The sequence below is a fragment of the Cucurbita pepo genome, chromosome 16 (assembly GCF_057944985.1).
Source record: "Cucurbita pepo subsp. pepo isolate OVF chromosome 16, ASM5794498v1, whole genome shotgun sequence".
In the NCBI taxonomy this organism is placed as follows: Eukaryota; Viridiplantae; Streptophyta; class Magnoliopsida; order Cucurbitales; family Cucurbitaceae; genus Cucurbita; species Cucurbita pepo.
Genome location: NC_141813.1, coordinates 3,674,332 through 3,746,420, shown reverse-complemented (window position 1 = coordinate 3,746,420; position 72,089 = coordinate 3,674,332). Strand labels below are relative to the sequence as shown.

The following is a 72,089-nucleotide window of genomic DNA, read 5'->3' as shown; positions in this document are numbered from 1 at the left end:
CTTAGGTCCTATGAGCAAGTTCCTGTAACCTTCAAGTATTGTTCAACGTCAAAAATAAAGTTTTTTTAATTCCTTACCATCGTGGTTCCCATTTAAGGGTTTGTGTATTTGGATTTTCAGTTTGTTAAGCCCAACATGAGCTTGGCTTGGGGTGTGGTTCTCTACGACTCTCCTTGTCAAACTCACTCTGGTGCTCATCTCAGTCATCTCAGCCATGATGGCGTTCAACAAAAGAGACCTTGAAAATGACCTTGTCACATTAACCATTTGAATGACCTCAACCTCACTTGTTGAAATCGAATCAAATATCTATGACATAACACTATTAAAGGTTCAAAGTTCATAAAAGTCTTTTTAATCTAAGATACTATTGAACTTGACCATTATACTGCCTCTCAAACCAACTTCATAAAAGTCTTTAGAATTTAAGATATTATTGAACTCATCCATTATAGTGCTTCTCTAGGTAAAGTTTAAATATAATTGGTGACAAAAAATGAAACTATAAAATAAAAGAAATAAGAAGATAAAATTTCATTGTCGAGAATTAAACTCGGGTCTCCTCGATGAAAGCCAGATCTTCTGTGTAATGTCTAACTCTTGGACACGTTTTTTTTATGTGTGTGATAGAGTTCTCAGAGATACCGCCACGTTTCTTGTTGTTCGATAAGTGGCTCTTTCTTCAAAAGAGTCAACATCAAACATTAGGTCTTTGATTGGAAACCCATACAGGGGAGCGTTGAGTGCTTCAATTCCATCAATGGTCTTCCCATAATCTTTTGGTGCATGACCAGTTTTTTATACAATTCACCTTCAAGCGCCACCATAGTTTTGCATCGTCCATGAGATGCATCGTCCATGAAACTAGTTTTACATAGTAACGTTGCTTTTTACTCCTATTGGTGGAAGAATAATAGGTCGATTATACCTATAGTGTAGTTTTAAGCGTGACAACGAGACTAATTTTGTTTTTTAGTTAAAAATTTGAATTATAACAATCTGCTTAAAACCCTCGGACTAATTTTGCTTCATTTCTAAATGTAGGCAGACAAAGTAGAAAAATGAAAACATGTAAACTGTAAGCTACATCCTCAAGATTCTTATGTCACAAAATCCTAAACATCTCGTCATCAATAATAGTGAAAATAAAAAAATAAAGCTATTCATTATGTCATAAATAAAGAAAAAATTGAATAGAAATAAAATAGTAATAACGAATAGTTTCTTTTTGGAGATATGGGGTATCAATCCGATCCCCGTACCTCTCGCAGGCTAAGTAAGCAATCTACCATCTAAGCTACATTCCCACAATACTTATATCAGAAACCCTAAATGTCCCGTCATCAATTCTAGTGATCCCACAATACTTATATCAGAAACCCTAAATGTCCCGTCATCAATTCTAGTGAACAATTCTAGTGAAAATGAAAAAATATCTCTGCTAATTATGTCATAAATAAGGAAAGGTTGAATAAAAGTAAAATATTAATAATGGGGATATCCCTTTGCCTCTCATGCTAAATGAGCTCTACCATCTAAGCTACATCTTGCATCATAAAACCCTCAAATTCCCATCATCAATAATAGTGAAAATGAAGAAAATCTAGAGATGCAGGGTATCGATCCCCATACCTCTCACAAGCAAAGCGAGTGCTCTACCATCTAAGCTATATCCCCACAATTCTTATGTCACAAAGTCCTAAACATCTCGTCATCAGTAATAGTGAAAATGAAAAACTATCCCGCCTCATTATGTCCTAAATAAGAAAAAATTGAAAAGAAATAATATATTTAGTAATCGATTCAATTGGAGATGCAAGGTATTGATCCCTGTACTTTTCACATGGGAAATGAACGCTCTACCATTTGAACTACATCCCTACGATTCTTACATCAGAAAACCCTAAACGTCCCTTCATCAATAATTGTGAAAATAAAAAAGTAGCTCTGCATATTATGTCATAAATAAGATAATATTGAATAGAAATAAAATATTAATAATAAATAGTTTCTTTTGGAGATGCAAGGTATCGATCCTCGTACCTCTCGTATTCTAAGTCGTACCTCTCGCATGCTAAGTGAAGCTACATCCCCACAATTGTTGCATCACAAAACCCTAAATTTTCCATCATCAATAATAGTGAAAATGAAGAAATATCACTACTCAACCTGTCACAAATAAGGAAAAATTGAAAAGAAATAATTTTCAATAATATATTTAACAATAGATAGTTTTTTTTTTTAGATGCGTGGTATCTATCCCCGTAACTCTCGCATGCAAAGCAAGCGGTCTACCATTTGAGCTACATCCCCACGATTCTTATGTCACAAAATCCTAAACGTCTCGTCATCAATAATAGTGACATGAAAAACTATCCATGCTCATTATGTCGTAAATAAGAAAAAATTGAAAAGAAATAATATATTTAGTGATCGATTCATTTGGAGATGCAAGGTATCAACCCCGTACTTTCCACATCAGAAGTGAGCGCTCTACTGTCTGAACTACATCCCCACGATTCTTACATCAGAAAACCCTAAACCTCATATATTTAGTGATCGATTCATTTGGAGATGCAAGGTATCAACCCCGTACTTTCCACATCAGAAGTGAGCGCTCTACTGTCTGAACTACATCCCCACGATTCTTACATCAGAAAACCCTAAACCTCCCGTCACAATAATTGTAAAAATGAAAAAATATCTACGCTCATTATTTCGTAAATAAGGAAAGATGGAATAATATATTTAGTGATAATGAAAAAATATCTCCACTCATTATTTCATAACTTTAGTGATCGATTCATTTGGAGATGCAAGGTATCGATCTTCGTACTTTCCGCATCGGAAGCGGCGCTCTACCATCTGAGCTACATTCCCACGATTCTTACATTAAAAAATCCTAAACCTCCCGTCATCAGTAATTGTGAAAATGAAAAATATCTCCGCTCATTATTTCATAAATAAGGAAAGATGTAATAGAGTAAAAATGAAAAATATCTCCGCTCATTGTTTCATAAATAAGGAAAGATGTAATAGAAATAAAATATTAATAACATAGTTTACATATGTGTCACTTGTGTTATTTTAATGTATTTATTTACTTGGTAAATGTCTTTCACACTACAATCTTGAAGGGGCATTTTGAGAATCGAACTTTCATACCACTAGACCAAATGCCCTTGTTATACCACTTGAAATGTATGTATGAAGCCTTAGGCCTAGGTATTCAGGTCGTATTGCAGGAAACACGTGAAGTATGAAGCCTTAGGCCTAGGTATTCAGGTCGTATTGCAGGAAACACGTGAAGTATGAAGCCTTAGGCCTAGGTATTCAGGTCGTATTGCAGGAAACACGTGAAGTCCTCGGATGTAGAATTTGTTGGGTGGGATGGGTATTAAGAGCATGATGGTAAGTATAAAAGTCCTCGGATGTAGAGTATAAAAGTCCTCGGATGTAGAGTATAAAAGTCCTCGGATGTAGAATTTGTCTTGGAGAATAAAGCCTTGGGATGGGATGTTAAGAAAGACTATGAGTATTAAGAGCATGATGGCAAGTATAAAATTCGAATATGAAGTCCTTAGATAAGAAAAGACTTAGACATAGGGGCATTTGAAGAATTGAACTCAAAACCTCTTGCACCCCAAGTGAGAATCATACCACTAAACCAAATGACTTTTCGTGAACACCCAATATTTTTAGCTTCTACTCAAATATATTTTCCTCTTAGTAGTTGGAGGGCTATAAAACGAAAAGTTGAATTGTTATAATATACAAGGGTTATCAAATAAACAAGGTGTGATTATTTTGGATGGGTTCGTAATAGAACTTATCGTTGAGATGAGGGAGCCTTCAAAGGTTGTGCACTCACAGATGGGGTTGTATGTAGCGTTAGTCTGTCTTTGCGTTTGAGTTTTTTTGTACTTTTTTTTTTAATTGTATCCGAAACACTTTTTTTTTTGTTTGGATAAATTTGAACAACACCGTCTTATAATTTAATTTAATTTTATATTTAATGTTGTGTTTTTTTCTCAATCTCATTTTAATTTTACAACATTTTCTTATTTTATATTAATTTACTTTTATTTCTATTTGTTTTCACTCTCAATTTTAGTTTCTATTTGAGTTTTGAACCCTTGAAATTTGGGTTGTGACTGATTGGTATCAGAGCAGCTAGATTTTAAATTATATAGATTTTTTCTTAGGATAAAGAGTCATATATCTCTATGACTCAGCTCGATGACACGTCTCTCCGTGACCAAGTAAGCAGTCTAACCCTATTTTGTAGTATATGATATATTGTAAAACTTGTATCAATTTATTGTATGTTATGATTTTCGTGGTAGTTATAAAATGTCCTTGGACGTTAAAGAGTGAACGTTAACTATATAAGACAATACTGGATCAACGTTATAGTGTCTAGATATGGTGAGGAGGAAAAGAGTGGTCATGAGATATTTGACTAGCCTTAGGAAAACAGAGAGTTGTCGTTGCACAGTGCGAGACCTCTAATCCATGAAATTTTTGTAGCAGAAACGAAGAAACTGGAGACGGTCTCTAAACGTCTGTATGGACCATTTCCAATCGCACTTTCTTTGGTTCCTTGGCAGTGTCAACCAGATTAACCCTACGGCGTGACAATCCTTGAGCTTCCACTCCTCCGTGGTCATGGTATCCAGCATCACCCCCAAAATGGGTTCCTGAATATCTTTCTCGTATTGATAATCTTCAATCTGCATCTTCTAGAAACTGATATCGAATCCATCAAACTTTTCAATTCCAGTCTTTGAACTTTCTATATTCACAGATCGTGGTGAATCTCTCCTCGCTCTGATACCAGTTATTAGAATAAGACAACAACGCACACACTTGATCTAAATGAACACAAAAAACATGATAGAGAATATGTAAGAAGAAATATTGACTAATGGTTTTGTATTAATGACTTCAGGTATGCAAAGAGAGGATATGGAGAATGAGAAATGTACATTTAGGAAGCACTGACTAATGGGTATACATATGATTTCAGTTTATTATATATAACTTCACTATATGTAGCCACCTACTATATATAATTATTTAGTATATATATCTCTATCAGATTTTTACTATAAATAGTCAGCCTTCATATCCAACATTCTAGAGCCCAAATAGTCAGGGATTGACATCCTGCTAGAACACAAAATCATTTACATGCCCCTAGCAAAATGCATAGTAGTAACGGAGTCTAACCCAACGATCATTCAGACAAACATCCATCAACTAAGAGGGGTGAAAATGATGACGATAGTACAATTGAGAAAGAATCTTAGGCATGATGAATCTACACTTGCTGCCATTGTTGTATTTGAAAAGGGGGAGCTCAAGTGTGCCAACCTCAACAAAATTTTTTTTGCCACTACATGAATACCACGACCCAAAACAAGAAGGTCAGATATTGGGTTTTAACCCCACCAAGAGAGATAAATCACAAGATTAGTTTTATGTCGCGTACCACAAATAGATGTCATGCGGCTCAGCCTGAGCTAGTTGAATTCTACAAATAGAAAAATGGCATGTTCACAGTCGGGTTTATTTGACCTCCAAAGGCACTTGTCACTGATCACTCAAATGCTTGGCAAAGACACCAAGCCAACACCTCTACGGATGAAGAGAAGGGTCGACCACAATAATTTCAAAGCAAATAGAGAGTTATGATAAGTTAAGGTTAGATCAACTTTGAGTTCAAAGAAACAAGAACCAAAGACTGGTGCGAAAATTCTATGGACTAGTCGAAGTTATCCACAAGATTAGGAAGACATCATATAGGATCCAATTGCTCCTATGGATACAGACTAACCCTGTTGTCCACGTAAGTAACTTGAAATGTTATTATTTGGACCAAGAAAACATCAAGTAAAAGCAGGTGGTATGACGTCATGCAAAGAAGAAATTGTTTCAAGCGAAAAAAAGTAGGAAATACACCAACAGAGAAGACTTGAAGAGTTAACAAACCGAGAAGTGATTTTCAATAGCTCCTAGTAGGTTGGAAAAGACTCCTCAATACTGAGATCAACTAGAAGCGCGTCGCGAGACCTAAAGTCAGCCTCATCCTACAACATTGAGTTTATGAAGAGCCGGTTGATAGAGATATTGACCTAAAGGGCAGATGTCGCGGTCATGATTGGCCGAGGCATGTTGCCTGTGGCTGCATGTTAGATGTCTCAGCTATTCCTGTAAACGATTTGTGGTTCATGGTGGCATGCTCATTCCAAACACGTTTTACTTGCTTTCATCTTAGATAGGCCTTTACTATTATTGTTGTGCCAATACGGGGTGTATGATTAGTCCTCAAAATCATATCTACACCCATCAGGACTAAAATGTCCCAAAATGTACTATAGGAGAACGTGACCAGTTGTTGTTTCTTCACTTTTAGTTTATAACATTGCTTTATTTGAAATTGTTTTTAATGTATTTCCTCGCTCAAGTTTTCTAAACTATTTCTTCTAAATGTGATTCGAGCATACACTGCTATTGTTCATTTAGTCTAAATTTTGCATGGTTGACTTGTTCATTGGATTAGAACAAATGTCACATAATCATTGTCTCACTACTGCAAGAGTGCGATTGTGACACTTGTCTTCCGTTTAGTTGTGGGCCGCATCTTCTGACTAGTTACGTGAGTTTGGCCTGGAGCATACGTGTAGGTTGAAAAAGAAATGGTTCGATGCAGACTGCGAATAAGGGTTGGGCAACGGAAGGTTTTTTTTTTTTTACCACATATGGACTTTGGGCTAGTGAGTCTTAAATTTGAGTTCATTTGAAAAACTTTTGTTCTTTTTTTAGTTCAAACGAACCCAAATTAAACCTACTAGTTCCTTCTTCCTTGCACGACTCACTCCTATTCTCTTTTCTGCTTCTTCTTGCTCTCTGAAACTTCTTTAAAGGCTATTGTTCATCGATTATTTGGGAGCATCTTCTTTAAAAGAATTGTGACCACAGATGACCTATGTAGAAAATTTGTACCCCCTTTCCTAAAACCTTTAGCGGACAACATACCCAAAACAGATGCGCTGACTAGACTGCGCTACACCTTGTCTGACCCCCCCCCCCCCCGGAGCATATGGATCCACCTAATCGATGAACATTCAAACCAAACTCGCCCATCCTTTTTGGCATAGGGATGCGAGAACCAATCCGAGTAATCTACAGTGGGGAGACCGCTTAAAGCAACAAGCGAGAATGGCTAGGTTGATAGTAGGGTTAAAGAAAAGGCGAGTATGAAAAGACGTATCGCATAACTGTCCCTGTAAGCAGCTTTATTCTTTCTTGATCTATGAACCGACTTTATGAAAAAAATCAGTCTTTCGGCTGAAAGTGTGACTTTTGGGTATGGATAAGCAGGACCTCTTGGTTCGGGAGAAACCGGAGATGTTGACTAAGAAAGCTAAGCAGGCAAGTACAGGACTGACAAAATGCACATACAAATTGATTGACATGATCCCTCTCCCTCTCTCTTTGGCTAGTTGGCTAGTTGCACAATAAGCGGGAAAGCATACCAGGTAGGGAAAGAAAGGCTGCTCGATCTCCTGTAAGGCCAACCCTCAACAGCGAGCTCACCAGGAAATGCTATAAGTTTGATAGAAGTCCAAGGTTTCGTCTACTACGGACCAGGAAACTCTTGGAGGAGCAAACGTGAAATGAGAAATACATTCGATTATGGCAACTAATAGATAGTGAACTTTTTGGTAGAAACTGAATGATCCCTTGGCTCGGGAAAGAAAAGGAAAAGGTAGTCGTACTCCTACCTTTTCCGTCGGACGATAGGAATGTTTGAGCTGAAAGATTGAATCACACCTGATAAGAAAGGCGGGCTTAGCAGGTTTCTCCAAACGTATAAACAAAAAGAGGAAGCAACCGGTCCTAAAGAGGATACCGATACGCATACATTCTCGCATGGAAGAACATAGCTGAACCGGATCAAGGGTCCTAACCTAGTCCGACTGACCTTCTTTGGTTGGCCCCCACCTCTTGTAACAAGGTCAACGCGTACGTGCTTTTTCCTTTCGTTTAGCGAGATAGCTTACCAGCTCTTTCGGCTCATAACAGCAGTATGAAAAGCAGAATCCTCATCATGAGTCGAGTCCGCATTGCCATACGAATCGACATCGGCCAAACCAAGAGCTCCTATTTTTTCTTTAACGAAAGCGGATCTAACAGTTTCGATAAAACCAACATCTTTTAAAGATGGAGTCGCTCTGCCTTGATCACAGTGGACATATGCAGCTCCCGCTTTACCTTTGTCTACCGTGAAATGGAATGTTCCCTCACGATAGGCCCTCCCAGCTCCCGAACGTCTTTCTACCAATCGAGAGAGGTATAGAATAGTACAACAAACCAACAAGACAAGAATGGACTCATAAGATGGGTGGTCAGGGAAGCGATTTCATTTGTGTTATCCGCCAAGGAAATGATCAAGGAATTCTTTGTACACGGCTGAGAGATGACCGTATTGTTGCACATCCTAAATAAAGTACTGCAGGCAAGCGAAGCTTTTGAAAATGAAAGCATGTAGAACTCAGATCCACTTTTTCTTCGATTCGTAAACTTCGAATCTGATCTTCCTTTCGTCTCCAGGTGACTGAGAGAGAATTTAGGCCTGGCGTGCATCCGATTCGGTCAACAATAAGGTACAAAGCGGATTGATTAAATGGGCTTTAAGTTGCATTATTGTTAGGTCGAAGATCTCTACTAGGTTTAGTGCAGTTTGGTAATTGCGAATGTTGCCGTAATCGAATGTCTTTTTCATTCGACATTCTCTCTTACCAAGCACTCATACTTGCCAGGGTTGAGGAGACAGTCCTTGAGCTAATTGGGTTTTGAGATTGCGTATACGCGAAAAGAGCTCGCTTTCGACTTTCTCCTAGGCATTTTGTGCTCGGTTCTAGTTCAGGAAAGGGTCTGATCTCTTTCATTGGAGCACATTGATGCCGAAGGAGTCTTCGGAACCGGTGGAGAGGCTATGATGACTTCAGGCTATTCAAATAGCATGACCGATACCACAAAGAAAGGGTATCTAAGTCACACTAGTGGAATAGCTTTTTCATAATAATTATCTCGATATATGATACCAAAAACCTGCCTGATGACTGATAAGGTAAGGGGTTTAAACATATATCGTGGAGTACACAACAGATGCCTATTTGATTGAAAAGTTCCTAGAAAGAATACAATAGAATAAAGGATTGTAACAACAGATGACCTATTTGACTGAAAAGTTCCTAGAAAGAATACAATATAACAAAGGATTGTGACAACAGACAACCTATTTGACTGAAAAGTTCCTAGAAAGAATACAATAGAACAAAGGATTGTGACAACAGATGACCTATTGGACTGAAAAGTTCCTAGAAAGAAAGGATTGTGACAATAGATGACCTATTTGACGGAAAAGTTCCTAAAAAGAAAGGATTGTGACAATAGATGACCTATTTGACTGAAAAGTTCCTAGAAAGAAAGGATTGTGACAACAGATGGCCTATTTGACTGAAAAGTTCCTAGACAACAGATGACCTATTTGACTGAAAAATTCCTAGACAACAGATGACCTATTTGACTGAAAAGTTCCGTTCCTAGAAAGAAAGGATTGTGACAACAGATGACCTATTTGACTGAAAAGTTCCGTTCCTAAAAAGAAAGGATTGTGACAACAGATGACCTATTTGACTGAAAAGTTCCATTCCTAGAAAGAAAGGATTGTGACAACAGATGACCTATTTGACTGAAAAGTTCCTAGACAACAGATGAAGGATTGTGACAACAGATGACCTATTTGACTGAAAAGTTCCTAGACAACAGATGAAGGATTGTGACAACAGATGACCTATTTGACTGAAAAGTTCCTAGACAACAGATGAAGGATTGTGACAACAGATGACCTATTTGACTGAAAAGTTCCTAGACAACAGATGACCTATTTGACTGAAAAGTTCTGTTCCTAGAAAGAAAGGATTGTGACAACAGATGACCTATTTGACTGAAAAGTTCCGTTCCTAAAAAGAAAGAATTGTGACAACAGATAGATGACCTATTTGACTGAAAAGTTCCTAGACAACAGATGAAGGATTGTGACAACAGATGACCTATTTGACTCAAAAGTTCTAGAAAGAAAGAATACAATAATAGAACAATTTGTGTAATGCTCTTTTCGAAGTCCGGCTCGAGACGATCTTCTTGGTTCAATGTTTAAAAACCACATTTTAAATCATATTATCTTGCATAATTCATTTTGATATAATATTGTTGGGGGCATTTTGAGAATCGAACTTGAGACCTCTCACACCCAAAAGGATAATCATACCACTTAGACCACATGCCTTTATAGCAAATTTATAATTCTTAGTTGCTAGTCTATATATTTTCCGTGCCTCAATATATGAAATTTATATAAGTTGAAGTTGTTCATTGCCACGCATTCCTTTGGGTTAGGCCCCATTGATGACTATACTATTTTTATTTCATTTTGTTTTTTTTTTCTGTCAAAATTGTCATTTTTATCTTTTGGAGGGGCATTCCGAGAATCGAACTCGAGACCTCTTGCACCCAAAGCAAGAATCATACCACTAGACCAAATGCCCCTATTATGGACTATAAGCATTCCTTTGGATTAGGCCCCATTGATGACTATTTTTTATTTCATTTTGTTTTTTTTTCTTTCAAAATTGTCATTTTTATCTTTTGGAGGGGCATTCCGAGAATCAAACTCGAGACCTCTTGCACCCAAAGTAAGAATCATACCACTAGACCAAATGCCCCTATTATGGACTATAAACATATATCGTGGAGTACACAAGTAAATGATATTAATAAGAGCATTCTCTTTCTCTAAGGCTCATCTTTTGAGAAATGAACATAGGGGCATTTCGAGAATTGAACTCGAGACCTCTCGCACCCTAAGCGAGAATCATACAACTAGACCAAATGCCCTTTCTAAAAAAAAATGCAACATTTTTAACTCCTACTCAATATATTTTTTTCTCTCAAGTTTGAAATCTATTTTCTTGAGCGGTTGTTGGACTATAAAACAAAAAGTTGATGGTCTAGTATTTTACTTGTAAGTAAGGCATGTAATGTTGAATTGTTCTAATATGCAAGTGTTATCGAATAAACTACAACCCAACAAATGAATCAAACTAATCAGTTTGGGTTGGGTTGGATTTATTCGGCTCAGTTCGTCAGTTTGTTTGATTTAATTCTTCTATTTTGCTTCGTATGACAAGAAAATGAAGTTGTATTGAATGTACCATAGTTTGATTTATGACAAACTCATATGAAATATAATTGCATTAATAGTACTAAAAGTTGGAGTCTATAAATATTTCATGAACTTAAGTGCAACTCATGCTTCCTTAAAGACGAGATAAACTTTAGTTAAGTAACTGGAACTTTAAATTACTTCATGTGGAGCTTCAATTACTCTATGTTAGCTACTATCTTTAGGGTTTACTAATTAGACACGAGTTCTTTGATTTAGGGGATTGTTTTATGTAATTTTCAACTACAACTTATGTTTTCAAATTTTTAGGTCATAATTTAGGTAGTGGTTGTATATTATGGATGATCACTAGAGTTTCTATCCCGTTCAACACAACTACTCTAGTTTTTGTTTGAAGGCTATAATTGTCATCTATGTTGTATGGCAATAAAATTTGTTTAGATGAAATTTTAGTTAAAGTTGCATATTTTACTTCTTGCGAGTAAAAAATTTGTTTCTTAACATAATATGAATTTAGTTGCAGAGTTATTAGGAATAAGATGGAGAAAGAAATTTTCTTTAAAATAATAAACAGACCAAAGTTCATCTTTGTTGTTGTCTAATTGTGATTTTGCAAAAAGCTTAACTAATATGAAATATCAAGGTAATTCAAGAATATATATTCACACGTCATTCAAGATGACAATAAAATGGAGTTAAATTGAACGCAGTTGTAGTTTCATGTCTAGCATAATTGTATTAATGATATTAAAGAGAACTTCGTGTTTTATTAGAAGAGACCAACTTCCTTTAAGGTACTAGGAGTTTAAACTACTTCCATTGTAATTTCAATCACTCCACAATGATTACAAATTTAGGGTTGGCTAATTGGACATCAATTATCAACTTTAGGTTATAATTTAGGTAGTAGCCATTATAATATTAATGAGCATAAGAGTTACAATTCTTTCATGGACCATATGTGTTATAGTTAAATGAATATATATATATTATGTATGTCGAGGTTTGGGTAAAGCACAAAGTAGTAAGGAACACCATTGTCAACTCTAGAGCCACCCACAACTCATGATGGAGACAGATGCAAAATATTTTAACATCCTTTGGCATCAAGATACAGGAAAGATGAACGCCGTCAAATTGGAAGCTTTACCTGTCTTAGGAGTCACAATGAGAACTCTAATCAAGCTGGAGCCTTGGACTAGGCAAATTGTTTAGTGATAGTTGAAATGGATGACTTCGACGTCGTGTCAGGAATGAACGTCCTGCTAAAACACAAAGTCATTTACATGCCCCTAGCAAAATGTCTAGTAGTAATGGAGTCTAACCCGCTAATCATCAGAAAAACATCCATCAACCAAGAGGGTTGAAAATGATGTCGATACTACAGTTGAGAAAGAATCATAGCCATGATGAATCTAGGCTTGCTGCTACTGTTGTAATTAAAAAGGGGAGCTCGAGTGAGCCAACCTCAATAGAAACCTTGTTGCCACTACATGAACACCACGACGCAAAACAAGGTCAGATAATGGATTTATCCCCACCAGAAGAGACAAAAACAAGGTTAGATACTGAAGAAGGGAGACAGAAACAAACCACTGAAGCAACACCTGTTCACACAGAAATATCATCTAGACGGATGAAGAGAAGGGTCAGTCGGAAGCGTCAACCACAATAATTTCAAGAAAAATAAAGAGTTCATATAAGTTAAGTTCAGATAAACTTCGAGTTCAAAGCAACAAGAACCAAAAACTAGTGTGAAAATACTATGGACTAGTTAAAGTTATCCATAAGATTATGAAGACATCATATAGAATCCAATTTCTCTTATGGATGCGGACTAACCTTTTTGTCCACGTTAGTAACTTGAAACGTTATTATTTCGACCCAAAAGGCATCAAGCAGAAGCAGGTGGTATGACGTCATACAAATAAGAAAAAAGTTTCAAGCGAAGAAAGTAGGAAAGACACGAACAGAGAAGACATGAAGACTCAACAAACCGAGAAGTGATTTCAACAGCACCTAGTAGGTTGGAAGAGACTCCTCATTATGAGATCAGCTGGAAGCGCATCGAGAGACCTAAAGTCAGCCTCATCCAATAAATTGTGTGGGGGCAGATGTCATAGTCATGATTGCCCAAGGCGTGTTGCCTGTGGTTGCATGTTGCATGTCTCAGCCATTCTTGTAAACGATTTGTTGTCCAAGGCGGTTATTTGTGCAATGTTATTGTTTACCGATTATTTGGGCGACACGCCTTGAGCAATCATGACCGTCACAATTGGCTAAGACATTTGTTGTCCATATGTTATTGTTGTCCAAGAGACTCCTCATTATGAGGTCATGATTGGCTAAGACATTTAAAGAAGTTTTACCTAGGGCAACTTCTATCACAATCCTCTTCTCGCTCTCTGAAACTTCTTTAAATGTTATTGTTCACTGGTTATTTGGGCGCATCTTCCTTAAAAGAGTTGTGACGATAGATGACCTAGGTAAAACTTCTATTGTGAGATCAGTGCAATAGAGAATCTGTGTCCCTTTCCTGAAACCTTCAGCGGACAACATAACAAAGAGTTCCTAGAAAAAATATCATAGAACAATTTGTGTATCTTGTCTCCCAAGAATATGGTTCATTCTCTATTCCCATAGAAATTCTGCAATAGAAAGTGGTAGCCTCATCTTCTTTTATAAGACTACCTCGGCCTTCATGGAATGATTATGCTATGTTGATTCTTAGAGAAGGGAGTAGGAGTAAGAGTAGATGACTGTCTATGGTCCAAGTCCCAAAAAAGTAAGTCTTTATGTCAAGAAAGGAGAGGAATCCTCATAGTTTCCAAGATTTGAAGAGAATCATACATTTTTAGTTGCTTGTCCATATCTTTTATGCGCCTCAATATTTGAAATTTATCCACATGTTTTTGTTTCAATTCTAGAAATAGAAATGATATCCATAGAAATACATAATTTTACATACAACTAGACCAAATGCCTTGTAGTAGATCTATCATTTTTAGTTGCTGGTCCATATCTTTTATGCGCCTCAATATTTGAAATTTATCCACATGTTTTTGTTTCAATTCTAGAAATAGAAATACATAATTTTAAAATGCAAATAAGAAAAACTCGTGATCAAGTTTTAGATAAAAGTAGCAAACATGTTGATAGATATAAAAATTAATTCAAGATATGAATTGTTATTGGTTTGATACCAATAATAACAGTCATTTTAGTATGTTAAGGATCCATATGTGTCCATGAAAATTAGTTAATGCTATATTTTTCTTATATTGGCCATAATATCTCTCAACTAAATGCATTAGTTGAAAATGTATTTAATATTTTTCTTTTGTCCTTTTCTTTTTTCGAATGGTCTTATTCTCCATTCCATTTGAAAATTGATATTTTGTTTGGTAATTTTAAACTCATTATTTTTGTTTGTTCATTCCACCTAATTTGTAAAAAAAAAATCATACCACTAGACCAAATACCCTTATAGTGTATATGTTTTCCGCACCTCAATATATGAAATTTATCCAACCTCAATATATGAAATTTATCCAACCTCAATATAGTGGATCTATTATTGTCATGTTAACTTCACATGGGATTAACTTCCTTTAAGTTTATGTAGTTTCTTTTTATTACTATGTTTACTTCTGTCTCATGTTACTCCATTTGTATTTACTTCGTTTTATACAAAAGTTCACCGTAATTAATAAATCCATGTGCTTAATACATTCCCTACAAGAATAAACTTGTTTGTATCACGATAAATTACAATGAATACGGAGAAAAGAAATCCCAAAAATAAGTAGAAGGTTGAGAATTTCACTCAACCACACAATGTCAAAGCGTGACTGCATGGCTCACACGGGATGCTCGAATTTCGAAGGGAAACTTCTCAACTTGAGAGATCAATTTCATTCCTCATAAATCTGATTTTTACATAATAATTTGTGGGTATTTATAGTCTCCCACAAAAGAAGTTAGTGGCTGAGATTTAATCTCGATCCCCTTAAGTCATTTTATATGCATTGTTATTAATTCTTTCAAGGACTTGATAAGGGTCATCCCCTCTTGGATGTAACTTTGTCTTCCTTTGAGATTGGAATCACTCCTTGCGAAAATGTATCCAAACCCAGTTACTAGTTCGAAAAATGATTTCATTCCGTCCTTTGTTAATTCTTGTAGCAACATTGAAATTTTGTTTCTCAATTGTCTCCTTCCCCTCTTTATGCAATGTTTTGATCCCATTTGCCTTACTTGTGACTGCTTTACTCACAAAAATATTAGAATGAATAGAAAGCAAATCAAGACGCGTAAGTGGATTAAATCCGTAAGCAACTTCAAAAAGAGAACAATGAGTGGCAAACATTCGTCCCAAGACTTAATATTCTTACAAATAATAGCCCTAAGCAATGCTCCTAGTGTTCTATTAACCACCTCGTTTGCTCATTAATCTGAAGATGACATGTAGTTGAAAACAATAATTTGTTACCCAATTTATGACTTAATATTCTTGTAAATAATAGCCCTAAGCAATGCTGCTCATATTTTATTAACTACCTCAGTTTGCTCATGAGTCTGAGGATGACATGAAGTTGAAAACAATAATTTGGTACCCAATTTATCCGCCATATTTTCCAAAACCGACTTAAAAATTTAACATCCCTATCATTTTTTGTGTGCAGCAAACATTGGCAACATTGACTACGGAACTTATAAACATAGTACATCGTGCTTCATGGCAAAGGTCATATGGATCGTGATGAGCATTTTCTCCCATATCTTGGTTTCTCTAACTAAAGTTTTCCAATTACTCCCAAACTTCGTTACCTTATATAACCTCTTGGGATAAGAATTCATATAACATTTCATAAAATAAGATCTACCGATGAATTTCATAGCATTTGAAGGTCATCTAGGTCATGAACCGAAGGTAAATTACCTTAGGGGCATTATGGTCATTTTGCACCGTTTCTTGGTTTACCTACTTATCCTTATCCAATGACCACCAAATTTCATATCTAACCTCAACATAATATAATATGCTCAATATTAAAATTTGATATGCAGCGGAGCTCATATAGTGGGTTATTTTAACGTTACTTAAATCTCGAGCTATTTGATCGGTTCAGGGTCTTAACTCACGATTCTTTGGGTTTTTCTTTCATATATCCTTAATTCATACTTGGTTTAGGGTTCATATGAAAATCCAAACAATTTCTACTTATTTCTTAACAAAAAGTCCAAGGTGGCTACTTGCCTCGTCGTCGACGTTTGGGACGTCCATTCTTGAGCTTTTAGTATCTGACTTACTTCAAATTTCCTTCCACATACTCCTTATTGTTTCTAGTTTCTGAAACCATAAGATTTTCTATGAGAATCGGTCTGGAATGGGGTTAAAATTGAGAAAACCCGAGAAAAGGTCAAATTTTGAGTTGACTTGGACAGTTTATTTGAACTGGCCATATCATCGTTTTCTTCCTTTGAACAGGAAGAAGATGTGCATTTTTTGCGTCGCCGCCATCTAAAACTCGGCCTGTCCAGCCATATTTACAGCATTTCTCTCCTCGATTTCTTCGTGAAACTTAAAGATGGGTATTACAAGGAAGGGCTAGGGATTTGATTTGATACCTTCTCGTGGATAGTAGCCTAAGATATTCGGTTCCAAAGTTCATCCAAAATCTGATTTATCGCTGGAGATAAAACAAAGGATTTCTTATTGGGTAGCCGATTCTAGGGGTTTCAAGGCCCTATTTCTTCATTGAACCTCTTCCATATCCTTTCTTCAAGCTAAAGGAATTGGTTTGGAGGAACGTCTTTGAGTGTAAGACCTTAATTTCCAAAAATCGTTCTCGGTATGCAACTCACTCAAAACACAAAATTTTTGATCTCTTGGGTAGCTTGTTCTACGATGTTTCATCTCTCGATTCCTTCCTCAAGTTTACTCAACTTCTTCCTCTGAAGTTAGAGGAATCCTTAATTTGAAGGAAAAGAGATCGTAGATAGGAATTCGACTCTTATCCCCAATTTAATTTTGAAACCTATTTCCTTCAATTGACACGCTCTCGAGGTTATTTTTCTTCATGGTCTTCTATGGAAGCATTACTTGTAGGTGCGGAAACTGATTGGAATCATTCTTGCTCGACGAATCATCATGTATCCTCGGATTGGATTTTCAAGTTTTTCTTGAAGTTCTTCAATGGCTGATTGAATTGGGGGAATGGTTTCTAGGCACTTTCAGCACTCTATTCTTTCATAGAACTTGTGGGTAATCTTGTTGAGAAACGGTAGGAATAAGTTTAAAGAGAAATGGTAGAGGATTGCTCTCGAATTTGGAAGAAATCTGAGAGTAGGAGACCCATAATCTAAACGTTTATTGTCTTCGATTGGGGGATCGACCTTTCTCGATTCTTATTCCGTATTGTTGCTCCTACTCAGACTTTATAGGAGGAGCTTAAACCGACAGTGAGAGCTCCAGATTCTTCGTTATGTAGAAGTTTGAAGAGAAATGGTGGAGGATTGCTCTCGAATTTGGAAGAAACCTGAGAGTAGGAGACCCACAATCTAAACGCTTATTGCCTTCGATTGGGGGATCGACCTTTCTCGATTCTTATTCCGTATTGTTGCTCCTACTTAAGACTTTATAGAAGTAGCTTAAATCGACATTGAGAGCTCCGGAATCTTCGTTATTTAGAGATCAAACTTTCTGGATAATTTTTCGGAGATATCAACTCCGATCATATCCTTACTGACCATGGCTTTGAATACTAGTCGTTGGATGTGATGATCCGTGCGTGTTCGTTCTAGATCATAGCAAAGTTTGGAGGAGATCCGATGGTTGAAATTTGAGTTCGAAGGATTTTGCTCGGATGGTCACAGTAGATGCTCTGATTCTAATTATAGTGGCATTTCTGTAATTATCCATTCTTCTAGGGGTATTTTGGTAATTTGCCACTTTCCAAATATTTTATTATTATTTTTCTCAAAAAATTATAATTTTTCTACTGCATGAAGATAATCAATTCGGTCGGTTGTGGTCGGACTCTATTATGGATTTCTGACAACATTCTCCATAGGGCAGCACTCTTATCTCTTCCTTCTCCGAGCTCGGGTTATGGAAGAAGGAACCGAGAAGAAAGTATCAGCAACAACAGGTTTGATTACGGGACAGCTCAGTTCATATCGATCTATTATGCGCCTCTGTCTGTCTGCATCTAGCATTGGGTAGACCTCATACAATAACTGTCCTAGCTCTCCCGTATCTTTTGTTTCATTTCTTCTGTAACAATCTCACAAACACTTTTTTGATTATGGATCTACTACCATCCTGCTTATACTGAGCTTATACTGCACTGATTGACTTTCTATACTCCTTCTCTCTCCTTATAGTCATTCCTGTTCTGTGACTATAATAATTCCAAAATTCACACCATTATGAAATTCATTTGATTCCCGCCTACCTAATTTAGCGGAAGAAAGAATTAGCTCTTTTATTTAATAGGGGCTTCCTACTCTTTCATTCATCGAGAGTTTCGGATCAGATCAAGATCAAGAAGGAATCGATAGTCGGAGAAAGAGAAAAGAAAGAGAAGCTGCCGAGAGAATATCGTCTTTGGTTCTGCACATCGAATATTGATATTGAAAAGAGCAGGTCCAGCAAGTTTGTTTGAAAGCATTTAAGCATTCCCCGGTGCTTATGCACTAAAAGTCTCTGTCCCTGTATTCATCGCTTTTTGATCATTTTTAGCTTTTTTTTAATCTTGATATTCCTTCTAGATAAGGAATTACAAATCCAGAAAGATTCTTGATAATTGATAAAATGACTTTTTTGCCCTTTTGATTTACTTTTTCCTTTCCCATCCTTTTCAAAAGGGTGGTACACGAGTGACTTAACTAAGTCCTTTGTTCTTGCTTAATCCTTTGATTTTTTTCCTTTCTATCCTTTGGGTCTTTCATAAGTGGATTATTCTTATGGGAGCTAATTTTCTTCATTTTTTGGGTGTTACATATACATATTCCTTACAAACACAAAATAAGAAGCAGACTCAAAAGAAGAAGAAAAAATACTAGATTAAAAATAGAAGTTAGTACATGGCCCACACTCCAAAGTCCAGTCATCCACGACCAACTCTTAGTTACTTGAAAAAAAATGATAAACATGGAGTGTGTAAAACTTAGTAAGTAGCCTACTAGTAAGTTCTTAATCGCGACCTTAAGCTAGGATATTACTTCTTGTTATGTTTTCAGGATATTAGAACTTAGAGGTCATCGTGTCATGTATCATATAATGATCCTGAAAACCTTCCCCTAAAATAATATTCAATTTTCTCCCCAGGAACACATGAGTGGTGTCGTCATAATCATGTAATCCTACTGGTAAATCGTTGTGCAGGACATCTCGTTTAGTTGATGGGAAAGGTAGGCCTATCATAACATCCAGCTCATGATACATATTGCAGGACATCCTACCTAAAGAAGAATAGGGGCCTTTTAGTACACATCGTAATGCAGATAATGGTTACTTCTGGGTATGGATCCTAGCAACTTATTCAGCATGTTATTCACATAGTTCTAGGTACTTGGTACATGGATTATTGATGAACCTAGGTTTATACATAATGTCATGGGTTAGGCTTTAGGAGTTGCGGTTTTAGCTTAGGAAAACATTAGAGGGTAACCTAACGTGGACTAATTCGTGTGAAAACCTACTAGCACTTTGAGGACCTCTTTCCTTCACCAAACTTATGGGTAAACTTATTTAGAAGGTGCAGGAACAAGTTTGGAAATGAATAGTGGACTATAGTTCTCGAATTCGAGGTAAACCCATGAACACGATGCCCCAAAATAAAAAACTTGTATCTCTCGATTGGGTACTCGATTAAGCTTGCTTCTTGCCCCTAATAGTCTACCCTAATTCATAATTTATAGACGGATTTTCCACTATCATTGAAACGTCTAGAATTTCTATAATTTCATTCTTGATTTTTCTGAATCTTCTGCTAGAAAAGTTTTCTCCGATTGGAGCCTTCCTTTTTTAAGCACCTTGTAATTCTTATTCTATAAAAAATTTAATGATTCGGGAAGTTTATAAAAATTAGAAAAGGTGCTATTTTCTTAATGTTTTTTCAATTTTACTTGTTCTTTGCTTCTAGATACAACCATGTACGGATTATACATTGTCTCTTATTGGAGACCTTGAGTGTTTCAAATTCTCCTCTCCTTTGAAAACTTTCGGTCATCGAAAGTGCTTATTCTAAAATAGGTCAGGGTACAAGGTTCTTATTTGCCTTCTGTTTCCCAAGTGGCTTCTTCTACTTTATGATTCTTCCATAGGACCTTAACGAGAGAGATTTCCTTGTTTCTCAATCATTTGACTTTCTTGTCTATTATTTGAATCGGGTCTTCTTTATACGTTAGGTCATCTCTCAAGAAGAGAGTTTCATGAGCCAGTACATGCGAACGATCTAGGGTATACTTCCGTAGTATGGATACATGAAAGATATTATGTACTGCAGACATGTTTGGGCATTGCCCGATTCTATAGGCCACAGATCCAATCCTTTCTAATATCTCAAAGGGAGGGATAAACCTAGGGCTTAGCTTCCCCTTTTTACCCTACCTGAGCACCCCTCTCATGGGGTGCTACCTTTAGGTATATATGATCCCCTACCTACAATTCCATGTCCTTGCGCCTTAGGTCTGCATTGCTTTTCTCTCAACTTTGTGCGGTTTGTATCCTAGCTTTAATCTTCTGGACTGCAGCGTTGGTAATTTGCACCAGCTCTAGCCCAATAGTTGTCGTTTGCCCCCCTTCTTCCGAAAAGATAGGGGATCGAAATCTTCATCCATAAAGAACCTCTTATGTGACCATTTGTATGTTGGCTTGGCAAGTATTATTATATGCGAATTTCATAAGGGGTAGGTACTTATCCGAGCTTCCTACAAATTCCATCACATATACCCTCAACATGTCTTTCAATATTTGCTTGAGCATTTCTGTTTGACCATCTGTTTATGGGTGGAATGTCATACTATAACTGCGTACCCAATTCCTTTTGTTTAATTTTCCAGAAGCGAGATTTAAATCTGGCATCTCAGTTTAATACTATTGCCTTTTGTTGAATTTCCAGAAGTGTACCCAATACCTTTACTGATGAATATTCATTTTTAATGTTAGCAAGAGTAGCTAAGTTGGGAGATTGTTAGACTGAAGATTTGAAGGTCACACGTGTTTTATCCACATCCAACGCACCTAATACAAGTTTATTACCTGACTATACAATGTAAAAACATAACTTGCTTATTCAATCTAAAATTAGTGATTATTTCTTTCTTAAACATAATGAATTAGCGAAAATACCTTATGAATTTTCATTTTTAATATTAGCGGGGATAGCTCTGTTGGGAGAGCGTCAGACTGAAGATTTGAAGGTCACGTGTTTGATCTCCATGTTCACCGCACCTGATTCTAGTTGCATAACCCGACTATTCAATCTAAAATTAGTCATTGTTCCTTTATGAAATCTCAATGAATTATCGGAAATACCTAACGTGTTCTAGTTCACCACACCTTATACAAGTTGGATAACTTGAATATCTTATTAAAAATTAGTGATTATTTTATTTAAAATTTCAATGAAGTAGCGAAAATACCTTTACTCATGAATTTTCATTTTTTACGTTAGTGTGGATAGTTCAGTTGAGAGAGCGTTAGATTGAAGATTTGAAGGTCTCGTGTTCGATCCACGTTCACCACACATGGTTCACGTTGCACAATTTGACTATTCAATCTAAAATTAGTGATAATTTCTTTCTAAAATTTCAATTAATTAGCGGAAATACCCTTACTTAAAAACTTTCATTTTTAATGATAGCGGGGATAGCTTAGTTTGGAGAGCGTCAGATTTAAGATTTGAATGTCCCGTGTTCGATCTCTACGTTCACCGCACTTGTTTCTATTTGCATAACCTGACTATTCAATAAAAAATTAGTCATTATTTCTTTTTAAAATCTCAATGAATCAGCAAAAATATCTTTACTCATGAATTTTTGTTTCAAATGATTGCGGGTTTAGCTCAGTTGGGAGAGCGTCAGATTGAAGATCTGAAGGTCACGTGTTCGATCCAACTGGCATAGGTTGACCATTATTCATTTTTTATGTTATCTGGGATGGCTTAGTTGGGAGAGCATTAGATTGAATATTGGAAGGTCTTGTGTTTGATCTACATTATTCATTGCACCTTATAGTTTAGTTTATTATTATTTCTTTTTAAAATATAATGAATTAGTGGAAATAGCTATACTTATGAATTTTTACTTTTAATGTTAGCAGGGATGTGCATTCATTGCACTTTATGGTTTAGTTTATTATTATTTGTTTTTAAAATATAATGAATTAGTGGAAATAGCTTTACTTATGAATTTTTACTTTTAATGTTAGCGGGATAGCTAAGTTGGGAGAGTGTCAAACTAAAGATTTGAAGGTCACGTGTTTAATCTCCACGTTCACTGCACCTGTTTCCATTTGCATAAGCTGACTATTCAATAAAGAATTAGTTATTATTTATTTTTAAAATATAATGAATTAGCAGAAATACCTTTACTTATGATTTTTTTTTTTTCAAATATTAGCGAAGAAACATAGTTTTGAGAGCGTCAGACTGAAAATCTGAAGGTCACGTGTTCGAATCCACGTTTACCACACCTGATTCACGTCACATAACTTGACTCCTGACTATTCAATTTAAAATTAGTGATTATTTCTTTTTAAAATATCAATGAGTTTTCATTTTTAATGTTTGCCGGGATAGCTTGAATTAGTGGAAATAGCTTTACTTATGAATTTTTACTTTTAATGTTAACGGGATAGCTCAGTTGGGAGAGTGTCAAACTAAAGATTTGAAGGTCACGTGTTTAATCTCCACGTTCACTGCACCTGTTTCCATTTGCATAAGCTGACTATTCAATAAAGAATTAGTTATTATTTATTTTTAAAATATAATGAATTAGCAGAAATACCTTTACTTATGATTTTTTTTTTTCAAATATTAGCGAAGAAACATAGTTTTGAGAGCGTCAGACTGAAAATCTGAAGGTCACGTGTTCGAATCCACGTTTACCACACTTGATTCACGTCACATAACTTGACTCCTGACTATTCAATTTAAAATTAGTGATTATTTCTTTTTAAAATATCAATGAGTTTTCATTTTTAATGTTTGCCGGGATAGCTTAGTTGGGTAGCTTAGTTGGGAAAGCGTCACTGTAGATCTCAGAGTCACGTGTTTGATCCACGTTCATCCCACGTGATTCAAGTTAACTAAGTTGTATAACCAAACTATTCAATCTAAAATTAGTGACTATTTCTTTTTAAAATCTCAATAAATAGTGAAATCTAAATTTAGTGATTATTTCTTTTTAGAATTTCAGAATTTTCATTTTAATGTTAGCGTGAATAGCTGAATTGGGAGTGGGAGTGGGTCTGTAGTTTAAAATTTCAATGAATTAGGGTAAATAATTTTACTCATGAATTTTTATTTTAATGTTAGCCTGGATAGCTGAAGTGGGAGTGGGTCTGTAGATCTAAAGATAGCGTGGATTCCTAATTCTTTATTTCACTATAAATGCTCTATAAGAATTCTTTATTTGACTATAAATGCTCTGTAAGATATTTAGTAAAATGACTCATCTTATTGCATGGAACAATAAAATTGATGTTCCCGTAGGTGATGATTTTTCTGATTCGAGGACGAATCCTTTTGAAGAAGGGGATGATGATAAGAATTGCGGTGTTCCAACTGGACCTATTACACAACCCAAGGCCAAGAAGATTCAACAAGCATTCATACTTCATCTACAAAATTGGATAGGCTAGGTTCAACTATCATTTCATGTGTTACAAGCTGATTCGTTTGAGTCAAGACCATTTGGAGATTCAAAAGTAAATATTTGCACGGTTGAAGTAGTGGATGAAGTTGCAATCATCATTTCATGAGTGGTTAGAAAAATTTATTTATTATTTTAATTTCATAAAGTTTGTAACGCTCAAATTGACTTCGTTTTCTGTGGAGATTTAAAGGGATCGAGATTAAATCACGAACACTAACTTCTTTGTTGGGAGACTATAAATACCCACAAATTATTATGTAAAAGCATATTTGTGATCAATGAAATTGATCTCTCAAGTTGAGACGATCCCCCTCATAGAAATCTGAGCATATCTTTGTCATTTCTAAGTTTCATGCAATTCTTGTGGTAGATTGCATCTTAGTCATTCAATCAAGCCTTGATCAAGTTCGATTATGAAATGACTCAATTTAGAATAAAGTTCCAAATCTTGTTTCTCACTCTTCGATCTCATTATCTAATTTTAGCTTTGACTCAATTTAGAAGAAATGGTTGGATGCAGACTACGAATAATGGTTGGGCAACGGAAGGTTTTTTTTTTTTTTTACCACATATGGACTTTGGGCTAGTGAGTCTTAAATTTGAGTTCGTTTGAAAAACTTTTGTTCGTTTTTTAGTTCAAACGAACCCAAATTTAACCTACTAGTTCCTTCTTCCTTGCACGACTCACTCCTATTCTCTTTTCTGCCTATTCTTGCTCTCTCAAACTTCTTTAAAGGCTATTGTTCATCAATTATTTGTGAGCATCTTCCTTAAAAGGACTGTGACCACAGATGACCTATGTAGAAAATTTGTACCCCCTTTCCTAAAACCTTTAGCGGACAACATACCCAAAACAGATGCGCTGACTAGACTGCGCTACACCTCGTCTGACCCCCCCCCCCTGGAGCATATGATCCACCCAATCGATGAACACTCAATCCAAACTTGCCCATCCTTTTTGGCACAGGGACGCGAGAACCAATCCGAGTAATCTACAGTGGGGAGACCCCTTAAAGCAACAAGCGAGAATGGCTAGGTTGATAGTAGGGTTAAAGAAAAGGCGAGTATGAAAAGACGTATTGCGTAACCGTCCCTGTAAGCAGCTTCATTCTTTCTTGATCTATGAACCGACTTTATGAAAACAATCAGTCTTTCGGCTGAAAGTGTGACTTTTGGGTATGGATAAGCAGGACCTCTTGGTTTGGGAGAAACCGGAGATGTTGGCTAAGAAAGCTAAGCAGGCAAGTACAGGACGGACAAAATGCACATACAAATTGATTGACATGATCCCTCTCCCTCTCTCTTTGGCTAGTTGGCTAGTTGCACAATAAGCGAAAAAGCATACCAGGTAGGGAAAGAAAGGTTGCTCGATCTCCTGTAAGGCCAACCCTCAACGGCGAGCTCACCAGGCAATGCTATAAGTCCGATAGAAGTCCAAGGTTTCGTCTACTACGGACCAGGAAACTCTTGGAGGAGCTAACGTGAAATGAGAAATACATTCGATTACGGCAACTAATAGATAGTGAACTTTTTGGTAGAAACTGAATGATCCCTTGGCTCGGGAAAGAAAAGGAAAAGGTAGTCGTACTCCTACCTTTTCCGTCGGACGATAGGAAAGTTTAAGTTGAAAGATTGAATCACACCTGATAAGAAAGGCGGGCTTAGTAGGTTTCTCCAAACGTATAAACAAAAAGAGGAAGCAACCAGTCCTAAAGAGGATACCGATACGCATACATTCTTGCATGGAAGAACCTAGCTGAACCGGATCAAGGGTCCTAACCTAGTCCGACTGACCTTCTTTGGCTGGCCCCCGCCCCTTGTAACAAGGTCAACGCGTACGTGCTTTTTCCTTTTGTTTAGCGAGATAGCTTACCAGCTCTTTCGGCTCATAGTAGCAGTATGAAAAGCGAAATCCTCATCTTTAGTCGAGTCCACATTGCCATACGAATCGACATCGGCCAAACCAAGAGCTCCTATTTTTTCTTTAACGAAAGCTGATCTAACAGTTTCGATAAAACCAACATCTTTTAAAGAAGCAGTCGCTCTGCCTTGATCACCGTGGACATATGCAACTCCCGCTTTACCTTTGCCTACCGTAAAAAGGAAAGTTCCCTCACGATAGGCCCTCCCTGCTCCCGAACGTATTTCTATCAATCGAGAGAGGTATAGAATAGTACAACAAACCAACAAGACAAGAATGGACTCATAAGAATGGCGGTCAGGGAAGCAATTTCATTTGTGCTATCCGCCAAGGAAATGATCAAGGAATTCTCTACACACGGCTGAGAGATGACCGTATTGTTGCACATCCTGAATAAAGTACCATAGGCAAGCGAAGCTTTTTAAAATGAAAGCATGTAGAACTCAGATCCATTTATGAGTTGAAGCAAGCATCTCGATCCTTGAATATAAAGTTTGATACTGTGTTCAAATCTTATGGCTTTAAACAGAATGTTGACGAACCTCGTGTTTATAAAAGGATAGTCAACTCTACAGTAGCTTTCCTGGTGTTGTACGTTGACGATATCCTACTCATTGGAAATGATGTGGGATTTCTGACTGACATTAAGCATTGGCTAGCGACACAATTCCAAATGAAAGATTTGGGAGAGGCTCAGTTTGTTCTTGGAATCCAAATTGTTCGGAATCGCAAGAACAAAACACTAGCATTGTCTCAGGCATCGTGCATCGTACATCGACAAAATGTTGATTCGATATAAGATGCAGGACTCCAAGAAAGGATTATTACCTTTCAGGCATGGAGTTCATTTGTCGATGGAACAAAGTCCTAAGACACCTTAAGAAGTTGAGGATATGAGACACATTCCCTATGCATCAGCGGTCGGCAGTCTGATGTATGCCATGCTATGTACCCGACCCGACATATGCTATGCTGTGGAAATTATCAGCAGATATTAGTCCAATCCAGGACGTGCTCATTGGATTGCCGTTAAGAATATCCTCAAGTATCTTAGGAGAACGAGGGACTATATGCTAATGTACGGTGCTAAGGATCTGATGCTAATGTACGGTGCTAAGGATTTGATCCTTACAGGGTACACTGACTCAGATTTTCAGACCGATGTAGATTCGAGAAAATCGACATCATGATCTGTCTTCACTCTGAACGGAGGAGCAATAATATGGAGAAGCATAAAGCAAGGTTGCATTACTGATTCCACCATGGAGGCTAAGTATGTTGCTGCTTGTGAAGCAGCGAAAGAATCTATACGGCTTAGGAAGTTCTTAACTGATTTGGAAGTCGTTCCAAATATGCATCTTCCCGTCACTCTTTATTGTGATAACAGTGGAGCAGTTGCAAATTCAAAAGAACCAAGAAGTCATAAGCGAGGAAAACATATTGAGCGCAAATATCATCTCATAAGGGAGATTGTGCAACGAGGAGATGGGATCGTCACACAGATAGCTTCAGAGCACAACATTGCTAATCCATTTACAAAGCCCCTCACGGCTAAAGTGTTTGAAGGGCACCTAGTGAGTCTAGGACTACGAGTTATGTAATCTAGGGCAAGTGGGAGAAATGGCATGAGTATGTGATGCCCTAGTTTATTGTGTTTCTCTCTACTCAACGTTATAAAACCCCACTAGAGTTTTAGTCCAAGTGGGAGTTTGTTGGGTTTTATGTCCTAAAACTCATAGTTTGTAAACAAAAAGATATTCTATTTTCAATAAAGTTATTATTGTTGTTTATTCAGTAAAGATTGTTATTGAATAAAGTGAATTTTACGATCATTAATCTAAATCAAATAAACTAAGAACACTCTGGCTATAGTATGATTACTTGAACTATATGTAGAGACATAAGAGTGGATCAAGTTCAAGTATATAGTCAAAATGATCAATAGTATAAGGATAAGGTTGAGTACCTTATTCTGGGGACACTATGGATGCGGCCCACTTTTGTATATGATATAGACAATGTGATCACTAAATTGTACATGTGGAGACATGTGAGTGGGGGCGTCCTATGCAATGAGTATTGCATAAGATCGGACCATGAAGAAAACCACTCTCACTTTATAATGTCGTTTACTGTTGAGACTGATTTTCTTTTCATTCGATAACCTAGGTAACTCGATTTTAATCCTGAGCTAACCATGAACTCCTGTTTATTCGGAATTATCCTTAGATTTGCATGGGTGAGAGTGGCTCTAGTTCGCCGACTCAATAGGCCTCCCATTTCAGGGGTAAGACTGGGTGAATAGCTGGGGACGTGGGGTGCAAGATGGAATTCGCTCCTACCCACTTTTAGGGATAGAAGAGAGGTAGTTCCCTTAAGCACTGACTCCAGGTCTTGAACAAGGGGCCCCACCCTCTCATTGGCCTGAGAGGGATTCGATTTACTGGTTGGACCACAAACCAATTGTTCATTAGAGGATCAGTGAGACATAAGGAACAAGAAGTAACTTTGGAGCCCATGATCTATAGGTCCATTAGGTCTCTCTACTAATCATGGTTATATCAAATGGACAGAAATATATCTATAGTGAAGGGAGTGCAACTACTAGGCTATAGTGGAGTGTCCTAGTAGTTAACGAATGTTGGTTAACTAGGTTAATGAGTTTAACCTGTTAATCTTGGATCGTTGGAGCCCATGATCTATAGGTCCATTAGGTCTCTCTGCTAGCTCATATCGGACTAAACCATAGAACAGTGTGACGAGGGAGTTCGAAGTGTTCGAATTCAAATTAGGGAATATGCGCTACATATATACGATATATTTAACTGCATTTTTGTTTTATTTACGAATTAAACAAAAAGAGAGAATATGAGATATTTAAATAAGATTTAAATATCTTAATCAATTATGTGTCGGAATTGATTGGGATTGGCATTTGAATTAATATTAAATATTAATTAAATAGTTTAATTAATCATTTAATGTTACTTTAATTTGAAATTAATTATTCAAATTAATGGTTGAATTAAAATGAAGAAAGTTAAAATGTTGACTTCGAAAAATACATGTTAGTGGAATTTTGAGGTGTCAAAATTTGGTTTAACCAAACTTTCATGCCAAATAAACCCCACAAGTTTGAGTGGAATTTTAAGTGTCAAAATTTGGTTAACTCAAACATGCATGCTTGCCACATAATCCCAAACATTTGAGTGGAATTTTGAGTGTCAAAATTTGGTTAACTCAAATTTGCATTAACATGCAAACATGACTCTTTAAATAGAGTGATCATGGTACATGGAAGGTCTTCTTCTTCTTGGTGAAAAACCTTGAGAAAAAACCTCTCACAAACACTCTCTTCATATATACAAAATTCCTCCCAAGTTTAGTCACTCACTGGATTCCACAATCCCGTTCTAAGGCCGGAGGATAGTGGAGAAGACACTAGTGGTGGTACGAAACCGGTTCGTGAGGAAAAAGGAGTTTGAACTACAAAAGGTTAGTATCTAAACTCATTATGTTTTAATACTTATGAACATGCTAGTTATTTACTATAATTGATGTTCTAAAAGTGCCTAAGATCCAAATTGCTTCCGCATGTGTTATATTAACACCATCAATTTTACCGTTACTAAAATCTCGAGCTATTTGATCGGTTCAGGCTCTTAACTCACGATTCTTTGGGTTTTTCTTTATATATCCTTAATTCATACTTGGTTTCGGGTTCACATGAAAATCTAAGCAATTTCTACAAGTATTTCTTAACAAAAAGTCCAAGGTGGCTACTTGCCTCGTCGTCGACGTTTGGGACGTCCATTCTTGAGTATCCAGTATCTGAATTACTTCAAATTTCCTTCCACATACTCCTTATTGTGTCTAGTTTCTGAAACCATAAGATTTTCTATGATAATCGGTCTGGAATGGGGTTAAAATTGAGAAAACCCGAGAAAATGTCAAATTTTGAGAAATGGTGGAGGATTGCTCTCGAATTTGGAAGAAATCTGAGTGTAGGAGACCCAGAATCTAAATGCTTATTGCCTTTGATTAGGGGATCGACCTTTCTCGATTCTTATTCCGTATTGTTGCTCCTACTTCAGATTTTATAGGAGGAGCTTAAACCGACATTGGGAGCTCCAGAATCTTCGTTATTTAGAGATCGAACTTTCTGGATAATTTTTCAGAGATATCAACTCCAATCATATCCTTACCGATCTTGGCTTTGAATACTAGTCGTTGGATGTGATGATCCGTGCGTGTTCGTTCTAGATCATATCAAATTTTGGAGGAGATCCGACGGTTGAAATTTGAGTTCAAAGGATTTTGCTCAGATGGTCACGGTAGATTCTCTGATTCTAATTAGAGTGGCATTTCTGTAGTTATCCATTCTTCTAGGGGTATTTTGGTAATTTGCCACTTTCCGAATATTTTATTATTATTTTTCTCGAAAAATCCATAATTTTTCTACAAATTCCTCATCGCTTTTTGATCATTTTTTGCTTATTTTGAATCTTGAGATTCCTTCTAGATAAGGAATTACAAATTCGGAAAGATTCTTGATAATTGATAAAATGACTTTTTTGCCCTTTTCATTTACTTTTTCCTCTCCAATCCTTTTCCAAAGGCCTTTAACTCCTTGAAATCACTTGTTAAGGTACACGAGTGACTTGACTAAGTCCTTTGTTCTTACTTAATCCTTTAAGTTTTTTTCCTTTCTATCCTTTGGGTCTTTCATGAGTGACTTATTCTTATAGGAGCTAATTTCCTTCATTTTTTGGGTGTTACATATACATATTCGTTACAAACACAAAATAAGAAGCAGACTCAAAAGAAGAACAAAAAATACTAGATTAAAAATAGAAGTTAGTCCATAGCCCACACTCCAAAGTCCACTCATCCACGACCAACTCTTAGTTACTTGAAAAAAAATGATAAACATGGAGTGAGTAAAACTTAGTAAGTAGCCCACTAGAAGGTTTTTAATCGCGACCTTAAGCTAGGATATTACTTCTTGTTATGTTTTCAGGATCTTAGAACTTAGAGGTCATCGTGTTATGTATCATATACTGATCCTGAAAACCTTCCCCTAAAATAACCTTCAATTTTCTCCTCATGAACACATGAGTGTGAGTACTTGAGTTCTTTTCCTGTCCATACTTCTTCGGGCAATTTGAACTTCAAGGGTACTGACGGCCCTCTATTAATCAAATATGCTGCTGTGTTCATAGCATTAGCCCAGAATGTCTTTGGCAATCCATAATGAATCCTCATGCTTCTTGCTCGCTCATTCAAGGTTCTGTTCATCCTTTCTGCAATACCATTTTGTCCTGCCTTACCGGGAATTGTTCTTATTAATCTAATTCCCTCAGCTGCACAAAATGTTATAAACTCTGATTTGTTGTACTCTCCTCCATTGTCAGACCTCAAGCATTTGATCTTCAAGCCGGTCTGATTTTCAACTTCAGCTTTCCACTTCTTGAAGGTGGTAAACACATCTGACTTGTGTTTCAGAAAGTAAACCCATACCTTCCTGCTGAAGTCATCGATGAAGGTGACGTAGTACCTTGATCCACCAAGTGATGAAACTAGAGATGGTCCCCAGACGTCTGTATGGACCATTTCCAACCGCACTTTCTTCGGTTCTCTGGCAGCCTTTGTGAAACTAACTCGTTTCTGTTTGCCCATAACGCAGCTCTCACAAAGATCCATATCAACAGATTTTAAGCCTTCTAAAGCTCCTTTCGCAGTCAGCATCTTCATTCCTTTGACGCTCATATGTCCAAGTCTATTGTGCCATAGACTTGAATTGGAAGCACTCTCAGCAGCAGTCATGTTTATACACTCTGCAGTAGTGTATAAGGTTCCGGATTTTGTGCCACGCGCAACAACCATGGCGCCCTTCACAATCTTCCAGGAACTCTTTCCAAACTCTGCTGCATAGCCTGTGCTATCCAACTGACCAAGAGAGATCAGGTTCTTCTTGAGACCAGGAATGTATCTGACATCTTGTAATGTCCATTGATTTCCTGCTGGAGTTTGTATGGAGACATCTCCCTTTCCTTCAATCTCCAAGGTTTTATTGTCGGCAAGATACACCTTCCCGAAATTTCCTGATTTGAAATTTTTTAACAATTCCTTACTTGGAGACGAATGGAACGATGCACCTGAATCCAAAATCAAGGATTCAGCTGGGCTATCCACATTAAGGATTAAAACGTCCTCAGCATCTTCTGTTGTGTATATAGAATCATCATGATCTTCAGATTTATGATTCTGCTTCTTCTTTAGCTTTGTACAATCTATCCGAAAGTGTTCTTTTCCCCCACAGCTCCAACACGTTACGTTGGATTTGTTTGGAGATTTTCCCCGGTTCTTTGATTATGAACGCCCATGTTTGTTTGAGCTCTTTGATTTGCTTCTTCCCCTTCGATCAACACTGAGAGCATTGCCTGATGAATCTCCAGTTTCCCGTTTGCGAATACTTTCGCTGAGAACTACATCTCGAATTTCATCAAACTTCAGTTTATCAGATCCTCAGAAACTGCTGATTGCGGCAACAACAGTATCCCATGACTCGGGTAAGGATGACATCAAAATCAACGCTTTAATTTCATCTTTGAAATTAATTTCCACCGAACCCAGTTGACTTATGATCATATTGAATTCATTTATATGATCCGCAACACGTCCACCTTCAGACATCTGTAGATTGAACAATCTACGCATCAAATACACCTTGTTCATAGCCGATGGTTTTTCATACATATTTGACAGCGCCTTCATCAGATCTGACGTTGTCTTCTCCTTGATGATGTTAAACGCCACGTTTCTGGATAGCGTCAACCGGATCATCCCTAAGGCTTGTCGATCCTTGAGCTTCCACTGTTCCGTGGTCATGGTATCTGGCTTCACCCCCAACAGAGGTTCGTGAAGATCTTTCTGGTACAGATAATCTTCAATCTGCATCTTCCAGAAACCGAAATCGGATCCATCGAACTTCTCAATTCCAATCTTTGAACTTTCCATCTTCACAAATCGTGGTGAATTTTGCCTTGCTCTGATACTAGTTGTTAGGATCGCACAACAACGCACACGCTCGATCTAGATGCTCGCAAAGAAAAGGATAGAGAGAATTGCAAGGAGAACTCTGGCTAAAAGGATTTTTTATTAATGACTTCAGACATGTACAACAAGAGAGTACAGAGAATAGAAAGTACATTTCAAAGCTTTACTAGACGGGATATATATATGGTTCAGTCTACTAAATATAGCTTTACCAGATTTAACCATCTACTATATATAGCTATGTACCATATATAGCTTTACCGGATATAGCTTCACCATATATCGCTTTACCAAATATAGCTTTACCGGATATAGCCATTGACCAAGCTATAAATACAGGGAGCAGACTCCATAACTCAACACTTGGTACATGGATTATTGATGAACCTAGGTTTATACATAATGTCATCGGTTAGGCTTTAGGAGTTGAGGTTTTTGCTTAGGAAACATTAGAGGGTAACCTAACGTGGACTAATTCGTGTGAAAACCTACTAGCACTTTGAGGACCTCTTTCCTTCACCAAACTTATGGGTAAACTTATTTAGAAGGTGCAGGAACAAGTTTGGAAATGAATAGTGGACTATAGTTCTCGAATTCGAGGTAAACCCATGAACACGATACCCCAAAACAAAAAACTTGTATCTCTCGATTGGGTACTCGATTAAGCTTGCTTCTTGCCCCTAATAGTCTACCCTAATTCATAATTTATAGACGGATTTTCCACTACCATTGAAACGTCTAGAATTTCTATAATTTCATTCTTTATTTTTCTGAATCTTATGCCAGAAAAGTCTTCTCCGATCAGAGCCTTCCTTTTTTAAGCACCTTGTAATTCTTATTCTATAAAAAACTTAATGATTGGGGAAGTTTATAAAAATTAGAAAAGGTACCATTTTCTTAATGTTTTTTCAATTTTACTTGTTCTTTTCTTCTAGATACAACCTAGTAGGGATTATACACTGTCTCTTATTGGAGACCTTGAGTGTTGCAAATTCTCCTCTCCTTTGAAAACTTTCGGTCATCGAAAGTGCTTATTCTAAAATAGGTCAGGGTACAAGGTTCTTATTTGCCTTTTGTTTCCCAAGTGGATTCTTCTACTCTATGATTCTTCCATAGGACCTTAACGAGAGAGATTTCCTTGTTTCTCAACCATTTGACTTTCTTGTCTATTATTTGAATCGGGTCTTCTTTATATGTTAGGTCATCTCTCAAGAAGAGAGTTTCATGAAGCAGTACGTGCGAACGATTTAGGGTATACTTCCGTAGTATGGATACATGAAAGATATTATGTACTGCAGACAAGTTTGGGCATTGCCCGATTCTATAGGCCACAAATCCAATCCTTTCTAATATCTCAAAGGGAGGGATAAACCTAGGTCTTAGCTTCCCCTTTTCACCCTACCTGAGCACCCCTCTCATGGGGTGCTACCTTTAGGAATATATGATCCCCTACCTACAATTCCATGTCCTTGCGCCTTAGGTCTGCATAGCTTTTCTCTCGGCTTTGTGCGGTCTGTATCCTAGCTTTAATCTTCTGGACTGCGGCGTTGGTAATTTGCACCAGCTCTGGCCCAATAGTTGTCATTTGCCCCCCTTCTTCCGAAAAGATAGGGGATCGAAATCTTCGTCCATAAAGAACCTCGTATGTGGCCATTTTTATGGTGGCTTGGCAAGTATTATTATAAGCGAATTTCATAAGGGGTAGGTACTTATCCCAGCTTCCTACAAAATCCATCACATATACCCTCAACATGTCTTCCAATATTTGCTTGAGCATTTCTGTTCGACCATCTATTTATGGGTGGAATGTCATACTATAACTGCGCACCCAATGCCTTTTGTTGAATTTTCCAGAAGCGAGATTGAAATCTGGCATCTCGGTCTAATACTATTGCCTTTTGTTGAATTTCTAGAAGTTTACCCAATACCTTTACTGATGAATATTCATTTTTAATGTTAGCAAGAGTAGCTTAGTTGGGAGATTGTTAGACTGAAGATTTGAAAGTCACACGTGTTTTATCCACGTTCAACGCACCTAATACAAGTTTATTACCTGACTATACAATCTAAAAACATAACTTGCTTATTCAATCTAAAATTAGTGATTATTTCTTTTTTAAACATAATGAATTAGCGGAAATACCTTTACTTATGAATTTTCATTTTTAATATTAGCGGGGATAGCTCTGTTGGGAGAGCGTCAGACTGAAGATTTGAAGGTCGTGTTTGATCTCCACGTTCACCGCAACTGATTCTAGTTGCATAACCCGACTATTCAATCTAAAATTAGTCATTGTTCCCTTATGAAATCTCAATGAATTATCGAAAATACCTAACGTGTTCTAGTTCACCGCACCTTATACAAGTTGGATAACTTGAATATCTTATTAAAAATTAGTGATTATTTCTATTTAAAATTTCAATGAAGTAGCGAAAATACCTTTACTGATTTATTTTCATTTTTAATAGTAGTGTGGATAGTTCAGTTGAGAGAGCGTTAGATTGAAGATTTGAAGGTCTCGTGTTCGATCCGCGTTCACCACACATGGTTCACGTTGCACAATTTGACTATTCAATCTAAAATTAGTAATCATTTCTTTCTAAAATTTAAATTAATTAGCGGAAATACCTTTACTTAAAAACTTTCATTTTTAATGTTATCAGGTATAGCACAGTTTAGAGAGCGTCAGATTTAAGATTTGAAGGTCACGTGTTCGATCTCCACGTTCACCGCACCTGTTTCTATTTGCATAACCTAACTATTCAATAAAAAAATTAGTCATTATTTCTTTTGAAATCTCAATGAATCAGCGAAAATATCTTTACTGATGAATTTTCATATTTAATGATTGCAGGGATAGCTCAGTTGGGAGAGCGTCAGACTGAAGATCTGAAGGTCACGTGTTCGATCCACGTTCACCGCACTTGGTTCACATTGCATAATTTGACTATTCTTTCCAAAATTAGTGATTATTTATGTTTAAAATATAATGAATTAGTGGAAATACCGTTTTTTATCCAACTGGCATAGGTTGACTAAGTTGCATAACTTGCCTATTCAATCTAAAACTTGTGATTATTAATTTTTTATGTTATCTGGGATGGCTTAGTTGGGAGAGCATTAGATTGAATATTGGAAAGTCTTCTTGGTTCGATCTGCATTCATTGCACCTTATAGTTTAGTTGATTATTATTTCTTTTTAAAATATAATGAATTTTTATTTTTAATGTTAGCAGGGATAGCTCAGAAGGTCACGTGTTTAATCTCCACGTTCACCGCACCTGTAACTATTCAACTGGATTATCACATTAACAATTTGAATCAAATAAAGTGACATTAACCATTTGAATCACCTCAACGCCACTTGTTGAACTTGACCAAATGTCTATAACATAACACTAACAAAGGTACAAAGTAACACTAACAAAGTCTTTTTAATCTAAAATACCATTGAACTTGACCATTATAGTGCCTCTCAAACATAGGTAAAGTTTAAATTCGAGTCTCCTTGTCAAACTCACTCGGGTGCTCATCTCAACCATGATGGCGTTCAACAAGAGAGACCTCGAAAATAGCCGGATTATCGCATTAACCATTTGAATCACCTCAACCCCACTTGTTGAAATTGAAACAAATATCTAGAACATAACACTAACATAGGTACGATGTTCATAAAAGTCTTTAATCTAAGATACTATTGAACTTGACCATTAAAGTGCCTCTCAAAATGAGGTAAAGTTTAAATATAATTGGTGACAAAAGATGAAACTATAAAATAAAAAGAAATAAGAAAATAATATTCAATTTCAGAGAATCAAACCAGAATCTCCTAGGTGAAAGCCAAATATCCAAACAGTTGGACAACAATGAATTTTTGGTGTAGTTGTCCTAAAGTCTTTTGTCCAATCGCTCAAGAGTTTTACTATGATGTTTTGGGTAATGTCTAACTCTTCGACACGTCCTTTCATGTGTGTGATAGAGTTCTCAGAATTACCGCGACGTTTCGAGCTGTTCGATCGTGTGGCTCTTTCTTCAAAACGGTAAACATCAAACATCAAACATCAGGTCTTTGATTGGCAACCCATCCAAAGGATTGTCGATTGCATCGATTGGATCAATAATCTTCCCATGAGTTTATGGTGCATGACCGATTTTTTATAGCATTCACCTTCGAGCGCCACCATAGTTTTGCATCGTCCATGAGATGCATTGCGACCAACGTAACTCTTAGGTCCTATGAGCAAGTAACAGTAACCTTCAAGTATTGTTCTACGTAAAAAATAAAGCTTTTTAATTCCTGAGCATCCTAGGTCCTATGAGTGTTATGTTCTAGATTGAAACTGTAAAATAAAATGAAATAAGAAAATAACATTCCATTGCCGGGAATCAAACCCGGGTCTCTTGGGTGAAAGCCAGATATCCTGACTGCTGGACGACAATGGATTTTTGGTGTAGATGTCCTGAAATATTTTGTCCGATCGCTGATGAGTTTTAGCATGATCTTTTGCTTAATGTCTAACTCTTCGACACGTCCTTCCCTATGTGTATTAGAGTTCTCAGGGCTACCGCGACGTTTCGAGCTGTTCGATTGTGTGGCTCTTTCTTCAAAAGAATCAATATCAAATGTTAGGTCTTTGATTGGCAACCCATCCAGGGGAGCGTCGATTGCATCGATTCCATCAACGATCTTCCCATGAGTTTATGGTGCATGACCCATTTTTTATACCATTCACCTTCGAGCACTACCATAGTTTTGCATCGTCCATGAGATGCATTGTGGCTAATGTAACTCTCAGGTCGTATGAGAAAGTTCCTGTAGCCCTCAACTCTCAGGTCGTATAATAGAGTTCTTAGAGCTACCATGACATTTTGAGGTGTTCGATCGTGTGGCTTTTTCTTCAAAAGAGTCAACATCAAACGTCAGGTATTTAATTGGCAACCCATCAAGGGGAGCATCGATTGCATCGATTCCATCAACGGTCTTCCCATGAGTTTATGGTGCATGACCCATTTTTTATATCATCCACCTTCGAGCGCTACCGTCCATGAGATGCATTGTGGCCAACGTAACTCTTAGGTCCTATGAGCAAGTTCCTGTAACCTTCAAGTAGTGTTCAACGTCAAAAATAAAGTTTTTTTAATTCCTTTGCATCCTGGTTCCCATTTAAGGGTTTGTGTTTTTGGATTTTCAGTTTGTTAAGCCCAACATGAGCTTGGCTTAGGGTGTGGTTCTCTACGACTCTCCTTGTCAAACTCACTCTGGTGCTCATCTCAATCATCTCAGCCATGATGGAGTTCAACAAAAGAGACCTTGAAAATGACCGAATTATCACATTAACCATTTGAATGACCTCAACCTCACTTGTTGAAATTGACCCAAATATCTATGACATAACACTATTAAAGGTTCAAAGTTCATAAAAGTCTTTTTAATCTAAGGTACTATTGAACTTGACCATTATAGTGCCTCTGAAATCAAGTTCATAAAAGTCTTTTGAATTTAAGATACTATTGAACTCATCCATTATAGTGCTTCTCAAACCTAGGTAAAGTTTAAATATAATTAGTGACAAAAGATGAAACTATAAAATAAAAGAAATAAGAAAATAAAATTTCATTGTCGAGAATCAAACTCGGGTCTCCTCGATGAAAGCCAGATTTTCTGTGTAATGTCTTCGACACGTTTTTTTTATGTGTGTGATAGAGTTCTCAGAGATACCGCCACGTTTCTTGTTGTTCGATCACGTGGCTCTTTCTTCAAAAGAGTCAACATCAAACATTAGGTCTTTGATTGGAAACCCATACAAGGGAGCGTCGATTGCTTCAATTCCATCAATGGTCTTCCCATAATTTTTTGGTGCATGACCAGTTTTTCATACAATTCACCTTCAAGCGCCACCATAGTTTTGCATCGTCCATGAGATGCATTGTGGGCCGATGTAACTCTCAGGTCCTCTGAGAAAGTTCCTATAGTCTTGAAGTATAATATCAAAACATATTAATGTATTTGATATGTTAAATATTAAAATAATTGATGTGTATCATAAACATTAAATAAAAATATATATTTGAAATTTGAATGATATTCATATTAATTAAACATATATTATGATATTCTACCACATTTTAATATTATTTAAATAAGATATTATATCTTAAATATATAATTTGACAAAAATAATCACAAGTTCACCGTAAATAGAACCGTAGGGTTAAGTCAAAAAGTACCAAACACTAAATACTGTGACATTTTAGGTGATATTTTGTAGAGGAAACTGATAAGGTCTCCAAAGAGCAGGTGGTCATTTCTGACATTTTAGGTTAACAACATGGTGAAAAAAAACCAGAAATTCTGATACCAGTAATTAACTACAAACCTTTGAATAAGGTTTTAGAATAAATAAGATATCCAATCCAAAACAAAAATGATTTGATAAAAAGAATTTAGAGTCAAATGTTTTCATAAAATTCGACATGAAATTGGGATTTCGGAAAATTCTAATTTCTTAAAAGGACAAATATAAAATAGCATTTAATGTCCAATTAGAAAATATGAGGGGAACGTCATGTCATTTAGGGTAACAAACGCTCCATCCGAATTTCAGAAGATTATGAATGATATTTTCAATCCTTTCAAAAAATTTCGATAGTTTATATTGATGATGTGTTGATATTTTCTAAAACCATTAAGATCAACACTTTAAACATCTACATACATTCATTAATGTAATCAAAAGAAATCAGCTAGTTGTGTCCATACCCAAAATCAAATAATATCAAACTCAGATCCGTTTTCTTGGATTTTAAATTTATCTATAATCTTGTTTCAAACAAAAATAATTTTGCTAGATAGAAGTAAATTTTGTTGTGGTTTGATTTTAAAATTCTACCTATAAAAGAAGTTGAAAACATCTTGGGAGATTACCTATGGGTGAGTTTCTAACAAAGTCTCTCTTCTCTCCTCTGTCTTTTTAAACTCATACTAATCCAACCAATCATTTGCATGGACTCAAAAGTTCAATTACCTATAAAAGAAGTTGAAAACACCTTGTGAAAGTCTGTAAGCATACTACGACCTCTAGCTTTGCAAAATCCAGCGTTGTTGACGTTTATCAAAATCGCTGCCAAAATAAAGTTTAATGAGTGGTTCTATGGTGTAGTGGTTAGAACTTTCGACTTTGAATCTAACGACCTGTGTTTAATTCCCGATAGGTAATCCACTAATTTATACAAAATTTGTCCATAGTCGATTCGGTAGGGTCACTTTTGGACCGATAATCTGTAGAAGGGGTCACTAAGATTGAGATCATACAAAATGGGACCATAGCTCAATGTTAGAGCATTTAATTGCAGATCAAGAGGTCACCAATTCGAACCTAGTTGGGCCCTTCTATCTAGGATAGAAATTTGTTACACTTTTTGGACCGACACTATGTCTACGGGGTCACTAAGGTTAAAATCCTACAAAATGGATCCATGGCTCAGTGGTAGAGAATTTGACCGGTCACCCGTTTGAACTTGGTTGGGCCCTTTTATTTTGGACGGACACTTTTTACACTTTTGGATTGACACTCTGTAGAACGAGTCACTAAAGTTGAAATCATGCAAAATGGGTCCATAGCTCAGTGGTAGAGCATTTACTCCCGACCACCGAGTGTCTAAAGGGAAAAGAAATAAGAATAATTACCGATTCCATGTACATTAAGAAAAGAGTGTGGTATCCAAGCACCCACTATGAACATGGTTAAAAACTTACAATTAATTAAACCACACCAACTATTTTTTATGTTTTAAAATTATTTTTTTCAACATTTCCCTTATTTTGTACTATGAACCTATAAACTCTATTTCGAATATAATGTAAATATATATGTTCATTATATTTTAATTCTTTTTTTATTTCGAGAAAACATTTTACTTTGTTTTCAACCTGTTTTAACTTGCAATCCGTGCCTCGAGAACCCACCGAAAATGGGTCATGACTCCCTTTTTGTTTTCACTTACTCCTCCTAAATCTATAAAATGTCTTCTATTTTTATTCATTTTCTCTTTTCTTAAATATCAAAATCTTAAATAAAAAGGAAGAGCTCTCTAAAATATTCTTCTTTGCCAGTAATTTCACATAATTTAACATTTTAAAAATCGGTAAATTAAAAATCCTACATTGATATATTCGTAATTTAATGTAGTCTTCCTAAGTTTGCCGGCGACATTGTTTGTTGTCGAGCTTGATAATGTGAGTTTGTAACCCATCCGTTAGGGTTCTTGGAATGATTCTCTAGATTATCCCTTCCATGTTGGGAGTTGGGCCATGGGTCTTGGGTGAAGGAACCGTTGGTTTACCGCCTCTAAGAGTTAAGGAAGCATCTTGAGGCTAGTTTCACATAGTATCATTGTCTTTGAGATAACAATTCTTTTCTATTTTATCTAAATTTTTTAAATATGGGTTCATTTTCAAATGCATGCTAACATCCTTATTGTTGAATAAATGACATGAAACTTTCACATAGTAACGTTGCCTTTGCTCCTATTGGTGGAAGGATAATGTTGGATCGATATGACAACCCTAGAGGGGTGAATAGGGTTTCAACAATCTAATTATTAAATTTTTTTTTAATAACAATCAAACTTGATACCATGCAATAAAACTTAACAATAATTTAGAACTTAAATTGGAAAAGGGTTAGAAAATATAACACCATAGTTTTATAGTGGGAATTTGAATAAAACTTTGAATAAAACTTTCTGACTCTTTCCTCGGATCAGAGCCCAACCGCTACACCGCTCTTTTTACGACTGCAAGAGCAAACTCAATCCTTTCCACGACTCAGGATCAAACCGGTACACCGCTCTTTTTAAGAGTTCAAGAGAAAACTCAATCCTTTCCACGGCTCAGGATCAAACCGGTACACCGCTCTTTTTACGAGTTCAAGAGCAAACTCAATCTTTTTCACGGCTCAGGATCAAACCGGTATACCGCTCTTTTTACGAGTTCAAGAGCAAACTCAATCCTTTCAACGGCTTAGGATCAAACCAGTACAATTGTCTGAAATCTTATAGAAACACACCACAACACTCTTAAATAATAGACATCTCTCTCAGGAATAAGATAAAAAGAATAGAATTGGAAGTTTTGTAGGGAGCAACAATGGAGGCTTTTTTAAAAAAATTTAGATAGTGGAAACAGATGTTCTGTGTGTTGTGCTGTGAAAAATACTAAGAGGTGATGAGTTTAAATAGTGATCAAGTTGTAAAAATAGGAATTGATACGGACCACTAAAACGTGAACCGAAACGTGCAACACAAAAAATAATATTTATTTATTTTTAAATTTATCATAAAAAATTATAGACACATGTTTCATTTTTATATATATATATTATTTTAAATAAATATTAAAAATATTTTAAATTCATTTTATTATATATATATATATAAATGTAAATGAAATCTTTATAATTTCTTGCCATTTAAAAGGTAACCGAAAACTTTTATAAATGTAATTGAAATGATTTTATAATTTAAAAGTAATGGAAAACTTTTATAAATGTAATTGAAAACTCCACCTTGTTACTCTACCAAATTTATAAATGTCATACTTCGATTGGTCTATGATGTCAATTTTGCCGCTAATCTATGATGTCAATTTTGTCACCACATCATCAATTTTTTCACCATATCATCACGTCAGGTATCTTGTTTTGAATTTGATTGGTCCATAGTGTCAATTTTGCCACCACATCATCACGTCGGGTATTTGTTTTGACTGGAACTTCTTCGTTTTATCTCTAATTTGAGTGAACCAAAAAAGACGTTGAAATCGTTGTTCCCAACCTTACACTGTGGACAAAAATACTGAGAACGGTTAATAATTGAAGGTAGGTTTGTTATCATCAAAAGATTAAGGAAAAAAAGCCAACAGATAATAGGTCAATTATACCTATAGGGTAGTTTTAAGGGTGACAACGAGACTAATTAGAATTATAACAATCTGCCTAAAACCCTCAGAATAATTTTGCTTCATTTCTAAATGCAGGCAGACAAAGTAGAAAAATGAAAACATGTAAATTGTAAACTCGAACATTTCAAAGAAATAAATAAGTTTTGATGGTACCAATGCTAACCCGAAAACAATCAAACCAAATTTATTTCAAACATAGAAAACTTCATGTCTCCATCTTGTAAGGTCAATAAACCAAAGGGCCTAATATAGTATAGAAATAAAAAAATGTTACCCTCATCTGTGTTGTGCTGTGCCATAAGTGATCAATGGATGTTGACTTTGACCAATTCCTACTATTTTTTTTTTTCTATATTTTGAAACTATTTTAAGCACTCTTCTCTTGTACTCCTTATAATTTCTACCTTTTAAGGTTGTAAATATTTGTGCACGAGTGACTATTATGATTACATGTCAATCTAGTCAAGTGGAAATAAATTTTGAAGATGAAATTAAAGTATTAATTTTGATGTCATCTTAACCTGAGTTTTGGGATATTGTTATTAATGAGATTCAATCTAATGCCATTAGTAATTCACAATGATAATATTCAAAATACTTGACAAAAAAGAATGGTCAACATAAGATATTTGAAACAAATAAATATTTTTGTCCTCTATGATATATCAAATCACGCATTTGAAATTCCTTAATAATAAACCTGAAGTCTTACATCTTTTATAGAGAGAAGTTCCTTGAATAGAAGTCTTATTAGATACTTCTAAGCATTTAGAGATCAACTAGAAACAAAGCTAAACATTCTAAAAAAAATTAGGGGTTAAACTTTTAAGTTAAGGTAATTTAAGAAACTTATGATTTTTATATTATCAAGAGTTTAATTGAGCTAGGTCGATTCAATCTAGTGGACCCAAGAATTGAACCAAATCAAACAACCTAGTTAGCAACATGATTTAGTGGAAGCATTTTCACGCAAAGTAGAAGCAATAATGGAGGGTTTGAAATAATATAGTTTTCACCCCTTGTTTCTCGAGTGAATAATGAAATAATATAGTTTTCATGTTAAGTTTTGCACGGAAGAAAGAAAGACTGGGATGTAAAGTATTATTTCAATTTGTTTGTAATATACAACAATATATAAATTAACTATAAGAAATATATAAAATTACATGTTCTCCAAGAGCTTCAATCAACATTGGAGGGATACTTCTGCAACCACTCTAAAGGTGATCAAGATCACAACGAGTTAGATAAAACAGCTCTAGAACTTTGAATCCAATAACTTGAGTTTGACTCGTGATAGGATCTCTCTTATTGTGGAATCTGCATAAAATAGGAAAACCATTCCAAAATAAATTTTTATAAGGGATTCTATGGTGCAGTGGTTAGCACTTTGGACTTTGAATCCAACGACCTAGATTCAACTCCTAGTAGGACCTTTATGAAATGACCTTGATGCGAAAACACAGAATAAGGAACAACAACACAAGACATTTTAAAACAAAAGGGTGTTACCTAGCATTCGATGCGAAAACACAAATTTTCTTGAGGCATAAGGTGTAACTTTCTTCAGTTATTACGAACTTGCTCCGCTTCATGCCTTCCAATGCCTTCCAAGGCTTCATGAACATGACCTCCGTAATCATTTGAACCCATAAGAACTAGCATGAGTTTTAGGTTCCGAACTTCCTCCAACCAACTTGAATTGAATTTATTTTCATGTCATATAAAATAGACCTACAGAAAATAGTTGGTAATTTGGAGCATGTCTAAGCCTTGAGCTAGGATATGACTTCTTGTTTCGTTTTTAGGAACTAAACCTTAGAGGTTGTCATGTCATGCATCGTATTTTAACCATGAAAACTCTTCCGAAGTAACTCTTAATTTTCTCCCCATGAGTGCATAGGTGGCGTTGTCATAATCGTGGCATCCTGCTAGCAAATCGTGGTGCAGGGAATCTCATTTAGGTGAGGGAGATAATAAGTTCATCATGGAATCCTGCTCATGGTACATATACCATAGCATCCCACCTAAAGAGAATAAGGGCCTCGCGGTACACTTCGTGAAGTGAGATAATGGTTACTTCAGGCATGGATCCTAGCAACTTCTTAAGCATGATGTTTGCATTAACCTAGGTGTTTTCTTGGATTCTTGGTGATCCTAGGTTTATGCATAACGTCTTGGGTCAAGCTTGGAACTTATAAGTTCTTAGGAATAGCCCAGCATGATATTGTGCATGTAGTATCTATTAGAGACCAAGGGTACATCTGGGGAATCTATTATTTCAGGGATACCACTTTAGTTATCCTAGGAGGTAAAGTTATATGGATCGTGATGAGCATTTTCTCCCATATCTTGGCTTCGCTAACTACAGTTTTCTAATAACTCCCAAACTTCATTACCTTATAAAACCTCTCGGGATAAGGATTCATACAACATTTCATAAAATAAGATCTACTGAGAAAACTCGAGAAAAAGTCAAATTTTGAGTTGACTTGGACAGTTCAGTTGAACTGGCGGTATCATCGTTTTCTTCCTCTCAATAGGAAGAAGATGCGCATTTTTCGCGTCGCCGCCATCTGAAACTCGGCCTGTACATCCATATTACAGCGTTTCTCTCCTCATTTCTTCGTGAAACTTAAAGATGGATGTTACAAGAAAGGGCGAGGGATTTATTTGATAACTTCTCGTGGATCGTAGCCTAAGATATTCGCTACCAAAGTTCATCCAAAATCTGATTTATCGCTTGAGATAAAACAAAGGATTTCTTATTGGGTAGCCAATTCTAGGGGTTTCAAGGCCCTATTTCTTCATTGAACCTCTTCCATATCCTATCTTCAGGCTAAAGGAATTGGTTTGGAGGAACGTCTTTGAGTGTAGGACCTTAATTTCCAGAAATCGTTCTCGGTATGCAACTCACTCGAAATGCCAGATTTTCATCACGTGGGTAGCTTATTCTACGACGTTTCAGCTCTCGATTCCTTCATCAAGTTTACTCAACTTCTTCCTCTCAAGCTAGAGGAATCCTTAATGGAAGGAAAAGAGATCGTAGATAGGAATTTTGACTCTTATCCCCAATTTAATTTCGAAACCTATTTCCTTCAATTTGGCACGCTCTCGAGGTTATTTTTCTTCGTGGTCTTCTATGGAAGCATTCCTTGGAGGTGCAGAAACTGATTGGAATCATTCTTGCTCGACGAATCATCATGTATCCTCGGATTGGATTTTCAAGTTTTTCTTGAAGTTCTTCAATGGCTGATCGAATTGCGGGAATGGTTTCTAGGCACTTTCAGCACTCTATTTCTTCATAGAACTTGTGGGTAATCTTGTTGAGAAACGGTAGGAATAAGTTTGAAGAGAAATGGTGGAGGATTGCTCTCGAATTTGGAAGAAATCTGAGAGTAGGAGACCCATAATCTAAACGTTTATTGTCTTCGATTGGGGGATCGACCTTTCTCGATTCTTATTTCGTATTGTTGCTCCTACTTAAGACTTTATAGGAGGAGCTTAAACCGACATTGAGAGCTCCAGAATTTCGTTATTTAGAGATCGAACTTTCTGGATAATTTTTTGGAGATATCAACTCCGATCATAGCCTTACCGACCTTGGCTTTGAAAACTAGTCGTTGGATGTGATGATCCGTGCGTGATCGTTCTAGATCATTCAAATTTTTTAGGAGATCCGACGATTGAGATTTGAGTTCAAAAGATTTTGCTCGGATGGTCACGGTAGATGCTCTTATTCTAATTAGAGTGGCATTTCTGTAATTATCCATTCTTCCAGGAGTATTTTGGTAATTTTCCACTTTTCGAATATTTTATTATTATTTTTCTCGAAAAATCCATAATTTTTCTACAAATTTCTCATCACTTTTTTATCATTTTTCCCTTTTTTTGGATCTTGAGATTCCTTCTAGATAAGGAATTACAAATCCGGAAAGATTCTTGATAATTGATAAAATGACTTTTTTGCCCTTTTGATTTACTTTTTCCTTTCCAATCCTTTTCAAAAGGCCTTTAACTCCTTGAAATCACTTGTTAGGGTACACGAGTGACTTGACTAAGTCCTTTGTTCTTGCTTAATCCTTTAATTTTTTTTCCTTTCTATCCTTTGGGTCTTTCATGAGTGACTTATTCTTATGGGAGATAATTTCCTTCATTTTTGGGGTGTTACATATACATACTCGTTACAAACACAAAATAAGAAGCAGACTCAAAAGAAGAACAAAAAATACTAGATTAAAAACATAGCTTAGTCCATGGCCCACACTCCAAAGTCCGCTCTCATCCACGACCAACTCTTAGTTACTTGAAAAAAAATGATAAACATGGAGTGAGTAAAACTTAGTAAGTAGCCTACTAGTAGGTTCTTAATCACGACCTTAAGCTAGGATATTACTTCTTGTTATGTTTTCAGGATCTTATACTGATTTTGAAAACCTTCCCCTAAAATAACCTTCAATTTTCTCCCCATCTATCTTTTTTTAAACACTTTTGAAAGTTAAAGAGTAGTTTTGAAGTTTTTTTTTTTTTTTTTTTGAAAATTCAACGGTATTTTATTTTTAATAATTATGATTATATTTTTTATAGAGAAATTGCAAAGTTCAATGATATTTTTTTATTAATTTGGATTATAATTTTAAAAAAATACAAATTTTTGTTGATTAAGTTAATATTAATTTCGTATTGTTTTTAATTAATGTATCATTGTCATATGGGTGTCCTAGTTTTCGTATTGTTTTTATTTATGTCTAGTAAATATGAGAGGATAATTTTTTAATTTTTTTTTAATCTTTGAGAAATAAGAAAGAATAAAAATTAAAACATGGCATGAATGACATCTTTTTGAATCTTTGTTTTGTTCTCCTAAATGTATATAAAAAGAAAAAAAAAATCTTATATATTTTTAGATATAATTTATGATTACCTATTTAATAAAACTTCATCCAAACTTCTACTCATAAATTTAATTATTATTTGTATACAATTGTTAATATGTAAGAAAATACACGTACAAAATGTTTATACTATTGGTAATACATTAGTCTTGGTTGTTTGACTAAAACAATGCAACCATTGTCCAAACTAAAGAATTTGATTCGAAGCTATCTCCTAATAGAGGGAGGCTCAATTAGACTTTGTTGTAAGATTCGACCATATCAATTTGAATAGCGTTCTCCAACTATAAATATTGAACTCCAAAGTATTCACGAGCAAAGTAAGTTTGTTGAAACTATCTATAAAAGTGTTCCAAAGTGAGTCGTGGAGAAGATTTGCCTTAAATCTAGTTCCAATTAAGGATGTCAATAATGAAGAAGTGCAAGCTGTTGGAAGGTTTGCCGTGGAAAATTTCAGAGGTGGTAGATATAATTTAATTTACAAGCGTGTGGTGAATGGTCTTTTCAGTCCCATATAGGCTTTGACCCCAAATTTTATATTATTGTGATAGAAGCTATAAATGACAATAACAAATTCCCTCTCCATAGTAGCAGTATAACTACTGGAATTCTTCAAATTCCCTCTCCATAGTAGCAGTATAACTACTAGATTGCTTTCTTTACTTACAAAGAGTCCTCTCTCTATATGTGCTTCTCGGACATTACTCTCTTTTATCTATAAAAATGGCATAGCCATAATGATATAAATCCTTAATATAAGTATCTTTTCTTTTTCTCTCGTACCCACCTTATACATAACATGTTAAATTAACTCATACTTAAAAAAATAATTTCTCTCTCTTGGAGATGCGGGGTATCGTTCCCCGTACCTCTCGCATGCTAAGCGAGCGCTCTACCATCTGAGCTACATCCCCACAATCATTACATCACAAAACCCTAAATTTCCCGTCATCAATAATAGTGAAAATGAAGAAATATTGCTACCCAACATGTCATGAATAAGGAAAAAGAAATAATATATTTTTAATAATAGATAGTCTTATTTCTAGAGATGCAGGGTATCGATCCCCGTACCTCTCGCATGCAAAGCGAGCGCTCTACCATCTGAGCTACATCCCCTTGATTTTTACATCATAAAACCTTAAATATCCCATCATCAATAATAGTGAAAATAAAAAAATATCAAAATATTAACAAATAGTTTGGTTTGGTGATGCGAGGCATCGATAATTGTGAAAATGAAAAAATATAATAACAAATTAAATACTTTCTTTTGGAGATGCGGGTTATCAATCTCCGTACAACTCGCATGCAAAGCGAGCGCTCTACCATCTAAGCTACATCTCCACAATTTTTACGTCACAAAACCCTAAACTTCTCATCATGAATAATAGTGAAAATGAAAAAATATCGCTACTCATTATGTCATAAATAAAGAAATATTGAATAGAAATAAAATAGTAATAACAAATAGTTTCTTTTGGAGATGCGAGGTATCGATCCCCGTATCTCTCGCATGCTACATTCCCATGATTTTACATAAAAAAAACTCTAAACTTCCCGTCATCAATGATATTGAAAATGAAAAACTATCACCGCTCATTATGTCGTAAGTAAGGAAAAATTTAAAAGAACTAATTTATTTAGTAATCGTTTCCTTTGTTGATGCATGGTATCGATACCAGTACTTCTCACATTTGATGCAAACACTCTACCATCTAAGCTATATCCTCAAAATTCTTATGTCACAAAATCCTAAACATCTCGTCATCAATAATAAGGAAAAAAAAAATAACGCTATTCATTATGTCATAAATAAGGAAAAATTGAATAGAAATAAAATAGTAATAACGAATAGTTTCTTTTGGAGATATGGGGTATCGATCCCATCCCCATACCTCTCGCATGCTAAGCAAGCAATCTACCATATAAGCTACATTCCCACAATACTTATATCAAAAAACCCTAAATGTCCCATCATCAATTCGAGTGAAAATGAAAAAATATCTCCGCTAATTATGTCATAAATAAGGAAAGGTTGAATAGAAGTAAAATATTAATAACAAATAGTTTCTTTTGGAGATGGGGATATCCCTTTGCCTCTCGCATGCTAAATCAGCTCTACCATCTAAGCTACATCCCCACAATTCTTGCATCATAAAACTCTAAATTTCCCATCATAAGCTACATCCCCACAATTCTTGCATCATAAAACCCTAAATTTTCCATCATCAATAATAGTGAAAATGAAGAAAATCTAGAGATGCAGGGTATCAATCCCCATAACTCTCACATGCAAAGCGAGTGCTCTACCATCTAAGCTATATCCCCACAATTCTTATGTCACAAAGTCCTAAACATCTCGTCATCTGAAAATGAAAAACTATCCCGGCTCAGTATGTCCTAAATAAGAAAAAATTGAAAAGAAATAATATATTTAGTAATCGATTCAATTGGAGATGCAAGGTATTGATCCCTGTACTTTCCCCGATAATTTCAAAGCAAATAGAGAGTTATGATAAGTTAAGGTTAGATCAACTTTGAGTTCAAAGCAACAAGAACCAAAGATTGGTGCGAAAATTCTATGGACTAGTTGAAGTTATCCACAAGATAAGGAAGACATCATATAGGATCCAATTGCTCCTATGGATACAGACTAACCCTGTTGTCCACGTAAGTAACTTGAAATGTTATTATTCCGACCAAGAAAATATCAAGTAAAAGCAGGTCGTATGACGTCATGCAAAGAAGAAATTGTTTCAAGCGAAGAAAGTAGGAAAGACACCAACAGAGAAGACTTGAAGAGTTAACAAACCGTGAAGTGATTTTCAATAGCTCCTAGTAGGTTGGAAAAGACTCCTCAATACTGAGATCAGCTAGAAGCGCGTCGCGAGACCTAAAGTCGGCCTCATCCTACAACGTTGAGTTTATGAAGAGCCGGTTGATAGAGATATTGACAAATTGTGTAAGGGCAGATGTCGCGGTCATGATTGGCCAAGGCATGTTGCCTTTGGCTGCATGTTAGATGTCTCAGCTATTCCTGTAAACGATTTGTGCTTCATGGTGGCATGCTCATTCCAAACACGTTTTACTTGCTTTCATCTCAGATAGGCCTTTACTATTATTGTTGTGCCAATACGAGGTGTATGATTAGTCCTCAAAATCATATCTACACCCATCAGGACTAAAATCTCCCAAAATGTACTATAGGAGAACGTGACCAGTTGTTGTTTCTTCACTTTTAGCTTATAACATTGCTTTATTTGAAATTGTTTTGAATGTATTTCCTCGCTCACGTTTTCTAAAATATTTCTTCTAAACGTGATTTGAGCATACACTACTATTGTTCGTTCAGTCTAAATTTTGCATGGTTGACTTGTTCATTGGATTAGAACAAATGTCACATAATCATTGTCTCACTACTGCAAGAGTGCGATTGTGACACTTGTCTTCCGTTCAGTTGTGGGCCACATCTTCTGACTAGTTACGTGAGTTTGGCCTGGAGCATACGTGTAGGTTGAAAAAGGAATTGTTGGATGCGGACTGCGAATAAGGGTTGGGCCACGGAAGGTTTTTTTTTTTTTACCACATATGGACTTTGGGCTAGTGAGTCTTAAATTTGGGTTCGTTTGAAAAATTTTGGTTCATTTTTTAGTTCAAACGAACCCAAATTAAACCTACTAGTTCTTTCTTCCTTGCACGACTCACTCCTATTCTCTGTTCTGCCTCTTCTTGCTTTGTGAAACTTCTTTAAAGGCTAATTTTCACCGATTATTTGGGAGCATCTTCCTTAAAAGGATTGTGACAACAAATTAAAAGGATTGTGACCACAAATTAAAAGGATTGTGACCACAGATGACCTATGTAGAAAATTTGTACCCCCTTTCCTAAAACCTTTAGCGGACAACATACCCAAAAAAGATGCGCTGACTAGACTGCGCTACACCTCGTCTCACCCCCCCCCCCCCCGGAGCATATGGATCCACCCAATCGATGAACATTCAAACCAAACTCGCCCATCCTTTTTGGCACAAGGACGCGAGAACCAATCCAAGTAATCTACAGTGGGGAGACCCCTTAAAGCAACAAGCGAGAATGACTAGGTTGATAGTAGGGTTAAAGAAAAGGCGAGTATGAAAAGACGTATCGCATGACTGTCCTTGTAAGCAGCTTCATTCTTTCTTGATCTATGAACCGACTTTATGAAAAAAAATCAGTCTTTCGGCTGAAAGTGTGACTTTTGGGTATGGATAAGCAGGACCTCTTGGTTCGGGAGAAACCGGAGATGTTGGCTAAGAAAGCTAAGCAGGCAAGTACAGGACGGACAAACTGCACATACAAATTGATTGACATGATTCCTCTCCCTCTCTCTTTGGCTAGTTGGCTAGTTGCACAATAAGCGGGAAAGCATACCAGGTAGGGAAAGAAAGGCTGCTCGATCTCCTGTAAGGCCAACCCTCAACGGCGAGCTCACCAGGCAATGCTATAAGTCCGATAGAAGTCCAAGGTTTCATCTACTACGGACCAGGAAACTCTTGGAGGAGCTAACGTGAAATGAGAAATACATTCGATTACGGCAACTAATAGATAGTGATCTTTTTGGTAGAAACTGAATGATCCCTTGGCTCGAGAAAGAAAAGGAAAAGGTAGTCGTACTCCTACCTTTTCCGTCGGACGATAGGAAAGTTTGAGCTGAAAGATTGAATCACACCTGTTAAGAAAGGCGGGCTTAGCAGGTTTCTCCAAACGTATAAACAAAAAGAGGAAGCAACCGGTCCTAAAGAGGATACCGATACGCATACATTCTCGCGTGGAAGAACATAGCTGAACCGGATCAGGGTCTTAACCTAGTCCGACTAACCTTCTTTGGCTGGCCCCCGCCCCTTGTAACAAGGTCAACGCGTACGTGCTTTTTTCTTTCATTTAGCGAGATAGCTTACCAGCTCTTTCGGCTCATAGCAGCAGTATGAAAAGCAGAATCCTCATCATGAGTCGAGTCCGCATGGCCATACGAATCGACATCGGCCAAACCAAGAGCTCCTATTTTTTCTTTAACGAAAGCGAATCTAACAGTTTTGATAAAACCAACATCTTTTAAAGATGGAGTCGCTCTGCCTTGATCACAGTGGACATATGCAGCTCCCGCTTTACCTTTGTCTACCGTGAAAAGGAAAGTTCCCTCACGATAGGCCCTCCCAGCTCCCAACGTCTTTCTATCAATCGAGAGAAGTATAGAATAGTACAACAAACCAACAAGACAAGAATGGACTCATAAGATGGGCGGTCAGGGAAGCGATTTTATTTGTGTTATCTGCCAAGGAAATGATCAAGGAATTCTCTATACACGGCTGAGAGATGACCGTATTGTTGCACATCCTAAATAAAGTACCGTAGGCAAGCGAAGCTTTTTAAAATGAAAGCGTGTAGAACTCAGATCCACTTTCTCTTCGATTCGTAAACTTCGGATTTGATCTTCCTTTCGTCTCCGGGTGACTGAGAGAGAATTTAGGCCTGGCGTGCACCGATTCGGTCAACAATAAGGTACAAAGCGGATTGATTAAATGGGCTTGAAGTTCCATTATCATTAGGTCGAAGATCTCTACTAGGTTTAGTGCACTTTGGTAATTGCGAATGTTGCCGTAATCGAATGTCTTTTTCATTCGACATTCTCTCTTACCAAGCACTCATACTTGCCAGGGTTGAGGAGACAGTCCTTGAGCTAATTGGGTTTCGAGATTGCGTATACGCGAAAAGAGCTCGCTTTCGACTTTCTCCTCGGCATTTTGTGCCCGGTTCTAGTTCAGGAAAGGGTCTGATCTCTTTCATTGGAGCACATTGATGCCGAAGGAGTCTTCGGAACCGGTGGAGAGGCTATGATGACTTCAGGCTATTCAAATAGCATGATCGATACCACAAAGAAAGGGTATCTAAGTCACACTAGTGGAATAGCTTTTTCGTAATAATTATCTCGATATATGATACCAAAAACCTGCCTGATGACTGATAAGGTAAGGGGTTTCAAAAGACAAAAGAATGACAATTCTACGTGTGATAGAAAATGAGATCTTTTTTTTTTTTTTTAGTGTGTGCAGTTCGCCTGCCTTCTTGACCACGGATAGGCTATGGGGCTTTGCACTTCGGCCCCTGAGAATACCACATCAAGGTGACAGGGTTCGAACCTATGGCTCTTTGAATCTTCTTCATCGGTTATTTGGGTGCATCTTTCTTAAAAGAATTGTGACGACAGATGACCTATGTGACGACAGTGGACAATATGCCTACTTTCCTGACCACGGATAGACTACGGGGCTTTGCACTTCGGCCCCTGAGAATAACACATCAAGGTGACAGGATTTGAACCTATGGCTCTCTGAAACTTCTTCATCGGTTATTTCGGCGCATCTTCCTTAAAAGGATTGTGACAACAGATAACCTATTTGATTGAAAAGTTCCTAGAAAGAATACAATAGAACAAAGAATTGTGACAACAGATGACCTATTTGACTGAAAAGTTACTAGAAAGAATACAATAGAACAAAGGATTGTGACAACAGATGACCTATTTGACTGAAAAGTTCCTAGAAAGAATACAATAGAACAAAGGATTGTGACAACAGACAATAGAACAACTGATTGTGACAACAGATGACCTATTTGACTGAAAAGTTACTAGAAAGAAAGATTGTGAAAGTTCCTAGAAAGAATACAATAGAACAAAGGATTGTGACAACAGATGACCTATTTGACTGAAAAGTTCCTAGAAAGAAAGGATTGTGACAACAGATGACCGAATTGTGACAGATGACCTATTTGACTGAAAAGTTCCTAGAAAGAAAGGATTGTGACAACAGATGACCAGATGACCTATTTGACTGAAAAGTTCCTAGAAAGAAAGAATTGTGACAACAGATGACCTATTTGACTGAAAAGTTCCTAGAAAGAAAGGATTGTGACAACAGATGACCGAATTGTGACAGCTGACCTATTTGACTGAAAAGTTCCTAGAAAGAAAGGATTGTGACAACAGATGACCTGTTTGACTGAAAAGTTCCTAGAAAGAAAGGATTGTGACAACAGATGACCTATTTGACTGAAAAGTTCCTAGAAAGAATACAATAGAACAAAGGATTGTGATAACAGACAATAGAACAAAGGATTGTGACAACAGAAGACCTATTTGACTGAAAAGTTCCTAGAAAGAAAGATTGTGAAAGTTCCTAGAAAGAATACAATAGAACAAAGGATTGTGACAACAGATGACCTATTTGACTGAAAAGTTCCTAGAAAGAAAGAATTGTGACAACAGATGACCTATTTGACTGAAAAGTTCCTAGAAAGAAAGGATTGTGACAACAGATGACCAGATGACCTATTTGACTGAAAAGTTCCTAGAAAGAAAGAATTGTGACAACAGATGACCTATTTGACTGAAAAGTTCCTAGAAAGAAATGACCGAATTGTGACAGATGACCTATTTGACTGAAAAGTTCCTAGAAAGAAAGGATTGTGACAACAGATGACCTATTTGACTGAAAAGTTCTTAGAAAGAAAGGATTGTGACAACAGATGACTTATTTGACTGAAAAGTTCCTAGAAAGAAAGAATTGTGACAACAGATGACCTATTTGACTGAAAAGTTCCTAGAAAGAAAGGATTGTGACAACAAATGACCTATTTGACTGAAAAGATGACCTATTTGACTGAAAAGTTCCTAGAAAGAAAGGATTGTGACAACAGATGACCTATTTGACTGAAAAGTTCGGATTGTGACAACAGATGACCTATTTGACTGAAAAGTTCCTAGAAAGAAAGGATTGTGACAACAGATGGCCTATTTGACTGAAAAGTTCCTAGAAAGAAAGGATTGTGACAACAGATGACCTATTTGACTGAAAAGTTCCTAGAAAGAAAGGATTGTGACAACAGATGACCTATTTGACTGAAAAGTTCCTAGAAAGAAAGGATCTTGACAACAGATGACCTATTTGACTGAAAAGTTCCTAGAAAGAAAGGATTGTGACAACAGATGACCTATTTGACTGAAAAGTTCCTAGAAAGAAAGGATTGTGACAACAGATGACCTATTTGACTGAAAAGTTCCTAGAAAGAAAGGATTGTGACAACAGATGACCTATTTGACTGAAAAGTTCCTAGAAAGAAAGGATTGTGACAACAAATGACCTATTTGACTGAAAAGATGACCTATTTGACTGAAAAGTTCCTAGAAAGAAAGGATTGTGACAACAGATGACCTATTTGACTGAAAAGTTCCTAGAAAGACCTATTTGACTGAAAAGTTCCTAGAAAGAAAGGATTGTGACAACAAATGACCTATTTGACTGAAAAGTTCCTAGAAAGAAAGGATTGTGACAACAGATGACCTATTTGACTGAAAAGTTCCTAGAAAGAAAGGATTGTGACAACAGATGACCTATTTGACTGAAAAGTTCCTAGAAAGAAAGGATTGTGACAACAGATGACCTATTTGACTGAAAAGTTCCTAGAAAGAAAGGATTGTGACAACAGATGACCTATTTGACTGAAAAGTCCCTAGAAAGAGATGACCTAAGGATTGTGACAACAGATGACCTATTTGACTGAAAAGTTCCTAGAAAGAAAGGATTGTGACAACAGATGACCTATTTGACTGAAAAGTCCCTAGAAAGAGATGACCTATTTGACTGAAAAGTCCCTAGAAAGAGATGACCTATTTGACTGAAAAGTAATTTGTGTAATGCTCTTTTCGATGACCAATTTGTGTAATACTCTTTTCGAAGTCCGGCTCGAGACGATCTTCTTGGTTCAATGTTTAAAAACCACATTTTAAATCATATTATCTTGCATAATTCATTTTGATATAATATTGTTGGGGGCATTTTGAGAATCGAACTTGAGACCTCTCACACCCAAAAGGATAATCATACCACTTAGACCACATGCCTTTATAGCAAATCTATAATTCTTAGTTGCTAGTCTATATATTTTCCGTGCCTCAATATATGAAATTTTTATATAAGTTGAAGTTGTGTCATTGCCACGCATTCCTTTGGGCTAGGCCCCATTGATGACCAAACTATTTTTTTTTCCTTTCAAAATTGTCATTTTTATCTTTTGAAGGGTCATTCTGAGAATCGAACTCGAGACCTCTTACACCCAAAGCAAGAATCATACCACTAGACCAAATGCCCTTATTATGGACTATAGACATATATCGTGGAGTACACAAGTAAATGATATTAATAAGAGCATTATCTTTCTCTAAGGCTCATCTTTTGAGAAATGAACATAGGGGCATATTTCAAGAATTGAACTCGAGACCTCTCGCACCCTAAGCGAGAATCATACCACTAGACCAAATGCCCTTTCTAAAAAAAATGCAACATTTTTAACTCCTACTCAATATATTTTTTTTCTCTCAAGTTTGAAATCTATTTTCTTGAGCGGTTGTTGGACTATAAAACAAAAAGTTGATGGTCTAGTATTTTACTTGTAAGTAAGGCATGTAATGTTGAATTGTTCTAATATGCAAGTGTTATTGAATAAACTACAACCCAACAAATGAATCAAACTAATCAGTTTGGGTTGGGTTGGATTTATTCGGCTCAGTTCGTCAGTTTGTTTGATTTAATTCTTCTATTTTGCTTCGTATGACAAGAAAATGAAGTTGTATTGAATGTACCATAGTTTGATTTATGACAAACTCATATGAAATATAATTGCATTAATAGTACTAAGAGTTGGAGTCTATAAATATTTCATGAACTTGAGTGCAACTCATGCTTCATTAAAGACGAGATAAACTTTAGTTAAGTAACTGGAACTTTAAATTACTTCATGTGGAGCTTCAATTACTCTATGTTAGCTACTATCTTTAGGGTTTACTAATTAGACACGAGTTCTTTGATTTAGGGGATTGTTTTATGTAATTTTCAACTACAACTTATGTTTTCAAATTTTTAGGTCATAATTTAGGTAGTGGTTGTATATTATGGATGAACACTAGAGTTTCTATCCCGTTCACCACAACTACTCTAGTTTTTGTTTGAAGGCTATAATTGTCATCTATGTTGTATGGCAATAAAATTTGTTTAGATGAAATTTTAGTTAAAGTTGCATATTTTACTTCTTGTGAGTAAAAAATTTGTTTCTTAGCATAATATGAATTTCATTGTAGAGTTATTAGGAATAAGATAGAGAAAGAAATTTTCTTTAAAATAATAAACAGACCAAAGTTCATCTTTGTTGTTGTCTAATTGTGATTTTGCAAAAAACTTAACTAATATGAAATATCAAGGTAAATCAAGAATATATATTCACACGTCATTCAAGATGACAATAAAATGGAGTTAAATTGAACGCAGTTGTAGTTTCATGCCTAGCATAATTGTATTAATGATATTAAAGAGAACTTCGTGTTTTATTAGAAGAGACCAACTTCCTTTAAGGTACTAGGAGTTTAAACTACTTGCATTGTAATTTCAATCACTCCACAATGATTACAAATTTAGGGTTGGCTAATTGGACATCAATTATCAACTTTAGGTTATAATTTAGGTAGTAGCCATTATAATATTAATGAGCATAAGAGTTACAATTCGTTCATGGACCATATGTGTTATAGTTAAATGAATATATATATATTATGTATGTCGAGGTTTGGGTAAAGCACAAAGTAGTAAGGAACACCATTGTCAACTCTAGAGCCACCCACAACTCATGATGGAGACAGATGCAAAATATTTTAACATCCTTTGGCATCAAGATACAGGAAAGATGAACGCCGTCAAATTGGAAGCTTTACCTGTCTTAGGAGTCACAATGAGAACTCTAATCAAGCTGGAGCCTTGGACTAGGCAAATTGTTTAGTGATAGTTGAAATGGATGACTTCGACGTCGTGTCAGGAATGAACGTCCTGCTGAAACACAAAGTCATTTACATGCCCCTAGCAAAATGTCTAGTAGTAATGGAGTCTAACCCGATGATCATCAGAAAAACATCCATCAACCAAGAGGGTTGAAAATGATGTCGATACTACAGTTGAGAAAGAATCATAGCCATGATGAATCTACGCTTGCTGCTACTGTTGTAATTAAAAAGGGGAGCTCGAGTGAGCCAACCTCAATAGAAACCTTGTTGCCACTACATGAACACCACGATGCAAAAAAAGGTCGGTTAATGGATTTATCCCCACCAACAGAGACAAAAACAAGGTTAGATACTGAAGAAGGGAGACAGAAACAAACCACTGAAGCAACACCTGTTCACACAGAAATATCATCTAGACGGATAAAGAGAAGGGTCAGTCGGAAGCGTCAACCACAATAATTTCAAGAAAAATAAAGAGTTCATATAAGTTAAGTTCAGATAAACTTCGAGTTCAAAGCAACAAGAACCAAAAACTGGTGTGAAAATACTATGGACTAGTTAAAGTTATCCATAAGATTATGAAGACATCATATAGAATCCAATTGCTCTTATGGATGCGGACTAACCTTGTTGTCCACGTTAGTAACTTGAAACGTTATTATTTCGACCCAAAAGACATCAAGCAGAAGCAGGTGGTATGACATCATACAAATAAGAAAAAAGTTTCAAGCGAAGAAAGTAGGAAAGACACGAACAGAGAAGACATGAAGACTCAACAAACCGAGAAGTGATTTCAACAGCACCTAGTAGGTTGGAAGAGACTCCTCATTATGAGATCAGCTGGAAGCGCATCGAGAGACCTAAAGTCAGCCTCATCCAATAAATTGTGTGGGGCAGATGTCATAGTCATGATTGCCCAAGGCGTGTTGCCTGTGGTTGCATGTTGCATGTCTCAGCCATTCTTGTAAACCATTTGTTGTCCAAGGCGATTATTTGTGCAATGTTATTGTTTACCGATTATTTGGGCGACACACCTTGAGCAATCATGACCGTCACAATTGGCTAAGACATTTGTTGTCCATATGTTATTGTTGTCCAAGAGACTCCTCGTTATGAGGTCATGATTGGCTAAGACATTTAAAGAAGTTTTACCTAGGGCAACTTCTATCACAATCCTCTTCTCTCTCTCTGAAACTTCTTTAAATGTTATTGTTCAATGGTTATTTGGGCACATCTTCCTTAAAAGGGTTGTGACGATAGATGACCTAGGTAAAACTTCTATTGGGAGATCGGTGCAATAGAGAATCTGTGTCCCTTTCCTGAAACCTTCAACGGACAACATAACAAAGAGTTCCTAGAAAAAATATCATAGAACAATTTGTGTAATGCCTTTGAAGTTAGGCTCGAGGCTCTATCTTGTCTCCCAAGAATATGGTTCATTCTCTATTCACATAGAAATTCTGCAATAGAAAGTGGTACCCTCATCTTCTTTTACAAAACTTTCTCAAGTCCTCATGGAATGATTTGAAAGTGGTAGCCTCATCTTCTTTTATAAGACTACCTCGGCCTTCATGGAATGATTATGCTATGTTGATTCTTAGAGAAGGGAGTAGGAGTAAGAGTAAATGACTGTTTATGGTCCAAGTCCCGAAAAAGTAAGTCTTTATGTCAAGAAAGGAGAGGAATCCTCATAGTTTCCAAGATTTGAAGAGAATCATACATACACAAATTTCCTTTGTGTGTTTATTCTTGTTGTTTGCTCTCTTCAATTAACATGTTATAAAGACACTTGTAAATTATAATTAAATATAGCTTTTTTTTTTTTTTTCTTTCCAAATATCCATCTCAATTACTTCTTGGTTCAAGGTTTATAATTAAATCTTATTATATTGCATGCTTCAATTTTATATAATTGTTGGGAGCATTTTGAGAATCAAACTTGAGACCTCTCGCACCCGAAGCGAGAATCATACCATTAGACCAAATGCCTTGTAGTGGATCTATCATTTTTAGTTGCTGGTCCATATCTTTTATGCGCCTCAATATTTGAAATTTATCCACATGTTTTTGTTTCAATTCTAGAAATAGAAATGATATCCATAGAAATACATAATTTTACAATGCAAATAAGAAAAATTCGTGATCAAGTTTTAGATAAAAGTAGCAAACATGTTGATAGATATAAAAATAAATTCAAGTTCTTTCTCTGACCTTTAATTTGATCATGGTGGGTACCATTTCATGAATGAAATTTGTGGTTGCTAAAGTGGATGGTTTTGGTTTTGGTTTTGGCATTTTTTTTATGCTTCCATTTGATACAATTATTGTAATAAGCCTAATGTGTATGGGCTTTAATGAATGAAACATATTCTAGGAAGAATAAGGATCGTCTCGAGCCGCTCTTCAAAAAGAGCATTACACAAATTGTTCTATTGTATTCTTTCTTAATTTTTATGGAGTCATTAGAGTCCATTTTAGGTTGTAATTGATAAAAAATGGAAGAGATAGCAAGCTGAACCGAAGAAGATGGAAGAGGCGGTTCGGGTGTTTTTTCTGCCGTTGGGGTCCGATTCAACTTTTTAAGGGTTGGTTCGCCCAGTTCGTGATCCTCGGGAGTGGCTCAAGTTATTTTTAATTATTAATGAAATAATTTAGTTAATTGCTTGCTTTAAAATGCCAAAACCAACCCACTTTAGTGTGTTTAATTAATTATGCATTATGAATGTATGTTTTAATTAAATAGAAAATTTATATGCATAAAGTATGTCATATAGATTTAAAATCCCACCATAGGCTAAGCATGTTTCATGCATTCCAAGTATGTTATAAGTGTTATAATGTATAGTATGCATGTTTAGGGTTCCATGAGTGATAGATATAAATTGTTATATTATTGCATGGAATGGATGATTATATAATTGTTATATAAAGCATGTTGGATGCATGTTATAGGTTATTTTCAACGTCATAAAACGAGATAGACATTAAAATCTATAATAAAGATAAGTGCATGCTCACTTAGGGTTAAGAACCGAGCACGATCAATTTTAATAGTTAAAATAGGTCGATGTCTTACAAAATTGCGGTTACGAGAAAGCTCACCTGGCACGATCTTGTCTAAGGCTGGAGGTACTTAAGTTGACGGTTTACGGAACACCTACTACCTAGAGATCGGACCAGTACTTGAGCTTAGTTAGCCCAGTTTTATGAGCATGCTTAAGTGATGTAAAATTTAGAAAAATGACCTAGACTTAAGTTATATTTAATTAGCCAGAATATACTTAAGTAATGAGTATACCCAACCATCTAAAATACTTAGTGGGAGGAAAAAGGTGTATAAGATACATCGTTTTCTTTTTACGCTCTCTGTAAAATTCACACAGTGAGATTCATGCTCGGCCTCGTGTCGCCCTGGGAGCGTCCTCCATTCGAAAGGTATTTGCATGAGTCAATAACAAGGTGAATAGAGAAAGTATTTATAGTAAGTGGGAGAAGGAAGTATATCAAATACGTCCTATGGTCTCCACCACTAGGTTGCACCGTGAGATTCCCATGTTCCACCTGCATGTTGCCCTAGAGCAACTACCCATTCGGAGGGTCGTAACATGGGAGTCGAAACAACGCAAACTCTAGAAATGGATAGCATTTCTTAGGTCCGTTCTCAACTTTGGCTTTTTCATTCGATAGCATTGTTGGGACCGATCTATGAGGTCTGAAAATGGCGGGTCACACTTACGAAGAAATACTAAGAGTTGGTATATTCTTGACCAAAACAACGATAACTAAGAACACTATAGGAACAAGAGTTATTCTGGGATTAGTGTTTAAGTCAAGAATGTCTTGGTTTAATGAATGAGTGATTGACTGCCCCTCGGTAGCAGTTGCTCTAACTCACTAAAGTATCGTTGCAAATTAATAATGATTTGGGTACATTATTACATTTGCTAAAACTAATTGGATTAAATAGGATTAAGTCAAATCACTATAGAATTTTCTTTATATCACAGCATGACAAACTCAATAGTATGATTACTCGCTTCTGAGAAATTAAACGGCGACAATTACACAACTTGGAAATCAAACCTAAACACAATAGTGGTCATTGATGATTTAAAGTTTGTTTTAACTGAGGAGTGTCCTCCAAACCCCAGCTCAAATGCAAACCGAACAGTTCGGGATGCATATGGCAGATGGATATAGGCAAATGACAAAATCCCGAGTGTACATTCTAGCCAGCATATCTGATGTTTTGGCTAAGAAACACGATGTTATGGGTACTGCTAAAGAGATTATGGAATCTCTAAAAGGGATGTTTGGACAACCGTCCTTCTCCCTTAGACATGAAGCCATAAAATACATTTACAACTGCCGTACGAAAGAAGGGACCTCAGTTAGAGAACATGTCCTGGACATGATGGTCCATTTCAATGTGGCAGAAGAAAATGAAGCTGTCATTGATGAGAAGAGTCAAGTCAGTTTTATCATGATGTCTCTTCCGAAGAGCTTCTTCCAGTTCCGCACCAATGTGGTAATGAATAAAATAGAATATAACTTGACTGCTCTTCTCAATGAGGTACAGACTTATCAGTCCCTCTTCACGAACAAGGGACAAACAGGAGAAGCAAATGTTGCTATCTCCAAGAAATTACTACGAGGATCGTCCTCCAAAAATAAGTCTGGACCTTCAACTTCTAAAAGTGTTTTGATGAAGAAGAAGGGTAAAGGAAAAAATAAGATTCCTACTGACCGCAAACACAAGGTTCAAAAAGCAGATAAAGGAAAATGTTTCCATTGCAACGAAAACGGGCACTGGAAAAGAAACTGCCTAAAATACCTTGCAGAGAAGAAAGCCGAAAAGACACAACAAGGTAAATATGATTTACTCGTTGTAGACATATGTTTAGTAGAGTATGACAACTCAACTTGGATACTAGATTCAGGGGCGACTAATCATATTTGTTCTTTTTACCAGGAAACTAGCTCCTGGAGAATGCTTGCGGACGACGAGATAACACTCCGGGTTGGAACAGGAGAGGTTGTCTCAGCAAGATCAGTAGGAAATTTAAAGTTGTTTTTTTGGAGATAGATTCATTATATTAGATAATGTACTTTTTGTTCCTGAAATGAAAAGAAATCTAATATCTATCTCTTGTTTATTAGAACAATTGTATAAAGTATCTTTTGAAATCAATGAAGTGTTCATTTGCAAAAGAGGTATTCATATTTGTTCTGCAAAACTAGAAAACAACTTATATATGTTAAAACCGAGCGAAACAAAAGCTATTTTAAATACCGAGATGTTTAAAACAGCTGAAACTCAAAATAAACGACAAAAGATTTCTCCTAATACCTATCTTTGGCACTTAAGACTAGGCCACATTAATCTCAATAGGATTGAGAGATTGGTTAAAAGAGGACTTCTAAATGAGTTAGAAGACAACTCTTTACCTCCATGTGAGTCTTGTCTTGAGGGTAAAATGACTAAACGATCATTTTTCGAAAAAGGTTATAGAGCCAAAAAAACCTTAGAACTCGTGCATGCATATCTCTGTGGTCCAATGAATGTCAAAGCACGAGGAGGGTATGAATATTTCATCAGTTTTATTGATGATTATTCAAGGTATGAGACTATCTTTACCTAATGCATCACAAGTTCGAAGCTCTTGAAAAATTTAGAGAGTATAAGACTGAGGTTGAGAATCTATTAGGTAAAACTATTAAAACACTTCGATCAGATCGAGAAGGAGAGTACATGGACTTAAGATTTCAGGACTATATGATAGAACATGGAATAAGGTCTCAACTCTCAGCCCCTGGTATGCCTCAACAAAATGGTGTATCAGAAAGGAGAAATAGAACTCTATTAGACATGGTTCGGTCTATGATGAGTTTCGCTCAATTACCCGATCCGTTTTGGGGATATGCAGTGGAGACTGCTACATACATTTTGAACATGGTTCCTACTAAGAGTGTTTCAGAAACACCTTATGAGTTATGGAAAGGGCGTAAAAGTAGTTTACGTCACTTCAGAATTTGGGGATGTCCAACACATGTGTTGTTGCAAAACCCCAAGAAATTAGAACGTCGTTCAAAATTATGTCTATTCGTAGGATACCCCAAAGAGACGAAAAGTGGTTTGTTTTATGACCCTCAAGAAAATAGAGTGTTTGTATCAACAAACGCTACATTCTTAGAGGAAGACCACGTAAGAAATCATCAACCTCGTAGCAAACTAGTATTAAGTGAGATTTCTAAAGAAGCTACTGATAAAAGAACAAGAGTTGTTGATCAAGCTGGTCCTTCAACTAGAGTTGTTGATGGAGCTGACACTTCTGGTCAATCACATCCTTCTCAAGAGTTGAGAATGCCTCGACGTAGTGGGAGGGTTATAACTCAACCCAATCGTTACTTGGGTTTAGCAGAAACTCAAGTCATCATACCTGATGATGGCGTTGAGGATCCATTGACCTATAAACAGGCAATGAATGATGAAGATAGAGATCAGTGGATTAAAGCCATGAATCTTGAAATGGAGTCAATGTACTTCAATTCAGTCTGGGAACTTGTAGATCAACCAGATGGGGTAAAACCTATTGGTTGCAAATGGATCTATAAGAGGAAACGAGACCAAACCGGTAAGGTACAAACCTTTAAAGCTCAACTAGTAGCAAAGGGTTATACCCAAAGAGAGCGGGTGGACTATGAAGAAACCTTCTCTCCTATTGCTAGGCTTAAATCGATTAGAATACTCTTGTCTATTGCCACATTTTATGATTATGAAATTTGGTAAATGGATGTTAAGACAGCCTTTCTAAACGGAAATCTTGAAGAGAGTATCTATATGGCTCAACCAGAGGGGTTCATTGAACAGGATCACAAGCAAAGATTTTGCAAGCTTAAAAGATCCATTTATGAGTTGAAGCAAGCATCTCGATCCTTGAATATAAAGTTTGATACTGCGATCAAATCTTATGGCTTTAAACATAATGTTGACGAACCTCGTGTTTATAAAAGGATAGTCAACTCTACAGTAGCTTTCCTGGTGTTGTACGTTGACGATATCCTACTCATTGGAAATGATGTGGGATTTCTGACTGACATTAAGCATTGGCTAGCGACACAATTCCAAATGAAAGATTTGGGAGAGGCTCAGTTTGTTCTTGGAATCCAAATTGTTCGGAATCGCAAGAACAAAACACTAGCATTTTCTCAGGCATCGTACATCGACAAAATGTTGATTCGATATAAGATGCAGGACTCCAAGAAAGGATTATTACCTTTCAGGCATGGAGTTCATTTGTCGAAGGAACAAAGTCCTAAGACACCTCAAGAAGTTGAGGATATGAGACACATTCCCTATGCATCAGCGGTCGGCAGTCTGATGTATGCCATGCTATGTACCCGACTCGACATATGCTATGCTGTGGGAATTGTCAGCAGATATCAGTCCAATCCAGGACGTGCTCATTGGACTGCCGTTAAGAATATCCTGAAGTATCTTAGGAGAACGAGGGACTATATGCTAATGTACGGTGCTAAGGATCTGATCCTTACAGGGTACACTGACTCAGATTTTCAGACCGATGTAGATTCGAGAAAATCGACATCATGATCTGTCTTCACTCTGAACGGAGGAGCAATAATATGGAGAAGCATAAAGCAAGGTTGCATTGCTGATTCCACCATGGAGGCTAAGTATGTTGCTGCTTGTGAAGCAGCGAAAGAATCTGTATGGCTTAGGAAGTTCTTAACTGATTTGGAAGTCGTTCCAAATATGCATCTTCCCGTCACTCTTTATTGTGATAACAGTGGAGCAGTTGCAAATTCAAGAGAACCAAGAAGCCATAAGTGAGGAAAACATATTGAGCGCAAATATCATCTCATAAGGGAGATTGTGCAACGAGGAGATGTGATCGTCACACAGATAGCTTCAGAGCACAACATTGCTAATCCATTTACAAAGCCCCTCACGGCTAAAGTGTTTGAAGGGCACCTAGTGAGTCTAGAACTACGAGTTATTTAATCTAGGGCAAGTGGGAGAAATGGCATGAGTATGTGATGCCCTAGTTTATTGTATTTCTCTCTACTCAACGTTATAAAACCCCACTAGAGTTTTAGTCCAAGTGGGAGTTTGTTGGGTTTTATGTCCTAAAACTCATAGTTTGTAAACAAAAAGATATTCTATTTTCAATAAAGTTATTATTGTTGTTTATTCAGTAAAGATTGTTATTGAATAAAGTGAATTTTACGATCATTAATCTAAATCAAATAAACTAAGAACACTCTGGCTATAGTATGATTACTTGAACTATATGTAGAGACATAAGAGTGGATCAAGTTCAAGTATATAGTCAAAATGATCTATAGTATAAGGATAAGGCTGAGTATCTTATTCTGGGGACACTATGGATGCGGCCCACTTTTGTATATGATATAAACAATGTGATCACTAAATTGTACATGTGGAGACATGTGAGTGGGGGCGTCCTATGCAAATGAGTATTGCATAAGATCGGACCATGAAGAAAACCACTCTCACTTTATAATGTCGTTTACTGTTGAGACAGATTTTCTTTTCATTCGATAACCTAGGTAACTCGATTTTAATCCTGAGCTAACCATGAACTCCTGTTTATTCGGAATTATCCTTAGATTTTCATGGGTGAGAGTGACTCTAGTTCGCCGACTCAATAGGCCTCCCATTTTAGGGGTAAGACTGGGTGAATGGCTGGGGACGTGGGGTGCAAGATGGAATTCACTCCTACCCACTTTTAGGGATAGAAAAGAGGTAGTTCCCTTAAGCACTGACTCCAGGTCTTGAACAAGGGGCCCCACCCTCCCATTGGCCTGAGAGGGATTCGGTTTACTGGTTGGACCACAAACCAATTGTTCATTAGAGGATCAGTGAGACATAAGGAACAAGAAGTAACTTTAGGGGTAAAACGGTAAATTGACCCAGGTGTAGTTACGAACAACCTGTGAAGGATCGACTTACTAATCATGGTTATATCAAATGGACAGAAATATATCTATAGTGAAGGGAGTGCAACTACTAGGCTATAGTGGAGTGTCCTAGTAGTTAACGAATGTTGGTTAACTAGGTTAATGAGTTTAACCTGTTAATCTTGGATCGTTGGAGCCCATGATCTACAGGTCTAGTAGGTCCCTCTGCTAGCTCATATCGGACTAAACCATAGAACAGTGTGACGAGTGAGTTCGAAGTGTTCGAATTCAAATTAGGGAATATGCGCTACATATATACGATATATTTAACTGCATTTTTGTTTTATTTACGAATTAAACAAAAAGAGATAATATGAGATATTTAAATAAGATTTAAATATCTTAATCAATTATGTGTCAGAATTGATTGGGATTGGCATTTGAATTAATATTAAATATTAATTAAATAGTTTAATTAATCATTTAATGTTACTTTAATTTGAAATTAATTATTCAAATTAATGGTTGAATTAAAATGAAGAAAGTCAAAATGTTGACTTCGAAAAATACATGTTAGTGGAATTTTGAGGTGTCAAAATTTGGTTTAACCAAACTTTCATACTTGCCAAATAAACCCCACAAGTTTGAGTGGAATTTTAAGTGTCAAAATTTGGTTAACTCAAACATGCATGCTTGCCACATAATCCCAAACATTTGAGTGGAATTTTGAGTGTCAAAATTTGGTGAACTCAAATTTGCATTAACATGCAAACATGACTCTTTAAATAGAGTGATCATGGTACATGGAAGGTCTTCTTCTTGGTGAAAAACCTTGAGAAAAAACCTCTCACAAACACTCTCTTCATATATACAAAATCCCTTCCAAGTTTTGTGAAAAACCTTGATGTTCTAAAAGTGCCTAAGATCCAAATTGCTTCTGCATGTGTTATATTAACACCATCAATTTTAACGTTACTTAAATCTTGAGCTATTTGATCGGTTCAGGGTCTTAACTCACGGTTCTTTGGGTTTTTTTTTTTATATATCCTTAATTCATACTTGGTTTAGGGTTCATATGAAAATCTAAGCAATTTCTACAAGTATTTCTTAACAAAAAGTCCAAGGTGGCTACTTGCCTCGTCGTCGACGTTTGGGACGTCCATTCTTGAGCTTCCAGTATCTGAATTACTTCAAATTTCCTTCCACATACTCCTTATTGCGTCTAGTTTCTGAAACCATAAGATTTTCTATGAGAATCGGTCTGGAATGGGGTTAAAATTGAGAAAACCCGAGAAAATGTCAAATTTTGAGAAATGGTGGAGGATTGCTCTCGAATTTGGAAGAAATCTGAGAGTAGGAGACCCAGAATCTAAACGCTTATTGCCTTTGATTGGGGGATCGACCTTTCTCGATTCTTATTCCGTATTGTTGCTCCTACTTCAGATTTTATAGGAGGAGCTTAAACCGACATTGAGAGCTCCAGAATCTTCGTTATTTAGAGATTGAACTTTCTGGATAATTTTTCAGAGATATCAACTCCAATCATATCCTTACCAATCTTGGCTTTGAATACTAGTCGTTGGATGTGATGATCCGTGCGTGTTCGTTCTAGATCATATTAAATTTTGGAGAAGATCCGACGGTTGAAATTTGAGTTCGAAGGATTTTGCTCGGATGGTCACGGTAGATTCTCTGATTCTAATTAGAGTGGCATTTCTGTAGTTATCCATTCTTCTAGGGGTATTTTGGTAATTTGCCACTTTCCAAATATTTTATTATTATTTTTCTCGAAAAATCCATAATTTTTCTACAAATTCCTCATCGCTTTTTGATCATTTTTCGCTTAATTTGAATCTTGAGATTCCTTCTAGATAAGGAATTACAAATCCGGAAAGATTCTTGATAATTGATAAAATGACTTTTTTGCCCTTTTCATTTACTTTTTCCTCTCCAATCCTTTTCAAAAGGCCTTTAACTCCTTGAAATCTACACGAGTGACTTGACTAAGTCCTTTGTTCTTACTTAATCCTTTAAGTTTTTTTCCTTTCTATCATTTGGGTCTTTCATGAGTGACTTATTCTTATGGGAGCTAATTTCCTTCATTTTTGGGGTGTTACATATACATATTCGTTACAAAAACAAAATAAGAAGCAGACTCAAAAGAATAACAAAAAATACTAGATTAAAAATAGAAGTTAGTCCATAGCCCACACTCCAAAGTCCACTCATCCACGACCAACTCTTAGTTACTTGAAAAAAAATGATAAACATGGAGTGAGTAAAACTTAGTAAGTAGCCTACTATAAGGTTTTTAATCGCGACCTTAAGCTAGGATATTACTTCTTGTTATGTTTTCAGGATCTTAGAACTTAGAGGTCATCGTGTTATGTATCATATACTGATCCTGAAAACCTTCCCCTAAAATAACCTTCAATTTTCTCCCCATGAACACATGAGTGGTGTCGTCATAATCATGTAATCCTACTGGTAAATCGTTGTGCAGGACATCTCATTTAGCTGATGAGAAAGGTAGGCCTATCATAACATCCAGCTCATGATACATATTGCCGGACATCCTACCTAAAGAGGAATAGGGGCCTTTTAGTACACATCGTAATGCAGATAATGGTTACTTATGGGTATGGATCCTAGCAACTTATTTAGCATGTTATTCACATAGTTCTCGGTACTTGGTACATGGATTATTGATGAACCTAGGTTTATACATAATGTCATCGGTTAGGCTTTAGGAGTTGAGGTTTTTGCTTAGGAAAACATTAGAGGGTAACCTAACGTGGACTAATTCGTGTGAAAACCTACTAGCACTTTGAGGACCTCTTTCCTTCACCAAACTTATGGGTAAACTTATTTAGAAGGTGCAGGAACAAGTTTGGAAATGAATAGTGGACTATAGTTCTCGAATTCGAGGTAAACCCATGAACACGATACCCCAAAACAAAAAACTTGTATCTCTCGATTGGGTACTCGATTAAGCTTGCTTCTTGCCCCTAATAGTCTACCCTAATTCATAATTTATAGACGGATTTTCCACTACCATTGAAACGTCTAGAATTTCTATAATTTCATTCTTTATTTTTCTGAATCTTATGCCAGAAAAGTCTTCTCCGATCAGAGCCTTCCTTTTTTAAGCACCTTGTAATTCTTATTCTATAAAAAACTTAATGATTGGGGAAGTTTATAAAAATTAGAAAAGGTACCATTTTCTTAATGTTTTTTCAATTTTACTTGTTCTTTGCTTCTAGATACAACCTAGTAGGGATTATACACTGTCTCTTATTGGAGACCTTGAGTGTTGCAAATTCTCCTCTCCTTTGAAAACTTTCGGTCATCGAAAGTGCTTATTCTAAAATAGGTCAGGGTACAAGGTTCTTATTTGCCTTTTGTTTCCCAAGTGGATTCTTCTACTCTATGATTCTTCCATAGGATCTTAACAAGAGAGATTTCCTTGTTTCTCAATCATTTGACTTTCTTGTCTATTATTTGAATCGGGTCTTCTTTATATGTTAGGTCATCTCTCAAGAAGAGAGTTTCATGAGCCAGTACGTGTGATCGATCTAGGGTATACTTCCGTAGTATGGATACATGAAAGATATTATGTACTGCAGACAAGTTTGGGCATTGCCCGATTCTATGGGCCACAGATCCAATCCTTTCTAATATCTCAAAGGGACGGATAAACCTAGGGCTTAGCTTCCCCTTTTCACCCTACCTGAGCACCCCTCTCATGGGGTGCTACCTTTAGGAATATATGATCCCCTACCTACAATTCCATGTCCTTGCGCCTTAGGTCTACATAGCTTTTCTCTCGGCTTTGTGCGGTCTGTATCCTAGCTTTAATCTTCTGGACTGCGGCATTGGTAATTTGCACCAGCTCTGGCCCAATAGTTGTCGTTTGCCCCCCTTCTTCCGAAAAGATAGGGGATCGAAATCTTAGTCCATAAAGAACCTCGTATGTGGCCATTTTTATGGTGGCTTGGCAAGTATTATTATAAGCGAATTTCATAATGGTTAGGTACTTATCCCAGCTTCCTGCAAAATCCATCACATATACCCTCAACATGTCTTCCAATATTTACTTGAGCATTTCTGTTTGACCATCTATTTATGGGTGGAATTTCATACTATAACTGCGTACCCAATGCCTTTTGTTGAATTTTCCAGAAGCGAGATTTAAATCTGGCATCTCGGTCTAATACTATTGCCTTTTGTTGAATTTCTAGAAGTGTACCCAATACCTTTACCGATGAATATTCATTTTTAATGTTAGCAAGAGTAG

At 36.4% G+C, this 72,089-nt stretch overlaps 4 non-coding genes across 4 annotated transcripts; 2 read left to right on the top strand and 2 right to left on the bottom strand.

The window, feature by feature from the left end:
- Window positions 1–10,547: 10,547 nt before the first annotated feature.
- On the bottom strand, window positions 10,548–10,619 carry TRNAP-UGG (transfer RNA proline (anticodon UGG)). Its single transcript has one exon. It is a non-coding gene; the product is annotated as a tRNA-Pro (tRNA).
- Window positions 10,620–35,976: 25,357 nt separating this feature from the next.
- Window positions 35,977–36,049, top strand: TRNAF-GAA (transfer RNA phenylalanine (anticodon GAA)). The gene has a single exon. It is a non-coding gene; the product is annotated as a tRNA-Phe (tRNA).
- Window positions 36,050–44,450: 8,401 nt separating this feature from the next.
- Window positions 44,451–44,523, top strand: TRNAQ-UUG (transfer RNA glutamine (anticodon UUG)). Its single transcript has one exon. It is a non-coding gene; the product is annotated as a tRNA-Gln (tRNA).
- Window positions 44,524–49,028: 4,505 nt separating this feature from the next.
- Window positions 49,029–49,101, bottom strand: TRNAA-UGC (transfer RNA alanine (anticodon UGC)). Its single transcript has one exon. It is a non-coding gene; the product is annotated as a tRNA-Ala (tRNA).
- Window positions 49,102–72,089: the final 22,988 nt, after the last annotated feature.